The sequence below is a fragment of the Urocitellus parryii genome, chromosome X (genome assembly GCF_045843805.1).
Source record: "Urocitellus parryii isolate mUroPar1 chromosome X, mUroPar1.hap1, whole genome shotgun sequence".
Taxonomy (NCBI): Eukaryota; Metazoa; Chordata; class Mammalia; order Rodentia; family Sciuridae; genus Urocitellus; species Urocitellus parryii.
This window is the reverse complement of record NC_135547.1, coordinates 118737659-118798606: the sequence shown is the minus strand read 5'-3', so window position 1 is coordinate 118798606 and position 60948 is coordinate 118737659. Positions and strand designations below refer to the sequence as shown.

At 35.4% G+C, this 60948-nt stretch overlaps 1 protein-coding gene across 1 annotated transcript; it reads right to left on the bottom strand.

The window, feature by feature from the left end:
- Window positions 1-796: 796 nt before the first annotated feature.
- On the bottom strand, window positions 797-51433 carry Scml2 (Scm polycomb group protein like 2). The gene is made up of 14 exons (XM_026396755.2): window positions 51412-51433; window positions 46824-46892; window positions 45833-45903; window positions 44735-44969; window positions 40362-40450; window positions 39234-39477; window positions 24856-25067; window positions 19519-19642; window positions 17528-17731; window positions 16673-16855; window positions 6342-6455; window positions 5402-5650; window positions 1991-2142; window positions 797-925 (listed from the first exon to the last, which is right to left on the bottom strand). Exons 1-14 carry the CDS (start codon window positions 51431-51433, stop codon window positions 797-799), a joined length of 2097 nt encoding a protein of 698 aa, XP_026252540.2.
- Window positions 51434-60948: the final 9515 nt, after the last annotated feature.

Here is a 60948-nt window from a genome sequence, read left to right as displayed (position 1 = left end):
GTATCCACGAGGAATAAACACATACAATAAAATATATATCTTTTAACATTTGGACACAGGTATTTTGATAAAGAGATGTGAGAAATGAATGAGTACTTAATGTCCAAGCTTAGCAAAAATATAGAAAGTTTTAAAATAACAGGTATTTATTGAAAGAAATTTAATCTGACTCCATTTAAACCACACTTGTATAAATATCTGCACAAAATGATCATTCTATCTATCCTACTGTTATTATCAAAAACTGATAAGAACACTTTATGAAGCTTATAAGCTTTTTTTAATCTTTAAATATGAAGAAGTACCACACTGAGAGAGCTAATAACAGAAAGAAAAATAATTTATATGGCTATTCCCTTTCTAGAAACTGATAAAACATGAACAGAACACTGCAGAATCAGACCAAAATATTGAGAAAGATATGATAGCTACAAGTACATCTCTTCTGAGAAAAAATTCTTATGGATTTAATCTATGACATTTTCCCCTTTGGGATTTAGCTGTTTTGGTTCTACATATAAAGATTAAACAAAATCAAAGGTTTTTCTCTGTTTACTGAATGGAGTATATTTGTAAACTACACAAAGAAAGTAATAAAAATACAAAGAATGAGCTGCCAATTTGGGTATGTTAATACTCTCATGTTAAATGTTTTTTAAAATAGACTGAACTGTTAATGTAATTCTGAAAGAACATTTTGAAGAAATTTCTACAAAACAAAACTGCTCAAAGAATACTTTTAAAATTAAAATGTTAAATCAGTACACCTGAGAAATTTTGTCAATACACATTTTTTTCAATCATATTTTCCTTCTTTAAGTTTTTCAATGTAGTAACATAGCTTTAATGCTGGTCCCAGCTTCAGCCCCATATACTTCATCATCACATCACTCTTCAGTAGCAGCAGAGCCTTCCCATCAATTTCCTACAGAGAGAAAAAAATGATAAAATTAATTTTTTCATATTTTGTTGTTATTTATACATAAGAACATGTAAAACAGAGACCAGCTGTACGTTCCAGATATATATTCTCTGAATATGCATTTCCTGAAAACTATTAAAAATAGAATTTGTACAGTGAAACGTTATTTGATGATTTGTAAATTTACTTCAAATTTTAAGAAAAAAGAAATTTACCTTAGTATCTTTGGTTAGTGTCCTAAACATCAAACTATCTGATTTTAAATACTGTGCTGAGTAAAATACGACTATGACAAAGGGTCAAAAATTATAAATGGTAATTTCAGACAGTCATTAACTTTCTGAGAAGAGCTAGGAATATGTCAACATCAATGCAAACTGTAAATGTGCCATACATTATTATCTTTAGGTCGAATGCTAACCACTTAGTTGTCTAAAGTTAAGTTAGATGCCCAAACTAATTACCAATTTTCCTATAATATTAAAAAGACTATACCAGATTATTAGAGTACTAATTTTATTTGGAAGAAAAAACTATAAAAATATTACTTAATAGTCACAAGGCATCCTTCTAAAATTATTACCTTAATTAACCAATTTATGCTATGGAAGTATATTATTTGGCAGTCATGAGATCCTGTTTAAAATAAAGGCATACTTAATCTTATATAGTTGCTGGATTTATTGGGTATCATAGTAAGAAGGCCACCCGGTTACAGATTGTAGTCACCCCCTCCTACTCATGGTCCTAGGGCTGAGCAGGGGGTGGGGAGGATCCTTGTATACCACAAAAAGGGCGGTCCACCTGAAAGTGGCAAAGCGGAATCATCCTCTTGAGAATGTGAGGCTGTTTAGAATATTAGGCACTTGGATACCCATTTAAAGAAAGACAATTAACCTACCATTTAAGGATCTAATGTTGGGCAAAATAACTTTTCTCTTAAATGGAAAAATCAGTTGATAGGGTTCCCCCACCATCCACACAACTCAGTATCCAACTGAAAGGCCTGCACAGAGGTCATTCAAAGGCATTACGGCAGCAGGAAAACCGGATCAAAAGATACATTACATGTTGCCTGAAGAGGTCGGCGAGGGGGCCTGATATCTGAGGATCTGTATGTTTCATAAACTGTATCACTTCATCCACAGACCAGGTTGAAGGGTCCTTAGAGAAGCCTTGTTTCAGGAAACTGGGGTCAGGTACAGCTATATAACTTGGAGCTTCAATGGGGGGGAAAAAAAACAAATCATACTTGACCCGATCATTATACTGAAAGAAGAGATGTTAGGTAGGGAGTAATGGTCTCATTCCTGGAACCTTCACTTACGTACCCAAGCAAGGACTCAAAACTCCAACTGTAAAATAAAATCTAGTAAAAGCCTACATTAAAGATGATCAAAACAGCTGCATAAGAGCATCCAATCTGACCTCCCCCAAACGATAGCAGCTTCAGAAGCTCCCTTAAAGCTTCAAAAATCAATAAAACAGACCAAACAATCCAAGGCCTCTTTGGCCATGCAGCAAAAGATCTATTACTTGGATTACATTAGATTAATCTAACCTAATCCATTACACTATTTCAATGAATTTTTCTCAATCTCTCTTTTTAATCTAAATTAGTTTTATTTTACTAGCTAAATACAATGGAAACTCCCCAAATTTACAAGTTTATAATTGTTTAAACTTATTCACTTTAATCAGTGTTTCAACAACCCCATTATCTTGGAGAGCCAAATTAGTTCTTTTATCAAATCTCTCCTACATATTCAGTATGACTACTTTTTTGCATCACTTTAACTTTTTAGATTGGTATCTCTTGTGACTTAAATGTGAATCTGAATTTAAGAAAATAGGACTGTGATCTGCTAACCTAAGTCAGAACTTTTTAACATTTTATTTAATTCCTCCAAAAGATAATTTGATTGGAGGTTTAGATGCTTAATAAAGCAATAACTGAGACATGGAACAATTTAGGTACTCATATCTCAACATACTTTAGCTGTGCTGTTAACTAAATTGTATTGACATTTCTTTCATCCTAACAAGTACTCATTCACTTAAGTAAAGCAATAGACTCCTTAAAGACAATGGGTGATGATGATAACTGAAGAACAAGTCAACACACATTTGATCTTTTTGTGTGAATTAGCCAAAGGCATGTCCTTTCTTTCCTATCACCTGGGCTATGAACAAGTTAGGAGCATTTTGAATATTTACCCAGTGAAAAAGTAAAGAAAAACAGAAGATCATAATGGTTCATTTTTTTTGTGTGTAGCTCTGAATTTTATTACTTTTCTATCCAATATTCCAACTTTAATGTGAAATAATCTCTATACTAAAATATATCTCCTCACTATTTGTCAGAGAAAAGAAATTTTGCTGGGCTTTATCAATCCAGGTAAAAATGATGATGGTACAGGCTATGTCCTACCTAAGGCATTCTGATGATTTGGACAGAAAAGCCATCTATCATCTTTAACTCAATAATGACACATTATATAACCTAAAAAAAAAAAGAAAAATCACTGGCAAGGCTAATTAACCTCTAAATTAACTTTTTGTGGCGTTTCTGGTTTGTATCATTAGAATCCGGTATACTTATATATTAAATAACATGCAAGTAGTTTTACAGATTACTACAGATAAAATATATGTAAAGATACATTTCCTGGTATAAAAATAATTTTATATTAAAAAATAAAACAACTGTAAACTCTTCTATTTTTAAACTATTATGTAAAAGTAATTTAATTGGGACCATGTCTTCAAAACAATCAGAGAAGTTTACAAACATTACATTACTGCTATTCAAATAATTATATGAAACTAATTATGTGAAAAATCTAAATCCAGTCATGCTTTTCTCCCAAATGGTTCCACCTAATATACACTGGGGTATCAATATTTCTAAAATAAATACAATAAATGTGAATTAATTTCCCCAACATTGTTACTAGATTTCTTTCATATAATAAAGATCAATTATTTTTTTCATTCAAATGATGGGCAAGGTAGGACAGGAGATTATAATGAGCATTACTGGCAATCAGGGTTCGTGAACTCAGCTTTAATTAACAGTTGGAGTAGCCTAAAGAAAATAATGGTAGTGACACAGTGACACCTCTAGACAGTTTCAAAGTAAAATGCTTTCTTGTTCTCTAGAAACACAGGCAGTGCAGTAGTTGAGTATGGCCCTGGAACCAAAGTGTCTGGGTTTAAGGACTGCCCCAGCCACTTTCTAGCTAAGGGACCTTACTCAAAGGACTCCTGAGATTTTTCATTTGAAAATTTTTTACCAGCACCTACATCTCACAGAATTCTTTAAGCGATATAATGTACAAAGCTACAGAAAACATTACTTTCGTGGAATGTAGTGTCACATAGTGATGAAGATGATGATTTTATTACCATTAAGTAAATTATTAATAAGTAATATTATTACAACTAGCCTTTTTACTGCTAGGAAGACCAGAAGCTAAACTTCTCTACTTTGGCCAAGTAGTATTAGACAAACATTTGGAAGTGAGATAGTCAGCATTATAAGTAACCTTTTAGAGCCTTTTACTGAAGCCAGTCTTCCAAAGTTCATACTTTGTGAAAATACTTAAAATTTCAGGGTATATTACCCCTTAGGGAGTAAACATTTATCTTTAGACTCTGAAAACAATGTCACTCTAAGAGACAATCTCCACAGGAAGTGGGGGATGGAAATGACAACATTAAATATGTAACGGCATGTGTGAAATGCAGTTGCCCACAGATAACATCCATGATAAAAGACAAGGGGGTTACTTGGTTCCCACTTTGTTCACTTAACCTGGCCTAAATGCCCATCTGGAGGAAAAAGGACAGAACTCTTATTCCCACCCTCACTCTCCTGCACTCTTAACTCTTAAAGGGGTATGGTGCAGCAGCCATCATTGCACATGGAAAGCTATTTTGACTCTTTGCAAATGGGAACAAGATGCTGCCCTGTTTATATATGTAGCATTGTCGTGATGAGGGAATAAAAGAGGATGGATGTGGAGAATGGAGAAATTGTATGGCTGTGGCAATAGGATGCTAGAACCTTGATGCACGAGTTGCACATAGGCTGGGACCAGGAAGGGTCTCAAGAGAGAGAACAATAGATCAGAAAGGAGAGGAAATGTATCCTTCTAGGCCTCAGAGTCATGAATACAGATTGTACCCAGGGAAATGACAAATTATAATTGCTCAAGAAAACCACTAATCTGAGAAGTTTCTATCAGAGACATGGTTGGTGATCCAGATCCCTAGAGACAATTCTGTGTTCGAATCCATGAGGATTAGTGCAACTATAATGATTTGGCCCTTACAGTGACATAAAGGAGAGAACTGGCCTCCCCAATTTTAGCATTTCCCCAGTATGAAACACTCTCAGGGGATACTGTTGTGTGTGGAATCCTCAAGGGAAAAGATAAGCACACTGGCTGAAAATCACTGTTTTTTTTAATATACCTTCACTTTTCTTCTGCATTTGGAATTTATCTTCAGAGTAACTGCTCTTGGGAGATGATTTGGTCCCAACTAATGTCGAACTTGAGGTGCCTGGTACATTCTGAGGAAAATTCTTGTAGAATGAAGTTTGCATAAGATTTCTACAGACAGGATTCAAAGAATCTCCTGAATTTAGTGATGAATTCTTGGAATCTTCAGGGAGATTTTCCTCTTTGGGCATGCCCTCTCCCTCAGGAGACAGTAATTCTTCTACAAAGAAAAAGACAAAGGAGATTATCTTTAGATAACCTTTGTACAGCTCAAATACTCTTAAAGGGTCAAAAATATCTTCATCTCCAACAACAGTTCACTTAATTCATGTTACACTGAACCACAAACTCCTGACACAAAGTACATGGCCATGACTTCCCTCCTCATCATTTATAATAATGGACACTGTCCTCAAAACCAAATTGGTTCTGTGAGGTCACCTATATTTCTCAGGGAAATTTAGTGTCTCTTTCCAGTCTTGCCACTAAAGCTGTGCACTCCTGACAAAATCATCTGTTCTTAGGAATGTAGTTCTTCACAACTATTTCGTTATAATATAATCATATATAACAGTTGGTTTCCAAAATCTGCTTACGTCTTGAGCAGTGAAAATTTTCACTGGAGAAAGGTACTAAGTTTTTCTATAAATCTTTCTAAAAATATTTTAGCAACATAAAATTGAATGGAAAACGTTGTTACAAATTTTTTTTTTCTTAATCTAGTGAGAAGTAACAGCTGTGCAGGATTTCTGAAGGAAATACAGTGCTGAAGCTGCCAAAGTAATATCCTTATTGCCAAACTTACTTGGGTAAATATACTCCCTACCCCCAACACCATTACGCCAAGAACATACATAAGTGGTAGCAGAGGAATTTTCTTCTAGATCCTGGGGTGTATCACTGCTATTTACCTTTAGAGGCATGCATCTTTGTTTTGAGCAGCTTAGGAGAGACAGGAACACTACAAGGTACAGGTTGCTGAGGAGATCGTTTGATGCTTTTCTTTCCTGTTATTTCCTCTTTCACTGTTTTTATTTTATAAAAAGAAGTGTTATAACTAATTACAGTACTCAATTATTTTCATATCATTAGCATGAAATGTTTCTAGATCATTTGCATACTATAACTTCATCAACAATGTCAATTATTTGAATGCTCAAGAATAACATGTGCTTACTTTTTCCTATTAAACATTTCCACTAGAATAATATTCAAGAGTACTTCCAGGAATGCCTAAACTTCATTTATTCTGGGGTCATCAGCTCTCTATAAATATTTCAGAAGACAGTGAGGCAACTCATTATAACGTACGTAAAGACCTTGAAAAATTGCTCCTATGTGCAAGAATAGTTAAGGGTTAAGATAAATTAAAGAAAAGATATGGTACAACAGAGGCATTATTTTGTAGACCAATCCTGAACTTGGGCTTCTCTTATAACAATGTTAATGCTTATTATTCAACCAAATGCACTTGTACCTAACGGAACACTCTTTCAAGCATGATTCTGAAAATAAAGACACGTTATAGGTTAAGTATCTCTTATGTGAAATGCTTGGGAACAGAAATGTTTCAGATTTCGGAGTTTTTCATATTTTGGAATATTTGCATACACTTTACTGGTTAAGCACCACTTATCTGAAAATCTGAAATGCAAAACATTCTGTAATCTGAAACTTCAAGCACCAACATGACACTCAAAAAAGTTCTGGACTTTAGAGCACTTTATAGAGTTTTGGATTAGGATATCCAACCAATAACCTGGTTTAACCTCAAACTAAAAGGACCAATAAGGTATAATAGAAATAAGTCTGATAATAGAACTCAAAAGGGAAAAAAGGCTGCCTTGAGGAAGTATGAAAGTCAAACTTCACTGGATTAAAAATTCTGACTAGGGTCTAGGCATGTCTCTCAAAATCATATGATGAACAACCTTTAGCAATCCAGTTTCTGACTGATTATCAACCAGTCCAGGAGAGCTCTTTAATACTTGAGTTCTATTTTTAATCATGGACCATAAAACCAACAGACAAAATATATTATACTGCACAACAAATACTATAGAATCTATCAATTAATTTAAATATTTAAATTCTAAGAAAAGAGAACTGGGGATATAGCTCAGTGGGAGAGCACTTGCCTAGCATACATGAAGCCTTGGGTTCCATCCCGACCACTGCAAAAAAATAAAATAAAATAAATGAATAAAATTAATAATAATTAAATTCTAAGGAAAAAATAATTTTCCCCTATTAATGATAGAGAAAATTCTAGTACTAAACTATTTTTCTATAGATATTTGCTTATCTCTAAATCTTAGCAAAGTTCTAAAAAGTCTATTTTTTAATTTATAATATACTAATGCTTTCATTGTGAAAAGTATATGAAGATTGTATATTGTCTACTATCTGGAGCTGAAACAAACATAAAATTGACCCTTCTGCTTCTAGATATTATAGTAAGCTAAAGTAAGAAAGTGTTCCTACAGGGATAACTAAGAAAAAGATAAATTTATTTTCAAAGTCATCATAAGGAGGCACTTTCAGGATGACTCATGAAAAACCTTCAAAAATCCATTCCTTAACAAAAACACTGAAAACCTCCAGTTTAACTAACTAGTGAACCATCTCTACCCCTCAGGGCACACCTGGAATGCAGCCTTTGAAGAGCTTCTTTAAAAGCCCTCTGTTCTCCCTTATGGGCAGAACCACAGCCTCTGGGACAGGAGTCCCCTATACTTCCCCTTTGCTAACAAAGCAATAAACCTTATTTTCACTTTTTCTCAAAACTGTGTTCTCCTACCAAATCAGCACTGGGGTAAGAATGGAGTTTTTAATATCAAAATTAATAAAACCTATCCAAATTAACTTTTAAAACCTCTGGAAATGAAACACCCAAATTCTACAGCATTTTAATTTGCCCTAATATGATCCCACTTACCTCACTTTCCACAATGGTCTTGTAAACCAACAACTTCACAACTACAATAGGTATGAAAACCAGCAGTCTAACAATCACTGGAGAAGGTGTGGAAGGAGACCTCTCCCAACAGGTACAGCCATGAAGACCCACTCACTATCTGTGCACGTGCATGCACAACTGTAAACAACATGGCCTGGTATCTACACACACATGCATGACCCTTTGGACAACGTGATGCCTTCAGTAACCATGTACGCATGTTTACCAAAGGAAAGGCAACACGGCACATTGAGGGCGCCTGCGCAAACCTGCAGGACCCCTGTGCGCCTAGGTAGTAGCTGTGTCATAACTTCCTTATGATTTTGTATAGAATATCCATATAAGTTAGGCAAAGTGGCTAATATGTAATGTGGGGGTGGGGGTAAAGGGGGGAGAGGGCGCCTATATATAACCAGGACTTTGGATGTGGATCCAACCCAGTCTGTGCTGGCACAAAACAAACATTGCTTCTTGGTGGATGCCCCTGTGGCCTGTCTCTCTGTGAGCAAATTCTACATTTCTTGGGTTCTATTGTCTGGGATTTGAAGGTGGTGATCATACCTCCTTTGTCACTGGGGTACAGGCCCCCAGACACTGAGGAATGTGACCTCACCTGGTGCTAGCAGACCAACTGATGAATAGGGACTAACCCTTCCTGCATGCAGGTGCAAGGACCCTGGGAGCACAAGGGAACTCTGTAGGAACCAGCTCAGAGAGCTCCACTAGACAGGTAGAAACCTGGATTCAAGAGCTAGACCTGCCCTAAGAGGCAATGGAGAGACTGATCAATTCCAAGAGTTTCCCTAGTAGTGTATTGCGTGAGACAAAACCACAATCAGGCAGCAGGTTGGAGACATGAAGTAGGCTAAACCTGGAGTGGGTACAGAGTCCTAATGCACAGGTCCATGGTAATCCTCACACAGCTTATGGCAGTGTCAGGCTCTTCACAAGGTCTATGAGCCTGGGTCAGGTCAGGGATTTATAGGAACCTGCCAATGTTAAGAGGCACCTGAAACCTCTCTGCAAGGGGACTGGCCGGAGATGGTTGAAACAATTGCTCACTCTTTCCCTTTTCCCCACTCCTCATGCGTTTGATTGTCATCTGTTAGGGGGAATAAATGAGTGGCGAACAACATAAGCTTACTCCTCTTGAGTGTATGATAAAAAAATTTCAAAAAGGGATATTTTGAAGATTTTAGAGCTAACTCCCAGAAAACTCTGGACCTTCTGTGAAATAGATTGGCCCTCTTCCAGAGTAGGCTGGCATGCTGAGGGGGTCCCCAGATAAAGAGCTGGTTAGCAAGGTGTTCAGAGTTCTTGTAGGGGACCCTGGGCACCCTGACCAGTTTCTTTACATTGATTGCTGGCAAGGCATGGTCCACTCTTGGCCATGATGGCTAAAGGCTTGACTGGAAGATAACTGTAAAATTATGATGGCCCAGGTAACAGCTCCCTTTTAAAATGCCAACTGGAACCTTGAGAAGCCCATTCTACCTGGGGAGCCAGAGGAGATCCCCCCACCTTAGGAATCCCTGTATTCCTCACTGCTGCTTGCACTATCTACACCTACTGCAGCTGGAAACACGCCAGAGGCTGCTCACACCCCTGCTGAAATCATAAGCAGATTAAGAGGCAAAGTTTGTGGCCTCTGAGGAGGCAACAACCAACAGCCCTGACTGCCACCCTATTCCCTAGTCCACTGGAAAACGGGACCCCAATTACTGACAACCTGAGAACACCTGGTTTAAAACTGAAAATTAAAGTAAATTCCTGGGCTGATGGAAGAGATTTGAAGATGGCTCAATAGCAATTCCTGAGGTCCTGGCCCCAGCCTTTGTAAAGCAGTGACAGACCGCTCTCAAGGCGAGTCTGAGCCCACATTTCTACATTCCCTGGCTCTCTAGTATGTCTCCAGCAGTATGCTAACAATATGAAAAATGTGCCTGGAATAACCCATGTCAGAGACCCACAGCCTTCCCTGGAGTACAAAGTGTTGAAGGGGCTCCATTTAAAAATATAGTTGGACTTCACTGAGTTCCTCAAATATCTAGGGCTATAAACATATACTGGTCTTTATGTGTACCTTCTTAGGATGGGTAGAGAGGCCTTCCTGACTTGCAGAGAGAAAGCATATGAAGTAGCCTGATCTCTCCTAAAGGAAATCATTCCCTGATTTGGAATCCTATTCACCTTGGGATAGGAGAATGGGCTGGCATTCATGCCGAGTTGGGTGTAAGTGGTGGCAAAGGGTTGAAGATCACCTGGAAGTTACATACTGCATATTGTTCCCAGAGTTCCAGGAAGATGGAGTTAATGAACCAAACTCTATGAAGTTACAACTAAGAAAACTGTGTTAAGAGTCCCACCTGGGGGCTGGGGATGTGGCTCAAGCGGTAGCGCGCTCGCCTGGCATGCGTGCGGCCCGGGTTCGATTCTCAGTACCACATACAAACAAAGATGTTGAGTTCGCCGAAAACTAAAAAATACAGCTCTACTAGACAGAGAGGGTTCTCCCCTTATGAGATTTTTTATGGATGCCCTCCTCCCATTATAAAGGGTATATGAGGAGATCTAAAGGAATTGAGCAACATTACTCTGAGACAGTAGGTGCAGGCTCTTGGCTCGACTCCATGGATTAGTGAATAGCTACCAGTGAGCCTGACCACTGATGCCCATCCCTTTAAACCAGGAGATGCTGTTTGGGTAAAGAATGGAACATCCAACCCCTAAAGTCTTTTTGGAGGGGTCAGTTCACTGTCATTTTATCCACCCCTACTTCAGTGAAGGTGGCTGAGGTGGTCCCCTGGATTCAAAGCTGAGTGAAACCAACTTCTCATGATTAGGAGTGCATTCCCGATCCAGCTGTACCATGCAAGTGCAAGTTGACCATCTGAAACAAGCAAACTGCACCCCAAGAGACTCTTGAGGACAACAACCCACTCACGGCAGAAGCTTGAGGAATCGACCACCTGCCAGGATAAATAGACTATTAGTCCTTTCACCATAATGCTTTTGCATTGTTACCCCTTACCCCTCTCTGGTATCACAGTCTTAGCCTTAATTTTCATCATAGGATTAACAGAGGCTGCTCCACCCATCTGGCAATGGGTTGAAAATTTTCTATTAGCAGTCTTTTACCTCCTTAAAAAAACAAAACAAAACAAAAAACCAAAAAAAAAAAAAAAACTTTTTAGTTGTCAGTGGACCTTTATTTATTTATATGCAGTGCTGAGAATCAAACCCAGTGCCTCACACATGCTAGACAAGTGCTCTACCGGTGAGCCATAACTCCAGTCCTCATTTCTTTTATGAGAAATTAGAAAAAAAGCCCATCTCATATCTCTATCACAACCAGAAACCTATTCCTAACCTTGGCAGAGACTATAATTCAATGTCTGAATGTCTCTTCTTGCTATGTGTGGAGGAACTAATATTGGCATGGGGGGGGGCATCAATGGTCAGGGGAGGCTAAAGAATTAGACCCCCATGAGCCCTATAATGGAACAATGTCTCCCCATTCAAATACTGGTGTTTGGTTCCAAAATCTCAATTATTGGAAAATATCATCTTGCCTGAAAGAGAAAACAGTTTAACATCTCAGTTGGAACATGTCTGGGTCAAAAATTCTATAATGTAACTACCCAGAAAAACCAGTGGTGGGGATCCTCAAATCATAGAATGGAATCCTCACCCCCAATGTCAAATTTGTCTAACCTCAAACAGGCCTGGGAAAATGCTGCCATAGAAATCAAATGGCAAGTCCCTGGTAGACTATACTGGGTATGTACAAGGGCCAACTATGCTAAACTGGCCCAATTCTGGTCTGGATCTTGTGTACTGAGGACAATTCAATTCACCCCTCCTTTTACCTCCTTCCATTACCCAGAGGGGAGCAATTGAGAGTCCTAGGATATGAAGACCAAGGAGTATAAAACAATTAGACCTGTTACTTAAAAAAAAAAAAACAACAACTACTAACCAAATAGAGCAGAATACACATTCTTCTGAAGTGTACCTGGAACATTTTAAAGCATGATAGGGAATACATATGCTGGGCCATAAAACAAGTCCTAACAAATTTATAAATACTGAAATTAAACAAAGTATATTCTTTAACCACAATGGAAACAACTGAAATCAGTAATAAAAAGAAATGTGGAAAATTTACAAATATGTAGAAATTAAACTAATATTTCTAAGTAAGCAATTAAGTCAAAAAATTTATCAAAAATAAAATTAGAAAAATACTTTAAAGATAAATGAAAACAAAAACAACATCAAAATTGATAGAATATAGCTAAATTTGTGCTAAGAGGGAAATTTATAAATACCCATATTACTACAGATGAAAGAGCTCAAGTCTTAATCTAAGCCTTTCACCTTAAAAAACTAGAAATCAAGAGCAAACTAAATTAAAGCAGAAAAGGGAAGATTAATAAAGAGCAGAGAAAGAGTGAAAAAATAATCAATGAAATCAAAAGTTGATTTTTTTGAAAAAGATCAAGACTGACAAGGTTTTAGCTATACTGACGAACAGATTAAAACTGAAGGCTCAAAATTATAAAAATCAGAAATGAAAGTGAAGACATCATTATAAACTTTACGGAAATAAAAATATACATAAGGAAATACCATGAACAACTAACTGTATGCCAACAAATTAGATGATGTAGGTGATATGGACAAATTTCAAAAAACAGAAACTACCAAACCTGACTCAAGAAAAAAAGAGGAAATATGAATAGACATAATTAGTACAAGTATCAAGTAAGCAATCTCCACCCCCCACTTTTTTTTTTTTTTTTAGGAATTGAACCGAGAGGGTCCTTTACCAATGTGTTCTTCACTTTGTGAACATTAAGCTATATTTCATCTGTAATTTTTTTAAATATAGTTTTTAGTTGTTGATAGACCTTCATTTTATTTATTTATATATGCTACTGAGAATTGAACCCAGTGCCTCACAAATGCCAGGCAAGTGCTACCACTGAGCCCCAGCCCCTTCCTCCATCTGTAATTTTTCTCCAGACATTTCATAGTAAAATGTCTTTAAAATGACTTTACTAAAATATGCAAACACGGGATTTGTCAAAATAATATCTCCTAAGAAGAGTATTTCCTTCCAAAATATTTTTGAGTCACCTATTCAGAAAATGTAAGATAAATGGAATACTATACATGAAATCTTAGGGAAAAAAACAAATCAAATTTACAATACAATGTATTCAACTTCTTTAATTGCAAGCTAATTAGAAAAACTAACAAAGGTATTATTCAAGTTCTTTTTCAAATAGCTCAATCAAGCTTTCTGTGAAAGGAAATTGAGATTAAATAATTAAAAATAGCATTATTTGGTTTGGGATTATAGCTCAGTGGTAGAGCACTTGCCTCGCACTTGTGAGGCACTGGGTTTGATCCTCAGCACCACATAAAAATAAATCAATGAAAGTATTGTGTCCATCTAAGAAAAAATTATATAAAACAAAACAGTATTATTTATGATTACTTCGTGTATTCTGTCAAATAGTAATCTAATTGTCCCAACGACTGAACTCGGGGTTGCTTAACCACTGAGCCACATCTCCAACTTTTCTGTGTGTTATTTTGAGACAGGGTTTTAGTAAGTCCTTAGAGCTTCACACTAAATTGCTGAGGCTGGTCATGAATTTGTAATCCTCCTGCCTCGGTTTTCCGAGTTGCTGGGATTACAGACATGCATCACCGTTTCCAGCTTATCCCAGTTATTTGAATAATCTGAAATTCAAACATTCTGTGCTTAATTTTAAAAGAAAAAACATACTTTATTTACAATCTATCAAAGAATTTTCAAAAATCTTTCAGTGTGTAAATCATTGCCATTGTTTTTAATGCTCTGTGTAAAAAAAAAATCATGAAATAGTACTCATTTTTTTTTTGTAATTGTAGATGGATAGCATGCCTTTATTTTATTTGTTGGTTTTTATGTGATGTTAAGGATCAGACCCATTTCCTCACACGTGCTAGATAAGCACTCTGCCACTGAGCTACAGCCTCAGCCCCAAGAAAATGGTACTCATAACTCCTCTAACTCATGTTTTTTTTCTGTCCCAAATTACTCTTCAAATCAGAAAACCTATCAATACCCCCCACACAGGTAATCAATCCCTTTCTGGCCATCTTTCCAGTTCTCTTAACTCCTTGGAAGAAGAAAGGATGAGATCACATGAGATCATGAACCTTCATTCTTTTTCTTGGCAGCTACATTTTATTGTTCCTATCCCCATGTCATATAACACAGGCTAAGAGTTTACATATCCTTTCTCTCACAACTTAAGAGGTATCCACTTTGCAGACAGGGAAATAGAGGCTCCATACATACTTTGTCCATGAGCACATGGCTAATTAACAGCACAATTTAAGATTAAAATTTAGGCCTGTCAAATTGTATGCCCTTTCAGGACATACATTATAGTGTAAGTAATGGAATCTAGTTCTGCCAAATTCCAATACTTGTGCCTTTTCCAATTCCCATTTCACTAGGTGTACTTCTGCTAGGGCTTTGCAGTATCATATATTTATTTCAAGAAATTCATTGGGCAGTTACATAAGTGGCAAGAAACTGGAAATAGGACTTCCATTAGGATACTGCTTTAATAATGCAGAAGGGGTTTAACAGGGTTCTGAAGGAGGATAGAGACAAATAAATGGAAAGGAAGGAACAGATATGACAGACTTCACTGAAGTAGAAGACAAGGTTTATGAACAAAGTGTGAATAACCAGGAGGACCAAAAATAGAAGAGTAACTTAAGACACCACCCAAGCTTCACACACAAATGGAATGCAAATTTAAATCCCTGGTATGGTACTCTATATTCCCCGAATTTCCAGCACCTGGTTGGAAAACCTTGTAGCTTCAATACTTGAGAACTTAGCTGCTCTTAGAAGACATACATAAAATCCTTCTCAAATCAGCAGAGCATGGTTGGCTTTCATGAGTCAGATGAAAAAGAACAAAGAACAGTTGCCAAAAGGCTCAGAAGGGCTTTCTCTCTCTCTCTCTCTTTTTTTCAGTTGTTTATGGGCCATTTATTTATTTATTTTTTATGTGGTGCTAAGGATCAAACCCAGTGTCTCACACATGCTAGGTAAGCACTCTACCACTGTGCTACCACCCCAGCCCAGAAGAGCTTAATTACTTTAGTGATCAGAAACAGAAAACCTGCCTCTGAGACTAAAGGACTACTTTACAGCCATGTTCTTATTCAGGAATCAGTTTGTGATTCTTATGGAAGAGAGAGAGGCAGCCCAGGCTCAAATGTTAAATTCAAGCAGATCGTTCTTTTTTTTTTTTTTTTTTTTGAGAGAGAGAATTTTTTTAGTATTTATTTTTTAGTTTTTGGTGGATACAACATCTTTATTTTTTATTTTTATGTGGTGCTAAGGATTGAACCCAGTGCCCTGTACATGCCAGGCGAGCACGCTACCGCTTGAGCCACATCCCCAGCCCAAGATCATTCTTTAAAAAAAAAAAAAAAAAAATCCTTTTATTTGTTCATTTTAGTTAAACATGACAGCAGAGTCAATTTTGACCTATTTATACAAACATGGAATATATCTTATTCTAATTAGGATTCTAGTCTTATGGATGTACATATGTGGAGATTCACTGTGGTATATTCATGTATGTACATAGGAAAGTTATATCAGATTCATCCCACTCTTTCTTATTCCTATCCCCACTCCCTTCCTTTTATTCCCCTTTATCTACTCCACTGAATATCTATTCTTCCTTTCCACTCCCCTTGTTGTGTGCTAGCACCCATATGTTAGAAAGAACATTCAACCTTTGGTTGTTTGGGATTGGCTTATTTCACTTAGCATGATAGTCTCCAGAGTCATCCATATAACAGCAAAAGTCATAAAGTCATTCTTCTTTATGGATGAATAATATTTCATTGTGTATATATACCACATTTTCTTTATTCATTCATCTGTTGAAAGGCACCTAGGTTGGTTCTATAGTTTCTTAGGATTAAAGTTAATAACTTCAATCTAATAAAAAATGTGTAACCAAAGAAGCCAAACATTAAAACCCATTGACTCTGATTCTTAAGTTCATATCAAAAAGAATTACTTTCTCACATTTAATGAACAAAAATAACTATATATTATACATTTCCAATTAGTTTGTTTTGACTAAAATGTTTACTTTGAGGAGACAAAAAAAACTGAATTACACACTTGCTTAAGTTAAGCATACCATATAAAATACTAGTATAAAAATTTACATTATTTTCTCTCACCTGATTTATCTTTATCAAGCTCTGTAGGGCTATGAATATTACTCTTATAGGAGCTGAAAGGCTGGCTGCTCAAAAGGTTATCACACTGCAGGCTGTGGCAGAAAGTCTCAAGAAAGCGAAGAGCAAATGATGCACTATTCACAGGAGGAAGCTGAATGGAATGAGTTTCCCCATCAAAAGAGGCTATTTATTAGAGGGGAAAAAAGATGTCAGTCATTTCCTATCAACTTAGAAAATGTACTATTAATTCGAAAATTTTATCAATTCATAAAGGAATAATTATAAGTTATGAAAGTTTCTCTCAAACACAACAGCCTGCATTAGTAAAAAAATCTTATTTTAAAATATTCATAAAATAAATAAAAACAAATATTTTGATCTACAACACTTCCTTCTATTCCAAACATTCCATGGTATCTGTTGTGATATCTGATCAAACAATCATGGAAACCACAAGCTGTATCTTTTCTCTTCACGAGTTATTGAGTCACATTTTTGTTTAAAGCTTCTTTATGATAGATCAAATTGTTTTCCATACAAATTACAATTAAGATACTGTCATCAATCAAGACATTCTGTTTGTAGGGAGCTTATCAACACAGACATATAAAAGGAAAAATCTTATCTTTTACCAAGTATCACTTTGACATTGTTTGTATTTTGAAAGTAAACTTTCCAAACCACAGTAAAAAGTCTATAAATATATAACCATTACACATATTCCATTATATCAGTGTAATAATTACACAATATAATAGAATATAAATATTATAAATAGTCTGTTACAAAATCCTAGTCTCCAAACAAAATCAAATTTGGAAAAGAAACTGTAAATAAAGAATTAAATTAGTATACCAGTTATCACTTCTCCTCCACGATTATCTGGCTTAAGATATCCAAAAACAGTCTTGGACTGAAAGGCACAATCCACACAGGCCTGCACAGTCCGACGGAGCACCACATTTACAGGGCCTGGGCCAAAGTGGTCAGGTAGCTGCTGGATTCTCTTCGGATCCAGGTGTGGACCACAGTTTCCATGTTTGTTTATATAGACACAGACTTGAGGGGAAATGTGTATACAGATAAAACAATGAGACTGATTATTAAAAATAACTTTGTAAAAACAGTACATAATTACTATATCCCATGAGTCACTTCAAAGAGAACTTAAATAGAGTTAATATCAATGATCTTTTCTAATAAAATACGTAAATAAATATATTTGTGTAGGCATTAAACATATAAAGAAATAATCAGAATATTTACTCAATTTAGAAGTTTGCCCAAATTAATAAAAATGTTAGGAGCATCCAAAAACAATTCTTCATACATTCCTATATTATATAAAATGGTACAAAGATAATATTTTTCTATTGGCTGGGCATGGTGGCACACGCCTGTAATCCCAGAGCTTGTGAGGCTGAGGCAGAAGGATCGTGAGTTCAGAGCCAACCTCAGCAATAGCGAGGTGCTAAGCAACTCAGTGAGACCCTGACTCGAAATAAAATACAAAACAGGGCTGGGGATGTGGCTCAGTGGTGGAGTGAACTTGAGTTCAATCCCTGGTGTTTAAAAAAAAAAAAAAAAAAAAGGCGAGGGCTAGGGTTATAGCTCAGTTGATAGAGTGCTAGCATGCATAAGGCCCTGAGTTCAGTCCCCAGGACCACAAAAAAAAAAAAAAAAAAGATACTTTTCTATTGTAATTTCACATAAAACTTAAGAATTTCTTTACAAAACTGATTATTTTGGACATATCCCTTTCAGACTGAATTCATTTTAAATTATCAACATTGCACTTCAATTGTATTTTCTGAAGTAATGTAAGGAATATGTATAATTAATAAAAAATAAATAAATAATGTAAGGAATATGTCACAGTAAGTTCTAAGGACAAAGAGAAATTTATTTTGTTAATTAAAAAAACAAAACATTCCTTTATATGAGACAAGGTTGGCTGAAAAATAATTTAAAATAAACTTTCCTTAGTATAATAAAAACAGGATATATAAGTAATCTATCTATAATCATATAAATTTCAAGTTTCAATAATTTTTATGAGAATAAAAAATGAGTCAACATATTCTGTAAAAACATGATGGTAGCTCATTATCAAAACTATTGTCCTGGGGCTGGGCATGTAGCTCAGTAGTAAAGCACTCGCCTAGCATGCATGAGGCACTGGGTTCGAGCCTTAGCACCACATAAATGTAAAATAAGGATACTGTGTCCATCTTAAACTTAAGAACAAATATTAAAAAAAAAAAACCAAAAAAAAACTATTGTCCTGGGGCTGAGATTGTGGTTCAGTGGTAGAGCACTCGCCTAACATGAGTGAGGCACTGGGTTAGTTCCTCAGCACCAAATAAGGAATATTTTTAAAAAATATTTTTAAATTGTAGATGGACTAATACCTTTATTTTTTATTTATTTATTCTTATGTGGTGCTAAGGATCGAACCCAGTGCCTCACATATTCGAGGAAAGCATTCTACCACTGAGCCACAGTCCCAGCCAATAAAACTAAAAAATATTAAAAAAAAAAACCTATTGTCCTCCTAAATCAGGAAGTAGATTTTTTAATATATATTTTTAGTTGTAGATGGACACAATACCTTTATTTTATTTTTGCGTGGTGCTGAGGATCGAACCCAGTGTCTCACGTTAGGCAAGCACTCTACCAATGAGCTACAACCCCAGCCCAAGAAGTAGATTATTTTTAACCCATTAATGTATATAGCACAATTTCCATACATGTGAACAGTCTTCTTATTTCCAGGACTTCAAAGACATTGGAAATAATACAGAATAAAAGGTAATTTTATAACTCATATAAAAATTTTAATTTACCTGTAGACATCACTATTTTAGATGTCCCAGGAATGGCATACTTATCATATGAACTACCACGGTCTCTGGACAGAGAACTTAGAGAAGCTGAAGATGTTGAACACAACACAGGAATACATTTCTCCTGTATTAAAAAATATATATACAAAATATAAATTATTCTTTTACAAATTACTAGATAACAGAAAGAAAACTATAGGCTCACAAAATTACCAGTTATCAGAAGTCCCCAAGATTGTATACCCTTCTGTGTACCATGAACTGCAGTGCTTTCTAAAACTAAGTTCCCCAGAGGCCCACAAGCTGTCCAGGTCAGGGGCAAAGAGAACAAGAGGCTAGGATTCTTCACTCTACCCTCTGCTCCAACTTAACATACCTTAGTCAAATTAGTTCACTCTGTAAAACCTGTTTTATTTTTTAAGGTGCCCTGTAAGACAAGTTTTTTTAATACTCTGAAAGAAAAGTCTCTAAATCTCTTTTGTTATGGTTTGATTGTGTGGTGTGCCCCAAAAGCTCATGTGTGAGACAATGCAAAGAAGGTTCAGAGAAATGACTGGGTTATTTACCAATCCTTTACCCAATCAGTGAATTAATCCCCTGGTGGGGATTAACTGAGTGTAACTGAACATGGGTAGGGTGTGGCTGGATAGGTGGGCATCCAGGGTATGCATGGCTTTGGGGTATATATTTTGTATCTGGCAAGTGAAGTCTCTCTGCTTCCTGATCATCACGTGAGTGAGCTGCTTCCTTCCGCCACACTCTTCTGCTATGAGCCTCAAGGAATGTAACCAGCCATCTATAGATTGAGACCTCAAAAACCATGAGCCCCCAAATAACTTTTCCACCTCTGCAATTGTTCTGGTCTTTTAGTCACAGTAGCGAAAAAGCTGATTAAAATATCTTTCCCAGAGAAGCCCCAATAGAGCTTTTATTTATATTTAGAGTGCATCTCTACACAGGATATATTTGAGTCTTCCAGAAAAAATCCATCTTGAGGCTGGACATGGTTGTACAAGTCTATAATTCCAGCTACTTGGGGGGCTGAGGCAGGCACATCGCAAGTTCAAAGCTGGACTGGGTAACCTTTAGTGAGACCCTATCTCAAAAATAAACATTAAAATAAAGCAATAAAGATGCAGCTCAGTGGTAGAACGCTTTCCTAGGATGTGCAAGGTCCTGGATTCAACAACTAGTACAGCAAAATAAATAACCCATTTTGAAAATCTCTTAATTACACATGTTCAAATTTAATAAAATTATTATCACATTTCGGTCTGGGTCTACTATTTTATTATTTGTTTTCTACTTGTCTCCTTTGACTTGTCCTTTTGTTCTTCCTTTCCTGTCTTTTGTGGGATTATGTGACTACTCATAATTCTACTTTGTCTATCTCTCACCTCAGGGGTTTATATCACAATTATTTTATGTAGTATATACCTATGCGTGATATAAACAGAAAAGGACTATAATTATTGTCATAGTTATATATAAAGAAATTAGGAAGGGGTAAAAAAACCAAAAAATAATATTCACATTCACCCAGAGATTACCATTTTCAAAGCTACTCATTCCTTTTTAAGGATCTGGATTTTCTATCTGGTCTCATTTTCCTTCAGCCTGCTGAACTTCCTTTTAGCATTTCTAATACTGCTACTTTGCCAGTGATGAATTTTCTTAGTATTCTTTTGTCTGAAAATGTCTTTAGTTCATCTTCATCCTTTTTAATATTTTTTTTAGTTGTACATGGACATGATAGCATTCATTTATTTAATTTTATGTGGTGATGAGGACCACCTAATGCCTCACAAGTGCTAGGCAAGTGCTCCACCACTGAACCATAACCCAATCCCTTTGTGCTTTAAAAAAAAAAAAAAAAAAAAAAGTTTGGTTACAGATAGACATATGTGGTGCTGAGGATTGAACTTAGTGCCTCACATGTACCAGGGAAGTATTCTATAATGAGCAACAACCCCAACCCCAGCCCCTTCATCCTTTTTTTTTGGGGGGGGGGGGCGGGGGGGGAGGATGAGGATGGGTACCAGGGATTGAATTCAGGAGCAGTAGCCCACAGAGCCACATCCCCAGCCCTGTTTTTTTGTATTTTATTTAGAGACAGGTTCTCACTGAGTTGCTTAGTGCCTAAACTTAGTATTACTGAGGCTGGCTTTGAACTCCGAATCCTTCTCATCAGCCTCTCAAGCCACTGGGATTATAGGCGTGCACCCAGCCTTCATCCTTTTCTAAAACCAATATTTTTATAGTCTTTGTTTCATAGGAAAGTATAATGAGAAAAATATTTTTCATAATAGCAACAAAAATCATAAAAATATGCAGAAATGGACATGAATAAACTAAATGTGTATGAATTATATAAAGAGAACTGTACAACTATAAGACTCTTTTGCTTTACTGACAAATAAAAATTGTGTATATTCAAAGTTTACCTTCATCCTTGAAGAGTATTTCTGACAGAATTTCTGGGCTTCCATGGTGTTTGATGAAGAATGCCAGATGTTCAAATTTTTGTTTCTTTGCATGTATTTTTTCATTTTTACATTGCTGCCTTTACAATTTGTTATTTGGAGTTGGAGACAAAGCTCAGTGGCATAGCACTTGTCTAGCAAGTGTAAGGCCCGAGGTTTAATTCCCAACACCACATACACAAAAAAGACTTGCTCTCTGTGGGTTTCAACAGTTATTATATGCCTTGGTATAGACTTTGTTTTTATTGTTTATTCTTGGTTGAGATTTTTATGTCTGTATATTTCTGTGAAATTTTGAGATTTTTTTCAATATTTTTTCTCCTCCAGGCAGTCAGTCTATCTACCTCCCCATCCTGGAGCTCCAACTACATATGGGCTACACCTTTGACGTTACCTAAAAGGTCCCCAGGCAGCAGAATACATCAGACACTAGAAAGGCAATATGTCAATCAATGGAAGGGTAACTGATGTGATACAGCAATCTGTATACGGGGTAAAAGCGGGAAGCGGGAGTTCATAATCCACTTGAATCAAACCGTGTAATATGATGTATTAAGAACTATGTAATGTTATGAACGACCAATAAAAAAAAGAAAAAGAAAAAAATAAAAATAAAAGGTCCCCAGGGCTCCGTTTTCTTTCTCAATCTTTTTAATTTTGTTTCAGTTCTTCATATTAAATAATTTCTATTCTATTCTTTTCTTCAGTTCATTTACTCTTTCTTCTGTTTCATCTAATAAATTCTAGTTACTTCTGTCTGTGAACTTTTTACTTTAGATATTGAATTTTCAGATCCTGAAACTTTCATTTGGTTCCTTTATGTTCTTTCCGTTTCTCTGCGAAGGTGGCCTATGTTTTCAATCACTGCAATTGTGTGTGTGTGTGTGTGTGTGTATGTTAAAATCTATCAAGGACAGCTTTAAAATTGCCATTTTTAAAGTATTTGAAAGATTTTTATTGGTGCATTATGATTATGCATAATAGTGAAATTCACTATTATTTGCAAAAGCACATAACACAGTTTGGCCAATTTAATTCCCTAGTACCTCTTGTTAAAATTTAGACAAGAGATACCCGCCCAAAAAGCTCAAGTTAGGCAATGCAGTAACATTCAGTTAAAATCATTAGATTCCGACACCAATAATCTCACCAGCACATTAATAATCTCTTTGAAGAATTAATGATTTAAATGGATTACTGGGTGGTGACTAGGCAGATGGGACATGGATGAAGGAAATAGGTCACTTGGGACATGACCCTCAGGAATAATATTTTGTCCCTGGCTCCTCACTCATTTGTTCTGTTTCTTGGCTGTCATGAGCTGAGGAGCTTTCCTCTGCCATGTCCTTTTACCATCATCTTGGGCCCAGAGCAAGGGAGTTAGTTAACCTTGGAGAGAACCATGAGCCCCAAATAAAATTTTCTTCCTCTAAGTTTTTCTTATCAGGTATTTTGGTTACAGCAATGAAAAGCTGATGAACAGACACCCCACAAATACCTCGTTCCCTCCCCTTGGTCCCAGTTTTATTTTTAGTACCAAGGATTGAATACAAGGGTGCTTAACCACTAAGCAACATCCCCATCCCTTTTTTTTTTTTTATTTTGAGACAGGTCTCAGTAGGTTGCTTACAGTCTTGCTACATTGCTGAAACTGGCTTAAAACCTGCACTCCTTCTGCCTCAGCCTCTTGAGCTGTTGGGATTATAGGCATGTGCCACCAACTAGCCCCTCAGTCCCAATTTTAAATTCTTGTTTGCAAGTTCCAACATTTGGGTCATACTGATGTCTGTCCCAGTTGATTTTCTTTTCTTTTGCGAATGTTTTCACTATAGTATGTCTTTGAATCTGGTTAATTTTGGATTGTATACCAGACACTATGAATGTTAATTTGTGCAGATTATGGATTTTATTCTTTTCTGATGAGTGTTATTATTATTATTATTTTGCTTTAGCTGGTAATTATCTTTGTTGGAATTGAATTTTAAACTCTGGTCTTGCGCCTAACTCTAGCCTCAGTGCAAATTTTTTGCTTTCGCTAAGGTGGCCTCTGTATGACCCACACATGCTTGGAACAGGGGTTTGTCAGAGATGCTGGTAAAGTTTAAGGATCTGCTCTTGAGCTTGTTCCATTCCAATATCCGTCCATGCTCTTTGGCAACCAGTTTTCCTAGCTTTTGTCTTCTGGTCTCTCCAGGCCAAATAAACTGGATTTTCTACCATCAGTGCTCCCTAACATGTTACACAAAGTACAAAGTGCACCTAAATCAAGCCTATAAACCAAAAAAAAAAAAAAAAAAAAAAAAAGAAGAAACTCATTTTGTATAACAGTCCTCCTCCTACGTTAGTGCGCCCCCTGCCATTAGAATGTATAGGCTTCTATTAACTCTCCAGTGTCTTTACATAGTTGCTTTTTTCTATTATTTTCAGATTTTAGAGATGTTTTCCTTGGGGTAATCAGGTAGAATTTAACTCCAGTATTACTAAATTTATCACCCTGACACATCCCCTTTCTTCCTACCAGTTTACTGAGGTTGAATTTATCTACAGTAAAATGCACTTCATATTAATTTTAAAAGTATACTATGTTTTAATGAACTGGCCCAAACATAAATATACCCATGCAGTTACTTGCAAAATGATTTGATTAGTAAAATATTATAAAAAGTTTCAAATTTACCCAAGATAAGAAAGACCAATTTCTCAATAGCTATATAAGGCCTTAAAGAGCCTTATATAGCCTTAGTTTATTGCTCAGGAGCTTCATCATATTCTTAGTAAGTTCTCAAACTGTGTATTATAAATAAAAAGGTACTACAGAGACCTATAATACAAATTAGCAGGAGATACAACTAACCTTTTTTCCTGAGCCCTTTTTCTTTGGTGTGGGATTTTTAAGAGAACTGCCCTTCTTGGAGACTGAAGTATGTCCAGGTGATTTAGTTCGACTTGATTTCTTGACCTGCTGCGTTGGTTGTACTATAGCAGTTTTCTGTGGAGACTGCATTGACTGCTGGGCCGCTTTGGAAGGAGAAGACTGTGTTTTTCCTATATTCTTTGCAATAGGAACTGAGAAAAACATAGCAACAAAAAAAAATTAAAGTAAATGACATAATTAAGGCATTATCTTCTTATGATTCAACAGAAGTTTATAATTCTTCCCAAAGGTTATTTATTGAAAATTATTTAAAAGGAAGTTTTAGGTACTTTAAGATTTCATGTATCAGGAAATAGTCGTAATACTTCAGGCAAAATAAAGAGGCCTTTATAAGCACAGCAAGTAATACAGTGAAAGAAAATTCTAGCAATTTACCTTTTAGCTACTTTCCATATTTTTTCTTAGCATAAAAAGTTTTTCCTTCAGAAAACACTACCCAATTATGCCATGTATCAGAATTATCTTGCACATTAATACAGAAAGACATAACAAAGCAACTACCTAGGGCTTTTTCTTCATCTTTCAGAGGCTTGGTGACTCCTTTGTTCTTGGTTTTTTTTTCAGCTTTAGTGAGGTATAATTGAAAAATAAAAATTATATATTTAAGGCTAGAATACATTATGTTCCTCTATGTATGCCAAATAACAAAGTTTCATGTACAATACAGACTTCACATTAATGTTGTCACGGAAAGGCCACTATCATACACATGTGATCCGTAGCTACTAGTTACCAGGTAGCTTAACCCAGAAAATTTTAATATTTTGAATAGAGATTACGTGCCAAGTTACTTTTGTGTATGTTCACAGTCAAATAAAGAGGTTTTTTTAGTATTTATCCATTAATAATCTCATTATTGCAAAAAAATGAACTTTATACAGTAAAAAGTACTAGTGCCAAATAAAAATGCAGGAAAAAATAGAGGAAGAGCTATGCAAGTGAAATATTTATACAACTGCACACAAATCAACTATTTTTGAGGGCTGCATTATACAACCCGAAACAATCTACTGCTTTACTCTTCTCATATTCAAAGACTGTCTATATAAACCTGACCTATGATAGATAATATCTCATCTTTTCTATAGTCTTTTTATTTACCTTCTTTCTACCTCTTACCAAACGAAGAGGATGAGACAGTCTATTCTTGTCTGTCAGGGCAAACACAAGGCCAGTTAACTGCTACCATCACTTTACCTCTCATTTATAAATAGTTTACATAATATATCAGCTTCTCCCTACACTCATTATCATCTACTTTACACTCTACATTTCTAACTCTTTAAAAAATTCTAGTAACCTATTATTTCTTCTTACACAATTTCCTTATCATCATCTTCAGGATTTTCCCCATCATACTACTGATTCTTCATCAGTCCTGACCTTATCATTTAAGATTTCAGCTACTCCCTGAAAGAGTTACACTTGAAAATTTCTGGAATTCTCCAGAACAACCATGTCCCCTTTACTCTACTTCAAACTTCCTTATTGTCCTTCTGCTTTAAACCAACTGGCCATGATGTTCTCATTATGACATCTAGCCACAAGCTCCCTTCATTTTCACCCAATCCATTAGCATTATTGTGATTTTGCTTTACACCTTCTTTGACCTGCACCCAAGTGTCCACCTTCACCACCACCTCTAGTATCCCTTCCTGTTTCGCCTCTGATCTTTGATTATGTCCAGCATGTCAATTCCCTCCTTACTGGGTGCCCATTATGCATTTTAAATCTGTGGATTTGACCAACCATGGATTGAAATTACTTGGGGGAAAAAACTGCATCTGTACTGTATATGTACAGACTTTTTTCTTGTCATTATTCCCTCAACTATTTATATCATATTTACATTGTATTTAGTATAAGCAATCTATAGATAATTTTAAATATGTAGGATGTTGTATATAGATTATATGCAAATATAACCCCAATTTATATAAGGGTTGGATTTTGGTATCCCTGGTAAGTCCTGGAACTAATCTTGAATATACTTAAGTATGTCTGGCCATCAATCCACTAAAAGTAACATTCGAAATGTCCATGCAGAAGACCAACGGAATAGAAGACACAGAGACAAACCCATATATATATACAGTTAACTCATACTAGACAAAGGCTTCAAAAATATGCATTGGAGAAAAGATTGCCTCTTCAACAAAAGTTGGGGAAACTGGGAATCCATATGTATTAGAATGAAATTTAACTGCTATCTCTCACTCTGCAGAAAATTCAACTCAAAGTGGATCAAAGACCTAGGTATTAGGCCAGAAACCCAGCACCTACTAGAAGGAAACATAGGCCCAACACTCCAACATGGAGGCTTAGGAAACAACTTCCTTAACAAGATTCCTAAAGTGCAAGAAGTAAAATTAAAAAATCAATAAATGGGATGGTATCAAACTAAAATGCTTCTTTATAGCAAAGGAAACAATCAGGAGCATGGAAACCCTCTACAGAATGGGGGAAAATGTCTGCCACCTGTACCTCAGATAAATTATCAATCTCCAGGATATATAAAGAACTCAAAAAACACCCCCCCAAAAAATAATAACCCAATCTATAAATGGGCAAAGGAACTAAATACACTTCTCAAAAGAAGAAATATGAACTGTCAACAAATACATGAAAAAAATGTTCAACATCTTTAGCAATTAAAAGAAATGCAAATTAAAACTACACTGAGATTTCAACTCACTCCAACCAGAATGGCAATTATCAAGAATACAAATAACAACAAATGTTGGTGAGGATATGGAGAAAAGGGTACAGTCAGTCATACACTGCTGATGGGACTGCAAATTGGTACAACCATATGGAAAGCAGTATGGAGATTCTTCAGAAAACACAGAATAGAACCACCATTTGACCCAGTTATCTCACTCATTGATTTATACCCAAAGGACTTAAAATTCGCATACTACAGTGATGCAGCCACACTAATATTTATAGCAGCACAAATTCATAAGAACTAAGCTATGGAGCTAACCTAGATGCCCATCAACAGATGAATGCATAAAGAAATTTTGTTATATATACACAATGGAATGTTTGCCATAAAGAAGAATAACTATGACCTTTGCCAGTAAATGGATAGATCTGGGAACTATCATGCTAAGTAAAATAAGCCAATCACAAAATACCAAAGGACAAATATTTCCTTTGATATGTGGAAGCTAAACCACAACAAGGGAGGGGGCAGGAATAGAAGTTCATTGGATTAGACAAAGGGGAATGAAGGGAAGGGAGGCAATAGGAATAGGTAAGACAGTAGAAAGAATCTGACATAACCTTCCTATATACATATACGAATACACTACAGTGAACCCCACCATCATGTGTATTTGCTAGACTGGGTCCCTAATCGGAGTAAGGTAATTCCATGCATGCATAAATTTTATCAAAATCGACTCTACTGTCATGTGTAACTAAAGAAATACTCACATGGGTTCACTTGCATGCCAGCAGTGACCATTAGAATCCTCTCACAAAAAAACAAACATAATACTCACACAGGTTCACTTGCATACCAGCAGTGACCATTAGAATCCTCTCACAAAAAAAAAAAAACAAAAAAAACCCATAATAATGAAATAAAGAGTAGATCATCTTAAGTACCAAAGGCAGAAATCATTCAGAGAAGTTAGCTCAGCAGAACATAATAGGGGTGGGGAGGCGCATTCCTATTGTCCAGATAGACTGTCAGAAATACCTGGTATCTACCTACATTCATAGGAGCAGGGTATCCGCAGGGTATCTTCTGTCCTTGTCAGACAATGCCCCACCCTTCATGCCCCATGTCAATCCTGCCTCCCCAAGGTCTCCACTTACCACTCTTCTTTATATATTATCACTTAAAGAATCTCCCACTTTCCTACTGTGTCCCAAATAAGCATAAAAGCCCCTTTAGTCTCCCATCCCTCTCATTTTCAAAGGTTTATTTTATTTTTTTTTTTCAAACTGATTGCCTCAGGAAAAAGAACTTACAAAGGAAGGAAAACAAGGTCTCCAAGTTTTAGAGGCAACTCCAGTTTTATTTATTTATTTTTTTTTGAGGGTGGTGGTGGTGGTGGTGGTGATGATGGTGAAAACTGGACCTGTCTTTTTATATTTTAACCCTTGCTGGACCTTGCACCAATTTCCCAATTCTGATCTGAAGGCTTATCAGTTTCCCATTCATCTATGAAATATACCATCAGAGTACAAAACCATGAACAAGACCAGTCCTGCTGCCTTAATTTCTCCATTATTTTAACTCCTTAGCCTTCTTGATGACCCATGTAGATTTCTCTCTCAACAACAAGAATCAGTTTTACAGTTTTTAAAATGCCTTAAATACATAACAAAAGGTTAACTCCTACACAAAAAGAAATGATTCTTTCAGAAAAATGAAGATTTCGTTTGAAATAGCTTGCTTTGGGGAAGTGTGACAGAGCATTCACATTTGGGAAGTGCTGTTAGGTCTTTTCCAGCAGCTTTAAAAATTATGGCTGGACAACTAAACCAAAACCAAATATATTTAAAGGATCTATAGCTTTAATTCATTCCCGTGTTTCAAAACTGGGCTTCGATATCTAAAAAACAGACTTAAGAAGGAAGAAGAAAGACTTCATATATCTTTTCTAAAAAATACCTTAAAATGCACGGAATATTTTTTCTTAAAGTTACTGAAAACTTGAAAAAACATGTTACTGGGGAAAATTTTCCAAATACAATGGAAAAGTACAAAATTAGCTCCCTAATAAAAAAATACAAAAGTCTAGCTAAAATTTAGGTTACTGCATACAATGCCCTTTTTTCTTGGCATACACTATAAATTAAAATAAGAAAATCTAAGTTTAGTAAAATTTAAATGGTTTTCCTACCTGGTTTTATAATTATCTCTCATACATATTCAGCCTAAAAAGGACTTCATAAAATGCAAGACTAGAAATAACAATTAGAATTTAGAAGGGTTTAAAAATCTTGTTTTAAAAACATTTGTTTTCTACCTGCTGACCATAGAAGCTCTGTAAACTATTCCCCTCAGCCTCATGGTCAGGAGGATGTTTCCCCCCTTAAGACTATTTATTTCACAATTGTTACTCTCATATGCATGACATTATTCAAAATTACAATCTCTATAACCTTCAATATTTTCAGAACAAAGTTCACAATTGACCTAAAACAATTCCAATTGTTTTAGGTCAATCCATAATTCATCTAACAATATATCAGCTTTTAAAAGCCACTTTATTTTTTTAAACCACAGTTATCTTTTTTCTTTCTGAATGATTTCTATAGAATGACTTTCATGATGATACTACTAAAAGGCACAGCAGTCACCACTACAAAACACATTAAATGTACTGCTATATTAGTAAAATAATATACACATTCTATATCATAAAAATACTTTTAATAAGTCTCATCTAATGCCAGTGAGAAAAAAACATTTACTTTTCGTATTCCTAAAAACTATTAGAAAAAATTTTTGAGAAAAATTTCATTACAAACTGATGGTTTAAACGATCAAATGACTTACAATAGATTCTTCCTTTAAAAAAAAAAAGTAAGAAAAACATCTTTATGGTACAAATAACCAAAAACTGACTTTTCCCTAATAACATAAAACAAATTTTTTTAAAAGTGATTATTCAAATAAAATACCAACAATTTTAACAGGTAATATTTAGAACAAAATAGAGAATTATCTGAGATAGCAAATTACTCGGATATTTAGTATACAAAAGCTAACACAAAGCAGACAATGAATTTCTTTAACTACACTTCAACTACAATATAAAGAAACTTTTGTGGTAATTCCTACCTTTATAAATATCCCAGAGATACAAGTTGTTGCTGTATTTACCATTAAGGTGATTTAGGTTCCAGATGATAGCCTTGCTCCTTACCAGGAATAAAACTGCATTTCTGGAGAAAGCCAGTCAACAACAAAGCCCATGTTGCCTGAGCAAGCCTGAATTTCTAGCAAATGGGGATGAAGCTATTTGCATTTGTTGGTTTAAGGGGGGAGGAGTGAGAGGAGGAGACTAAGGGGACTGCTAAAGTAATTCGAATATTGTCTGTGAGCTCTAGACAGTGATCATCAGTCACCTGCTCAAACTTCCTTCACTCCTGCCTTCAGAGAAGGATCAAAGGTTACCCTGGGTCAGAGAATCTGGAAAGAAGTGAGAAGACAAGCATAATCTAACTGCCAACCCATTTCGTCTACAAAGTTATTCCCGATGGACTACATGTCCTAAAAACCAAGACATTTTAATAGTCTCAAGAGAACTTGTTAAAATATACTATAGAGCAAAACCAAGAAAGAAAAATCTCCAGGCTCTGTTTGCAATTATTGCAGCATTGAACTGGAATACTTAAGATAGAAAAAGGACATTTGTTTTTTTCAAGGTACCTCTTTGCATCATAATAGCCATCTCATTTGCACAAGCAAAACATTTGCTCCAAGCTGTTCATATGAAAAAGAAAATATCTGCTGTTTTAAATTTCATGGCTTTTGCATGAAACATTTGGGTTGATAGCATTTCTAACCATTTCATTTATACTAAACAAGTGTACTGAATATACTAAGAATATTCATATTTTATTATAAACTACATTAAGAGCAAAAATCTAAATGAATATTTAAGCATTTACTTAGAAGCCTTCAAGTGAGACTGAAACACTTTAAACTTTTTACAGCTTTGGTTGTATGTACCTCTTCCACTTCTGCCCCAGTACAACACAAAATGAAAAGTGATTCTGTATGTGCTTCCCAAAAGACAAATTTTGAAACTTTTTAGAAGGAAAATGTTTATTGCAAGAATTTTTTCAAATAAGACTACTATATAAAATGAACAGTAACATTTTTTTCTTAAATTTTTATTTCTTAGTTGGAAATGGACACAATACCTTTATTTTTTTATGTGGTGCTGAGGATCGAACCCAGTGCCTCATGCATGCCAGACGAGCACTCTACCTTTGAGCCACAACCTCAACCCAACAGTAACATTTTTTAAAAAATTGAAAGTTCAAAAAAAAATAAATAAATAAATAAAATAAAAATTGAAAGTTCAGATTTTAAACCTACTTCTTAAAATTTTTAAATATATTTTTAGTTGTGGATAAACCTTAATAATTAATTTTTATGTGGTGCCAAGTATCAAACCCAGTGCCTCACACATGCTAGACAAGAGCTTTACCACTGAGCTATAATCTTAGCCCCTCCTTAAAATTTTAATTATTAAAAAAAAAAACTAAACCACACAACCTGCATGCCAACATAAACCAGCACTCATAACAGTACCAAGATAATTCATTATGTTTAAGAAGAAAGGTTTCTGTTCATAAAATTTATGTCTGAATTAGCAATAAAGAAAATCTAATTTGCCAGGTCTGTCAAATATTCTTTATCAGAAAGTCATGTTACCACTGAATTTCATTTCTAAATTAAAGCTAACACCATGAGAGACAGGGGGGTAGGGGACCCAGTAAACTGAAGGATATTTATCAAGAAAAGAGTTACAGATAGTCACTTAAATGCCTTTGGTGTTACTGGGCAGCAATGTTTGGCTACATCTTCCTGATTCTAGATTTTCCCCTCCTCCACAGTTCCTTTGGACCAGAGGAATTCCTCTATACTCTTGGGAACCTGCAACTTTATACTCAAAGCATCTGGAAGTTTGCTGCCTGCTCTCCTTCCCAGTCTATAAAATCACAATTGCTTAAAGAATTGGGCTACAAGGTGACACTTCACACCAATATGGATTGTTAGTTTACAATATATAAATCTGAAGCTAAACTTAATATTTTAGAGATTATGTAAATTCAAACTTAAAGTTTGAATGTAGTTTTCAATAAAGTATTTAAGCACCATTAAAGGAAAATAAAACAGATTACAATGTAACAAATTATTTTTTCTCATAATCTGAGAAAAATTAACTAGGAATAATTTTTGAAAAATAATCCGCTCCCAAATTTTTAAAAAGACTAGCAATCTACATTTATTATGTTCATAAATAAATATGGAAATAAAATAATAATATCTGGTTAATTTTCTCCAAAAAAATAATAATATCTGGTTAATTTTATTTTAGGAAAAAGAAAAAAATGTGAACTCTTTATATAGCTTTCAAAATAAGGGTAGTTCTAGTTCTGATTACAAATTGCTGAAATCACCCTGTCTTGCCTCTTCATGGATTAAATATTTAGAAGGACTGGCTATAAGTTTATGTTACTATATGCAAGACACATGACAAGGGCAATATGAGAAAAATATAAAACATTACCTTACAAGCTATTTCTAAATATCTATCATTACTTAGAGGGATCTAAGGTTAAAAAAAAAAAAAAAGACACAGAGGGTGGAAGAATAAGTTAAAAACAGCAAGAGCAAATATCCAATTAGAAAATCTGCAATGGGTCTTGTTTTTATTTATATATATATATATATATGACTCAGCCTCCTTCTCCAAGTTGCCAAAGCCACATTAGCACACACGTTTCTTTCCACTATCTCAGACACCCTGTATAGGTCAGCTGAGCAAACCTGATGAGCCATGACAGTATTAACCAGAAGCTATGGGCTTTGAAAGTTTGTAGGGTCATATTGAGAGCCAAGAGAGGAAACCCTAAATAAACCAGGAAAAAAGGCATACCACTTGTTGAATTTTCTATCCAAGTATATTTTTCCAGTGCATTTTTCTACAAATGATAAGTACAACAATTCACTATTTCTGATAATAAAAGGAGGGCTGGGGTTGTGGCTCAGTGGAAAAGCACTTGCTTAGCATGAGTGAGGCCCTGGGATCAATCCCCAGCACCACATAAAACTAACTAAATAAAATAAAGGTATTGTGTCCACCTATTTTATATATATTATATATTTAGAAGACTTAAAGTAAATTAAATTTTATTAAAAGAAAAAAATCAGTAAAGTTTAAATCCTTTTTAATGTAACATCAAATCAAGTAGCACTTATGGCTGCCTTACTACATTTAAGACAACATGCAACTGAACCATTTTCATAATTGATTATTTGAAAAAGTTTTGTGCCACACTCTTAAAAATCATGGAAAATCAATTATTTAAAGGTTGAAAAACATTTCCAATGAATATAAGAAATATTCAAGGGGCTGGGGTTGTGACTCAGTGGTAGAGAGCCTGCCTAGCATGCATGAGCACTGGGTTTGTTCGATCCCCAGCACCACATAAAAATAAACAAATAAAACAAACAAAATAATAGGTATTGTGTCCATCTACAACTAAAAAAATTTTTTAAAACTTTAAAAAAAGGAAATATTCAAAAGAAACAAAATAGATGCTTTTAATTTATGAAATTAAATTAATTTACTCCTATGAGTGCCTACTGGAATTAAAACCCTTTAATTATTTACTAGTCAAGTCAATAAATAGCTCTGTAAGTTAAAAAAGACATTATTAATAACACTATAAAGCAAATGACTGAGAAAGAAGTTTTACATTTATGACAAAGGTTGATATATACAATAAATAAAGCCATAAAATTGATAAGAAAGGGACTACTCTAAGAGGAAAAATGAAAAAAGGTTATCAACAGGCAAATTGTAAGGGAATATTAATGGTTAAAATACACGTAAAGAGAAAATTCACTGCTACTAGTAACCTATGAAATGAAAAACTTAAAATAACAAAAATAATAAAGGTAATTTCTGAGGTTGGCCAGAGTATGAAAAAACTACTTTCACTTAGTCTGAGGGTGGAGAAAGTGGGTATACCTTTCTGAAAAACCATTTGTCAGCTTTAAAAACATACCCCTAGGGCTGGGGTTGTGGCTCAGTGGCAGAGCACTTGCACATGTGAAGCACTGGGTTCAATCCTCACCACCACATAAAAGGACCTTGTGTCCATGTATAACTAAAACAAAATATTTTTTTTTAAAATCCCTTACCCCAGCAAAATTAATGAATGGAAAAAGAGAGATATGCAAATATATATACATAGAAGCAATTATCATATCATCTAGTTTAGTAACATAAATATGGATATATTCTAAATACCTAACAAAACAGAGATTTTGTTAAGTCGTATGATGGAATGCATTTGTAGGAACATATTTTACATGGGGATACAGAAGCACCTCAACTTAGGATGGGGTTACATCCTGATAAACCCAATCTTAAGGTGAAAATAATATTAAGTGCAAAATATGTTTAAAACTGGGTATGGTGGCACTATAGGGGAAGCTGAGGCAGGAAGATCACTTGAGCTGATAACATAAGGACACCTGTCTCAACAAAACAAATCAGTGTATTCAGAAATCCCTTTCAAGCTAAAACTTTCAAAGCACAAATATGATACACAAATACATTCTTATTTAAAAAAAATAAAAATAAAAAGGCCACAAGAAGATTGGGGTTGTACAGCTCTCACATCAACAAGGCCAAGTTCAATCCCCAACACTATTTAAAAAAAAAAAAAAGGCACAGAGCAACCACTATGGAAAGCAGTATGGAAATTCCTCAGAAAACTTGGAATGGAACACCATTTGACCCAGTTATCCCACCCTCGTTTTATACTCAAAGAACTTAAAATCAGCATACTATAGTGACACAGCCACATCAATGTTTATTTTTTTCTTTTTTTTTAATTGGTTGTTCACAACATTACAAAGCTCTTGACATATCATATTTCATACATTAGATTGAAGTGGGTTATGAACTCCCAATTTTACCCCAAATGCAGATTGCAGAAAGCAGCTCAATTCACAATAGATAGGCTATGGAACTAACCTTCAACAGATGAATGGATAAAGAAAATATGGTATATATACACAATGGCATATTTCTCAGCCATAAAGAAGAATGATATTATGACATTTGCCGGAAAATGGATGGAACTGGAGACTAAGTGAAATAAGCCAATCCCAGATATTCTCTCTGATATGTGGATGCTGACACACAATAAGTGGGAGCAGGATACAAGTTCATTAGATTATACAAAGGGAATGAAGAAAAGGGAGGGGGGATAGGAATAGGAAAGACTGCAGAAAGAATGTGACTTAACTTTCCTATGTACCTTTATGAATATACAACCAATGAAATGCCACATCATGTGTGTAACTGCAAAGGGATCCTAATTAATATAAGTTATACTCCATGTAGGTATAATATGTCAAAATATATTTGTTGTGTAAATCTAAAAGGAAAAAATTTACAAAAAATTTAAAAAGCCACAGGATGGGCTGGGGTTGTGGCTCAGTACCCATAATATAACCTATATGGGAAAACAAATTGAATAATTACAAATTTCTCATCTGAAACCCTGGAAGCCATAAAGAAGATATGTTTCCAGCACGTGAAAAGTGCTGGAAAAACTATCAGTCTAGAATTCTATATCTAACAAATATTCTTCAAGAATGAGGACAAAATAAAGACATTCTCAGAAAAACCAAGAGAATTTGTCATCCTCATTCCTAAAAGAATGGCCAAAAAAAAAAACCTCTCTAAGCAAGAAGAAAATAATGAAAGGAGCAATCTTGAAAATCAAGAAGAAACAACAATTGAAAGGGCAAAAATATGGGGCAAATACAATAAACTTTCCTTCTCATGTTTTCTAAATTATGTTTGATGATGAAAGCAAAATTATAACACTATCTAATATGGTTTTCAATGAGTGTAGAGGAAATACTGAAAGCATTACACACAGCAGAGGGTAAAGAGACAAAGCAACATAAGATTTTTCAAATTTTACTTAAAGTGGGAAAATGTTCAGTAGGGTAAGAATAGAAAAGGCAGATCTCACAATGTACTGAGAAGCCACATATTTTCCATTTCCTATTCAATCCTGACTCTAAATCTGACTCTAATCTGAAGTCCACTAATCACATGTACTAAGTTCACCAATGACTATTTTCTTGCTTGTTGAATGTTTTCTTGTTAAAATATTTCCTCTCCTATTGTTAGGAGAACCATCTAGTAATTATCCTACATTTACGTACATTTTTTCTCGGTGTCCTAGATTTCTAGGCCTATTGACTCAGAACCCCTGGAATTGAGTTCCAGGGTAATGTCTTTCAACAAACGACTCCAAGTGATTCAAGAGTGAGAATTACTGTCTTCCCCCCCCCTTCCCCTACCCCACCCTTGAGAATTACTATCTTAAATGTTGACACACAAGATTCTGTATCGATTCTCTTCCATTTCCACCTGGTTAAACATGTACAATTAAAACCAGACTCAAAACTTCCACCATTTGCTCTTATCAACAAAACATGTAAACTGCACCCTCCCACACACACCTGTACTCCTGTCTGGCACAAACAGTATTTGTTTGAGTGCACACGATGACTCTCAATCCTGTTTTTAATCAATCAGGATCTTTTTTTAAGGCACCATATCTGCATGTGCAGCTATCCAATGGACATATGCATCTGGATGTCAAAATTTCACCCTGAATCAAGTTCAGTTCACAGTAAGAGAAAAAGCTAAAAGAATAGTGGTTTACATAACGTAACAGTTTATTCCTCTCCATTAACAGTCCAGAAAAGGGCATTATAGACTAATATGAAAGCTCTGCTGCATGAAGTCCTCAGGGACTTCCCATTTTCTATTTTATAGTGCCTAGGACATGGTCCCCACCTCATGATCCAGCCAAAACCATATTCTTTAATTCCTAAAGTAGGACATACTATCTGTACTTAGCAAAAATCATACTTGTAGGTTTGACTGCAAAAGTAGTCATTACATTCGTCAACCAAACTGTATTACTAAGGGGAAAAAAGTACTGGAGGACAATAGCATTCTCAATCACACATTCCAAATTCACCTTGTCACAAACTAAACTCCTCAGTTTTTAGGATAAACAAATTTTACACACTGTAACGGGTCCACCCTACCTCTATTTACATTTGGCCTAGCAAATTCCTTCTCACGTCATGTGTCCTTTTGTGAAGCATTCCTTTATACAACCACCTTTTCCTCTAGCACAGATCAGAAGTCTTTGGGTCCCCTTCACACCTAGCACACATCTCTATTCTTGAATTGCTAATTCTATATTATTTTTTACACACCAGTCCCTCCTGAGATTCATCTCTCTTCCACTATAAGGTAAACTTCTTGAGGGGATACACTAGGCCTTAGTTATCTTTGCAGCATATGAAAACGGATCTGTATTGTACTAGATTTTACAAATTCAACCACTAGTATCTACTTTCCAGAAATATGGAAGCAAGGAAATGATAAAAGAGGTACCTAATAAAAAAAGAACATCAAGGCATGCAGTATTGTAGTATAATAACATGTGACTCAAATTACAGAAAGTCTTACTAGCAGTTACAAGAATAGTCACCACTCTTCTCTACACATTTTTCCTATTCATTTCTACATCTAGCTTTTTCTGGTATAAATACATTTAGTGGAGTACATTTTAATTATATTCACATTTAATTCCACTAATAGCTTCATATTAAACTTAGGCCAGTGTTTGAGTTCTATGCTTAGATCTCACTTAAATCTCAGCAGTTATTCCATCACAGAAGACCAATTTAGGCATGTCTAAAGGCCCTTGAAGAGTCAACAAGGAGCTTCAATATTTTGAGGACTTTTCTCTGAAAGAAAATATCTAGATGGTCACAGTATTCAACTTATTCAATTTAGCGTTATAGCCAATAAATAGTACCATAACTAAAATAACATAGAAATCTATAATAACTTCTAAAGAGTTATAAATTTTCACTTATGTGTAGATTTTACTTAAAACTATTGAAGTATCAATTTAACTTGAAAAACAGAATCAAAACCATTCAAAATGTGTTTTAAATAGCTATTATGCCCAACTTTTAGAAAAATTGCCTTTGAAATATGAACAATGAAATATACCATGTAAAAAAAAATTCCTTAGGGCACTAGGAATCAAACCCAGGGCCTTGTGCATGCTTAACACATTCTACCACAGAGCTATATTTCCAGTTCTAGTGTATAATTTTTAATTGAATAGCTATTATAAAAGTAGTTGAACCACCCCCCACCCTTGACCAATGCTTATAGCAACAAGGCTTCAGTGGTCCAAATGAAATTTTTAGCTTGCCCATATTCTCCAGTGTGCACTGGAACTAAGACTATGATGTTGGAGCAGCCCTCAAGAATTCTAATCATAGCCTTTCTTGACTTCTAGTTCTCTTACTTGAACAGTGATACTGCTGTTCTGGCTGCCACTCTAGTTAGACATGAAGTTCTAATATCACCAATGCTAACCACAATGCCACAAAAGCAGTTAGAACTAACTTCAATAAAAATGAATGAATGAATAAATGAATATGTAGTTATGTATTAGCTTACCACTATTTCCTGGAGGTTGCAATACATCTCCTGTTAGGCAGCACCACCCAACTGGAAAAATATCTCGACAATCATACTTGCACCAATAATCAAATGCTCCGCTCCATCCATCAAACGTGATATGAACTTCGTCTCCTCTTACATTTCCAATGGTTGCAGGACAGATCAAGTACGGGTTTTTTCTGTCAATAGCTTCCAGTTTCATCCCCACTTTAAAATTATTTATGGGTGGCTTTGGTGGTTCCTACCAAAACATTTTTTTTTAAGTTTTCATTGTTAAGATGTATTAAAAACCATTTGCTCAAGTGTATTCTCTTATAATACTTAGCACACAAAAAGTAAGCTCTATATTTATCAATTAATATGGGAAGAAATGCATTCTCACAGATCTGAAACTATGCTACACTTGCTTCCTTGATATTCCTCAAACTTTTCAGACAGCACCTGCATGACGGTCTTGACCATGGATATTCTCTCTGCTTGAGCACTTCTTCTGTAGATATTTGCTTGGTTAACAATCATATCCTTCAGGTTTCTGTTCACATATTACTTTTCATTTGAAACTTGCCCTAATTCTTTAATTTACTTAAAAGTGTACAAAACCCCTTCTCCCACATGGCTCTCTGGATCCCTTCATACACACTCTCTCCCCTCCCCTCTTTTTGCATAGCACATATCATTTCTTACATGTGTCCATGTTTTGCTTTTTAAGTTGTGTTTATTGACCGTCTCTCTTTACTAGCATACAAGTATCATAAGGGTAGGTATTTTGGGTTGCATATGAGGTGTCCACCAAAAGCTTTCATGTTAATGCAGTACTGTTTGGAGATAAAACGATAGGACTTTGAGAGATGTAACCTAATCAGTCCATCCTAGTTTCAGAATGACTGGGTGTTAACAGTAGAAAGGTGGGGTGTGGCTGGAAGAGGAGTGTCACTGTGGGCCTGCCTGAAAAGATACATCTTCTCTGTGGCCCCCTTCCCTATTTGGGCCAGCAAACAACTTTAATTGCCAATCCAGTAATTTAAAAAGTATTTTTGCCTTTTCATATCAGAGAAGACAAAGCATTAAGCATTCCCATTAACACAATAAAAACATAAATTGTTGGAAGTTTTTTATGACACTTACCTGCTTAAAGAAAGTTGCAGGTGCCATTTCAGATCCTGTCAGTGTTCGCAAAAGGAACATCGGCCATGATGATGCATTCATCTGGTAGCCTATTTTAAAAATTAGAAATCATGAAAAAAGTCCCCCTGTGATACTATAGCAAGTTAGTATTTAAAAAAAAAAAACATGTTTCACTCATCATTCTTTTCCAGAGAATGACCTTCTTATCTAAGGACATAGGATACAGGCAAGAGGAGCAGATGCACCCTCCTCTCATTATTACTATCCCCACTGTACTGTCTGGCAACAATGCTACAGTGGGGTTAGCAACTTTTTCTTGTTGGTACTGGGGATGAACGCAGGAGTGCTTTTACCACTGAGCTAAGTCCCCAGCTTTTGATTACAGGTGTGTACCACCACATGCAGCAAAACTCTATTTTAGAGAAGCTACTGGCTATGGTTTACCAATGAACATGTATATCTGTTGGGAATCTAAGACAGAGACTGAAAGAAGTTCCATTTTACCAATAACAACGCAAGCACAGGCAAAGATTTCAAAAGACTTTTACCCACCTTTTCCCCTCAAAGCCCCTGGTTTCTTCTTTTCAGAAAGACAGTTTTCTGTTGAACTCAGCAAATGTACATATACAGCAGTACATTTCATTGTATATAGATTTAATATACAAAAAAAAACAATGCTAATTCTAGTTAATTTAAGCATCTAAGTATACTAATATCAATAATTTACGCTGAATTGTATTAAAAAATAAGAGGGATTGATGAACTAACAAAAGGACAGAAAATGGATAGATAAGTAATAAAGCAAGTACGATAAAATGATAATGGTAGAATCTAAGTAGTGGGTATGGGGGTGTTCACTGTAAAATTCTTCTTTTATGTATACTTGAAATTTTTCATAAAATGTTAAGAAAAAAGACTGCTCTTGCTTCAGCAATCTAAACATGATCTTAGAATTCGTATAAGAAGCTATCAAAATAGACTTGACAGTTGTCTTTGCTAGAGATCTCAACATGTGGCACAGGCAGCAGGAAGACAAGAGGGGGTGATAATTTTACCATTTTCTCAGGAAAATATGTTTCATACAACACCTGCCTATGCCCATACCAGAACTGGAAAGAAGTTAGCACGCATCCTTGATGGATAAATGCATTAAGATAGGCACTAATAATGGATGCATCAATAGGATAAAACATGCAAGAAAGTTAAGGTAGAAAAAGCCATCTTCTAATAATCCTGTACAAAAACCCTCTAACTAAGGAAAACAACTGCCATTAGGAAAAAATGAGTGTATGTACTTGATTTGTTACTTACTCTTATAATAAATCAACATTACTGATATCTAATAAATAGCATTCTCAGAAGAATATTCCATAACCATCATTCTCTGGTCCTTCTGCTTAACTTTTATCTCACCTTATCATGCACCAAGATTCTCCTAAAATTTTAAATCATCTAAAGTCATACACAAACTAAAAAAAAAAAAAACCAAACACAAAAAACCCACCCCAAAACAAAAACAGATTAAAGCACATATAAAAAGTTTTAAAACAGATAAAACTAATCTATAATATTAGGAAGTCTAGATGCTAGTTATACTTGGGAAGGGATAGCTTGGGGAATCAGCAGAAGTGGGCTTCTAGGGTTTTCTATTTCCTGATATGAGTGGTAGTTATACAGGTATGTTTGTTAAAAGTTGTATACTTAGAATTTGTACACTTTGGTTTGTATGTCAAAAGGAAAAAAATCTTAATAATAACCTTTAAGATTTAAATAAACAAGGGCTGGGGTTGTGGCTCAGTGGTAGCATGCTTGCCTAGCATGTGTGAGGCACTGGGTTTGATCCTCAGTGCCACATAAAAATAAATAAATAAGGGCTGGGGTGGTGGCTCAGTGGTAGAGTGCTCACCTAGCATGCGTGAGATGCTGGGTTTGATCCTCAGCACCACATAAAATAAAGATATTGTGTCCAACAGAACTAAAAAAATAAATATTTTTTAAAAATAAATAAAGGCACTGTGTTCCATCTATAACTAAAAAATTTAAAAACCTTTAAGTAAATAAAAATTTAAAAAGGAAAACTAAATAAGTTGTTATATTAAAATGAAAATTAAACTATTCAAAAGTGCATATAGACCAAACTGACACAAATTGTGAATTTCTATATACACTGCCAAAATAGATCCATAAGTATTGTTTGTATTTTACAAAAATGATAAGTAATTTGAAAAAAGAGAATGACCATAAATCTGGTTATGCATTTGAAATGCTGACCATTGTAATAGCTTTATTTTCTTTAAATAAAATGCAAAAACAGCTGGGCATGGTGGCACACGCCTGTAATCCCAGCAGCTTCAGAGGCTGAGGCAGGAGGATCTAGAGTTCAAAGCCAGTCTCAGGAAAAGTCAGGCACTAAGTAACTCAGTGAGACCCTGTCTCTAAATAAAATACAAAAAAGGGCTGGGGTCGTGGCACAGTTGTAGAGTTTCCTTGAGTTCGATCCCTAGTACCCAAAAAATGTGATATGAAGAAAAGGCAAAAAATGGGCTGGGGTTGTGGCTCAGTGGTAGCGTGCTTGACTTGCACGCATGAAGCCCTGGGCTCAATCCTCAGCGCCACATAGAAATAAATAAATAAAAATAAAGATATTGTGTCCATCTACCACTAAAAAAATTAAAAAAAAAAAGGAAAAGAAAAAAAAACCCACATATACCCTAAATCATCTTATAACATATCTCTGACTAGTTTTTTAAAATATTTTAGTGCTGAGGATATAGTTCAGTAGGAAAGTGTGTGCTTAGTAAGTCTGAGGCCCTGGGTTTGATTCCCAGCACCACCCAAACATAAAAAAATATATTTTTAAAAATTTTTTAGATGTTGATGGACCTTTATTTTATTCATTTATTTATTTATATGCGGTGCTGAGAATCGAACCCAGTGCCTCACACATGCTAGGCAAGTGCTCTACCACTGAGCCACAACCCCACCTCAATAAGTACAAATCTTAAACCAATTTTTTGGTGGGAAGGGGCAGGATGCTAGGGATTGAACCAAGAACTTTGTACATGCTAAGCACAGATTCAACCACTGAGCAATACCTGGAAGCCTAAATCATATTAGTTATATTAACAATTACAATAAGGCATTATGAAAATATACTGCTACAAGAGTAACCACTATTGGGCACACTGGTGCATGCCTATAATTCCAGAAACTTGGGAAGGTGAAGCAGGAGGATCACAAGTTCAAGGATAGCCTTGGAAACTTAGGCTTGGGAACTTAATGAAACCCTCTCAAAATTAAAAAAAATGAATAAATAAATAAATAAAAGAACTGGGGATATACTCCAGTGGTACACTGCCCTTGGGTTCAATTTCCTGTATTGCAAAAAAATAAAAATAAAAACCAATAATTACCAATCACTCAGAATGTAGAATAATCAAACTAAATCACTTATTTTCCACATAGTATCATGGTATGCTTAAATTTAAAAATTTTTGCCCTAAGTAAGAGTCACTATCTTTTTATCTTTTAAAGGCTTAGCCAAATTTGAGTGTTACATATTTGATATCTTAATCCCTTTACTTAAAGTTCCATCCTCTCCTCCTTTGTAAAGACCTAAATGTAAGTCCCCTAGTGAACTAGTGGTTAGGATTTGGAGCTCGCTCTCAAAGTTACTGACTCCTATTTCTCTCACTCTGATTTCTTCCCACTGTAGGTATAATGAAATTCTCATGTTTGGACCTGGAGTTCACCTATTGTTCATTTCATATCAAAAATGCTGAATGGCTCAATGATCAAAATTGAGAAGGCTATAACTCGTACCAAATGCTACAAACTTCTTCCTCAGATGGGGTTCTTGATCTGAATGTGTAATCTAAAGCTGCACTTAGCATTTCAAGTTTGAAGATTTAGCATGAGCACTGTCCTGAAATGGAACTCTTTGGCAAACAAATGCCAGGAGTACTCAAGTCAAACTGCACAACATATGGCATGGAGTTTCTCTCTCATCATACATTCTACACAGTAACCACCTGACTTGTGAGCGTGCCAGAGAGATTTTTTAAAGGTCACTTAAAATTATTTCCACCACTTGGGCTGGGGATGTGGCTCAAGTGGTAGCGCGCTCGCCTGGCATGCGTGCAGCCCGGGTTCGATCCTCAGCACCACATACCAACAAAGATGTTGTGTCCGCCCAGAACTAAAGAATAAATATTAAAAATTCTCTCTCTCTCTAAAATAAAAATAATAAATAAAGGCATTGTGTTGTGTCCATCTACACCTAAAAAAAATCAAATAAATTTTTAAAAAAAATTATTTCCACTAAATATCACACTAGTAAGAATATGTTATTGTTAAAAATGGTTTATTCTTACCCAGTGGAGGCTGAAGTAAGTCTCCTTCTTTTTCACATGTCCCAACAGGCTGTATGTCCCGGGAATCAACAAGTCTCCAAAAATCATTTCTGTTGTCACTGCCATCCAATCGTAAACGTAATCTGGCCCCAGTAATTCCAATAACTGTAGCAATACATACTGAAGTAACATTGCGAGGGTCACGAGCTTCCAATTTCATACCAACTTTGAAGTCATTTGCTGGTGGAATCTTAGACTATATATAGATAAAAATTTGTCAAAAATGCATCAACTTTAAGAAAAACAGTTATGTTACCAGAATACCTGGGAAACATTTTAAGTACGAGTCATAGCAGACAGTAACTGAGGTCAAACCTATCAGGGTCAAGAAAAAAATTTTCTCCAAACTCTCTCCTTGGTTTGACATGCAGTATAAAAACATTACCCATTGCTAGTCTTACTCATTTGCCCACATACCTAAATAGAACCTCTAAAATTCACCTAGAGGGGCTTTCTGAAGTAAGAATGCAATTAGGCTGTTCCTCTTGGAAAAAACCTACTAGCAGATCATCGTTGCCTATGATAAAGTCCAGCTGCTCAGCACAGTTTAAATGTTCCCACACCTTTAACCTCATTTCCACACTATCACTTCCATCCATTTTGTGCTTCAAGCTACCCCAGACTATCCCTCAATATTCAGATTCTTTCACACCCAGGTGCCTTGCCTCTGCCTCCCCCTCTTCCCAACAATCTCAAACAGAATGTCTTCTATTATCCTTCCCGGTATAAAGGTATCACACTTCTCATAATTATTTATTTACAAGTTTATCTTTCCCTCCAGATGGGCAATCATAAGGGCTTAGTATACCTGACATAAGAATAAATTATTTTGGGGGGGATTGAACTCAGAGGCACTCAACATCTGAGCTACACCCCAGCCCTACTTTGTATTTTAATCAGAGAGGGTCTCATTGAGTTGCTAAGCACATCGCTGTTGCTGAGGCTGGCTTTGAACTTGTGATCCTCCTGACTCAGCCTCCCAAGGTGCTGAGATTACAGGCCTGTGCCACCGTGCCTGGTTTACATTAATATAAAAAAATCTACAAAATTTTGGCATACCTGTCTGAAGCATTCTGCAGGAGCACTTAAAGATCCAGTCTCTTTCAAATATTTGTCCCACTGAAAATCATCTGGAGAAAACACATGTGCAAAACAGGGATGAATGAATATACATATACATACATATATATACATATGGTATGCATAGTAATTTTCAGAACCATCTGTTTTTCAGTTAGAAAACTCTTTAAAAACAAATACTTCCTAAAGAGCAGATTCAAACATCCTGATCTACATTTGATTAGCAGCATGGAAATAAAAAAACAAGACAATTTCCTAATAATAATGACTCTGATACAACCCAGGTCCTTTCAATGTATTGAGAAGTAAAGCACAATGATTTAAAAAATGTCATTAGAAACAAAGTAATTTTTGTAGAGTAATACAAAGTTTATTCATCTACTTAAGATATGAATTTATTCAAGAAACATGTTTATACCATTTTATCCCATGAATGGGAAGGCACTTTGTTCTTCATGGGGAGCTGAAGGTGTGTAAGTATGTGGTCCAACAGAATTTTGCTCTTATGTTTCATGGAAAGAAAAAATTCTGAGAACCAGAGTAGTTTCTCAAAGGACTATTAGATCCAAAGTGCCAAGAAGATGTTAGTAGAGCAAAGCAGTTAGCTAATCATTAGTGTAGTCAGGTATACAGAATATTTTAATGATCTACATTTTCTACAAATTCTTAATGTCTGCCCCCTCCCCATTAATAACATATCATAATGCCAGAGAAGATCAAAAAACAGTGTACTTAGCTGGCTTGAAACAATGTATGTTGCCTGACTAGTTAGATTATCAAAGGATAAATTTTACCTCTAAGTAAAACCAAAGTAAAAATTTCAGAATAAAATACAAGCTTTGACCTTTTCTATTGCTTAGCTTTTATATTTACAAGTTTATTGTACATATTGTACCAAATACAATAAGAGTTTATTTTAATACTAAGTAAGAAACAAAACCATGTTGTATTAAACTACTTTAAAATCTACCATTTTGCACAGATGATGTGCTTGAGTGAGGAGTTTTCTCTTGACTCTCCTTCTTGACTTCCATTGAATCTAACAAAAAAGAGAAAATAGTCAGCAATACCAAAAAAAACACAGCATGAAGTTATTTTTTTTAATATTTATTTTTTAGTTTTACGTTGACACAATATCTTTATTTTACATTTATGTGGTGCTGCGGATCAAACCCAGTGCCTCGTGCATGCTAGGCGAGGGCTCTACCACTGAGCCACAACCCCAGCCCATGAAGTTATTCTTTTTTTTTTTTAATTATTTTACTATTTATTTTTTAGTTTTCGGCGGACACAACATCTTTGTTTGTATGTGGTGCTGAGGATCGAACCCGGGCCGCACGCATGCCAGGCGATCGCGCTACCGCTTGAGCCATATCCCCAGCCCCATGAAGTTATTCTTAATAGTAAGTTGTATTTTTTATAACTTCCTCATCTTCTGCATAGGTCTTACTATTTTCTAATAGTAAGTTTTAACTTTTATGACTAATACCCTCATCTTCTACATAGTTCTTACTATTCACTTTATAATTTGCCCACTTTATTTTGTTTACTATATGTCTCACTCTACTCAAATGAAAGCACCATAAGGGATTTATTTTGCCCGTCTTGTTCACTAGAACAGGAACTGGCATGCAGAATAAGCAAACATTTGTTATGAATGTTATAAACCAAAATGAGCTGATCCTTATAATGTATAAACTAAATATATCCTAATTCATTAGGCCCTGAGTTCAATTCCCTGAACCACAAAAATAAAATTGCAAAAAAAAAAAACCTTTCCAAATCAAATTTACAAGTCCTAGAAATAAAGTGTATGCTTCTGAGTATTCAAAATATCACAGGGAATCTAGAATGCAAGGTAATTTGATGAACTAGGCAGTTTTTCCTCTGTCTTAAGCTAAAGGTTTCAAATAGCCCTGGATCCTTGAGACCTCACCAAATCTAAGATACATCATTTCATCCACAGATATTAAAGTATCTCTGAAAGGACTTAAAAAAACTGAAGCATAATACTGCCATTATACCTTAAATATTAGTTAAAATGCCTTACTATCATCAAATAACCAGTAGGTGTTCATATTTCTCCAACTGCTTCAATTATTATAAGGGTATGTATGTTAGAATCACTCAATGTTCCCATATAGCAATGGTTGATATCTCCCTATATCCTTTTGATCTGTGGGCTCCTTCTCCTCCTCTTTTTTACCTTTCCCTTGTAATGTTTTTATTGTTCTTGATGGCAATAAACTAGCTAGTCCTTTAGAGTTTTCTAATTAGAGTTTTGCTGACCCCTTTCCCCTAGTATTGTGTTCTTCTGGTCCTAATAAACAGCCATGGATGGGTATTCCTAGACATTAGTTTATTAGTAGCTACAAAATGGAGGGATTCTAATTTTAGCATTCATTCTTGATTATCCAGAAAACATGTTTTTGTGTGTGGTAATAGGGACTGAACCCAAGGATGCTTTACCACTGAGCTATATCCCCAGCCCTTTTATTTTTTGAGACAGAATCTCCCTAAGCTGCTGAAACTAGCCTTGAACTTGTGATCCTCCTGCCTGTCTCCCAAATTACTGGGATTATAGTCATGTGTCACTGAGCCCAGCCTATCCAGAAAACTTCTGTAGAGAGAAACTTCCTCTCTTCAACCACTCAGTTACAATGAGGTACAGATCACAAAGGGAAAACACAATTAACATATTATTTTTTTCTTTATTCTTGAGTTTTCAAAATGATAAATTGGATCTCTAGCAATCTCCACGGATGACCAACAGATACCTTCATTTCATTTGTTTTTATATGGTGCTGAGAATCGAACCCAGGGCCTCACACATGCTAGGCGAGTGCTCTACCGCTGAACCACAACCCCAGCACCCAATAGGTTTTACTTGTGAATATTTTTTAGTTTTGTTTCATTATGAATTCATCAATTTAAACATACTTTATATATTTTTAACAATTGCTGTTTTGGCCTTATTGATGCTTTGTCAAGTAAGTAATAAACTTCTTTTTTAAAAGCCTTTCAATTTTATTTCAATTCAGTATGGAATATATCTAGTCAATTAAAAATAAAAACTTAACAAGCAGGTTTTTTTTCATTCATAAATTGAGATATTCCCAAACACAACTGTGTATATATCCAAAGGATATGAATCAGCATGTCAAAGACATCTGTACTCCCTCGTTCATTGCAGCATTTCTTATAATAGTTAACACATTCAATCAACCTGTGTGTCCACCAGCAGGTAAACGGATAAAGGAAATGGGATACATACTCACAATGGAATGCTGTTCAGTCTCAGAAAGGGAAATTCTGTCAATTTGTGACAACATGGATAAATCTGAGGGTATTATATTGAGTAAAATAAGCCAGGCACAAAACAAAACAAATACAACATGATCTCACTTATATGTGGAATCTAAAATGTTGAATTTAGAGAAGCAGAGAGAAAAATGATGGTTCTAAGAGGCTGGGCTTGGGGAGATGTTTGTCAAAGGACACAAAATTTACATTGCACAGGAGGAATAATAAGTTCATGAGATCTATTGTACATCATGGTTACAGTGATTAATGACAACATTTTAAATACCTGAAACTTGCCAAGAAAATAGATTTTAAGTATTCTTACCACTAATGAGAAACGAGAGCTAATGCATGTTAATTAGCTTTTTATAGTCACTGAACAAGTTATATACTATATCTCAAAACATATTTTACACCATAAATATATGCAATTTTTACCTATCAAAAATTAAAAAATATCAAATATGCAAATTAGACCTATCCCATAACAATATTTTGCTAACCAAAAAAGATCTAGGAAAAATGCTTAATCAGGATGTGGATAAAAGGGTCACCTGGGATGCTGGTGGCAAGGGCTCACCCCGTGCAGAGAGCCTCTTGTGCTCTGGGTCAGCCTGATCTCTGCTGCCATCTCCTGGACAGTCGCTTAGCCCAACCACATCTTTGCTTCAGTAGACTCAAGATGACCTCTGCCTAGAACAAGCTACCTCTCCTTCCTCATCTGGCTAATTTCTCCTATCTTACCATGGTAGATGCTGGCATCATTTTCTTTAGGCTTTGTCCCTCCATTCCTCCTCTATATTCCCTATCCTCCCTTTCTCTATAACTGCTCAACTATTTTTCCTTCTTCATACACTTTTCCTTATATATTTTTTAAAAATATTTATTTATTTTTTTAGTTGTAGTTGGACGCAATACCTTTATTCACTTTTTTTATGTGGTGCTGAGGATCGAACCCAGGGTCTCGCATGTGCAAGGCGAGCACTCTACCGCTGAGCCACAATCCCATTCCTCCTTATATTTTTATTTGTTGTTTCTAGATATACATGACAGTAGGGTGTGTTTTGACATGGAGTGCCACCCATTCCAATTAGGATCCCATTCTTGTACATGATGTAGAGTTACACTGGTTGTGTATTCATATATAAGTATAGGAAAGTTATGTCCAACTTATTCTACTGTCTTTCCTATTCCCATCCCACCTCCTTTCCCTTCATTCCCCTTTATCTAATCCAATGAACTTTTATACTCCCCCCCCTCCCTACCCTGCCTTGTTATTGGTTAGCATCCACATATCAGAGAGAACATTCAGCCTTTTCCTGGGATTGGTTTTTTCACTTAGCATGATAGTCTACATTTCCATCCATTTACCAACAAATGGCATAATTTCATTCTTCTTTATGGCTGAGTACTATTCAATTGTATATATACCACATTTTCTTTATCCATTCATCTATTGAATAGCATGTAGGGTGGTCCATAGCTTGGCTACTGTGAATTGAGCTGTTATAAACATTGATGTGGCTTCTTAAAGAAGGACCTAAGAATGATAACTTTCAAAGTAACAGATCTACTTATTGGTTATAAATGGGGAACTCTTTTAATTATGTGAGTACTTAAAAAGGGTTATATGGGCTGCTTTCTGTTTAAAATTATTTGATTTTTTAAAAGTACATGCTTGTATTTACCTAAAAGTTCCACAGTAAGATTTTCTGAGAAAATGTACAGACATGACTCCTGCTCTAGAGAAATTCAATCTAGTTATAGACACTACCCTAAACTAATATACTTAACAAAATTTAAAGGACAGCGTTCATTTAGCCAGAGAAAAAGTCATGAAAGATACAAGACTTGAAGGAGGAACAAGATTTAGCAAGGCAAATATGTGGAAAATATATAATGGAAAGGGAAACACAACACAAAGCGAAGTGCAAATGAGTGTGGCATATATACCGAACATTAAGCAGACAAAACGGAATGAAGTGATTTTTAATCACTCATACCAGAGTTACAAGATCTGGATTCTAATCTTGGATGTATCACAAAATATTGTATAACTTGTTCACTTAACCTCCCTCAGTTTCAGCTTTCTCATTTACAAAACTAGGATAAGACATGATTGCCTCTAATAGTTATTCAGTTCTAAAATTCCACTTCTAAGCACTTAATATTTATTGATTAAAAGGCTTTATTCCAAAAGTTCAGTATACCACACAAGTAACTAAAAACATTATCTTTATATAAGTAAAGTCTACCTTCATTTGCTGTTTGTCCCATAGTATCACTTCCTGGTGTTCTCTCCTACAAGGGGGAAAAAAACCCACAATTAATATCTCCTTTTAATGTAATACAGTGCTGAAGGGTAGTAGTTAGAAATCAGTGATAGAATCATTATTTCCATCTCTTCCCCTTGAATAAAAATGATCAGATTAGAAGATCAATAGTTGGCTGGGGGAAGAGGGGGATTGAGGAGTGATTGCTAATGGACATGAGTAGGGGTATAGCATTTCCTTTTTAGGGTGTTGAAATGTTCTAACATTAGATAGTAGTGATAGTTGTGCAAACTTGTGAATACACAAAAAAAACTGAATTGTAAAAAAAGGTGAATTTTATAGTGTGTGAATTATATCAACTTAAATATTACATGAGTAAAACAGTAAATTGACAAAGTTGGTATTCAAACTGAAGCCTATCCCAAAAGCCCACTTCTATCATACTATGTTGCCAAGAGGTAGAAGAATCATGACTGTGTTGGTTAAACTTTTAACTCCAAAAGTCAAGTCCTCAAAGGTAAGTATTAGACTGTCCTTCCACTTCGAGAGCTAACCTAGTCAGAAATAGGCAATGAAGAAAATACAGTATAAATACTATAAAAAGATGTTATGTACATAGAAAAACCTAATGTGATAAATTATACCTACCCTCCATAACTCTGTGTGACTGTAGTAAGAATATGATTATGTGTACAAACTACAGCTGATTCAAGAGACATACACTCAAGCCTCACATCCCTAAAACTCACTTCTGATATCTTTCTCTTACTAACAACTACTTTTCCAGGTACTTGGCCTACAATCTCAGATGTTTTTTTCTTTTTTCAATCCCACATTCGTCACTGGCCAACATACTTCATTTCCCTATCTCCTGCCACATAGGGGTTTCATGTCTTCATGAACTTCTACTTAGTTTGGTACCATACCTACCTAGCTTGTCTTGTCATCAGTGTCTTTCTCTATCATAACCTACTTGATACATAATAGCAGACATAGTCTGGGCTGTTTTCTTCCTTCTCACTGGCTATGTAACTGAGCAAAAAAAAAACAAAACAAAACAAAAAAACTTTTGTGGAACATATTTAAGGCCCTCTACAATTTCAAAGCACCTGCCATCTACCACCTACCACTATCCTCTGTAGTAACCAAAAAAAAAAAAAAAAACAAACTAGTTTTAAGCCAGACACAGTGGTACATGCCTGTAATCCCACTGCTTGGGAGGCTGAAGCAGGAGGATCACAAGTTCAAAGCCAGTTTCAGCAAAAATGAGGCACTAAGCAACTCAGTGATACCCTGTCTCTAAATAAAATACAAAATAAGGCTGGGAATGTGGCTCAAGGGTTGAGTGCAACTGAGTCCAATCCCTGGTACCAAAAACAAAACAAACAAAAAAAACCCAAACACCTCTGCTTCAATAACTTATCATATGGTTCTAGCTATGTGGTATACTCTTTCCTCTTCTGCTTCTTGAAATACTGCTTTAAGGTCTAACATAAATAAAATCTCCTTCTTGAAGCCTTTCATGTTCCCTTCTCCATTACCAGCATCTGTTTCCAGGTGTGATCTAGTTATATATAGAACAAGTATTTAAAGAATTTTTTTATGTGTTTGGTGCTATGTGGATAGAAGATACACAATCTGCCATAAAAGCGAAAAATCTACGGCAAAAATATCAGCAAGCAGTTATTAAACAAAACAAAATACATGCGTTAAAAGAGAGGTAAAAGTGGTGCTTTGTGGAGAGGTTAGTTCCTTAAAGATGACAATTTCAATGTTAAAATGCAGTGAGTTATTTGAAGGCACCACAAAAAGTGAGCCCGTGTCCAGTACAATATAGCCTAAGGATTCTTTTAAGGTGAAGATAAAATCAAAATCAAAATCATTTGTCCTAAATACACTTTGTTTCACTATAGACAGCCTTTATCATTCTTCACTCAGGTCTATGTAGCTTCCATGTTTTACTACACTGATCATTAAATGTTAAATGAAATTATTCCCTTTAAGAGAATATTGGGGGGGGGGGCTGGGGCTGCGGCTCCAGAGGTAGAGCACTTGCCTATCATGAGTGAGGCACTGGGTTCGATCCTCAGCACCACATAAAAAGAAATGAATAAAATAAAGGCATCTACAACTACAAAAAAAAATTTTTAATTAAAAAAAAAGAGAATATGATCATGAATATATATATTCCATTATACACACACACACACACACACACTCCATTAGCACCCTGAACAATCCTGATCCCAAAGTAGATTCAAAGTGAACACGAGTGAATATTCTATAACATTCATCAAACTTTAATAAAACATTTCTTTTCTAACATTTGAAATCTATACATTTTATTAGAGATTTGTTTTCTCTCCTAACTCTCCCCCATGATTCCTATTTCCAAGTTTTTTTTTTTAGTATTTATTTTTTAGGTGGGGTTCTTTGTTTTGTCTTTTTTGGAACTGGGGGTCAAACCCAGGGCTTTGCGATTGCAAGGCAAACGCTTTGGCACTGAGCTATATCCCAGCCCTAAATATTTATTTTTTAGTTTTAGGTGGCACAATATCTTTATTTTATTTTTATGTGGTGTTGAGGATCGAACCCAGTGCCCCATGCATGCCAGGCGAGCAAGCTACCACTTGAGCCACATCCCCAGCCCCTATTTCCAAGTTTTATATTTGGCATACGCAAAGGTGTAACTTCTCACTCAAGGTAACTATTCAAACTGTCATGCACTATACAAATAAAACTGTATGTACAGTAAAATATTATATCTTCCTTTTTATTAAAAAAGGACCAAGTCTTGGAGGGGAAAATAAATCCCTAATGAGAGAATGGAGAATTCTATTTCTTTTTTTTTTTTTTTAAAGATTTTAGACCATTTTTTAATTTTTTTAAAATTTTTTTTAAAGAGAGAGAGGGAGAGAGATAATTTTTAATATATTTTTAGTTTTCAGCGGACACAACATCTTTGTTTGTTTTTTTTTTAAGAGAGAGTGAGAGAGGAGAGAGAGAGACAGAATTTTTAATATTTATTTTTTAATTATCGACGGACACAACATCGTTGTTGGTATGTGGTGCTGAGGATCGAACCCGGGCCGCACGCACGCCAGGCGAGCGCGCTACCGCTTGAGCCATATCCCCAGCCCGGGAGAATTCTATTTCAAAGAAAGCTTCAAATATACAAATGGTTTCTCTACTGAGCTTTCATACTACAAGAGCTAAACCATTTAAACCAATTCAACAAAATAATCTTTTTCAATCTCATATGTATAAGTGACTTTATTAATAGACATGTAGATATAAATTTCACGTATTAAGGGTTATGCCCACAAGAAACAAGGCAAGGCCTTATGCCTTCTGAGAGCTCCCCTCCAGGATTTTCAGGCTGTTTCCACACTGCTGTTAACAGGTACCAATCAAAGCAAGTCTTGTACGATACAAGACTTACCTGACCACCTCTCCTCCTACATTATAAAGTGATAGAGAATACGGTCCATACACTATTCTTCCTAGTTGTTTTCCCACAGCTAGCACAATGCCTGTACTTAAAAATGATCACTGTAAATGCCTGTAGTCAAATGATCACTGACAGTAAATAAAAAGTGACTAAACACTTGCTGCAAATGAATACATAAATCTGTATAGTATTATAGAAGTAAAAGATTATTGAAGCAAAAACTGTTTGGCAATTTCTTATAAGTCTACACCTACCGTATATCAAATATTAAGAGCATGCTACCTATACTATTATATCTCATTTTATTTTCATGACTACACTGTGAAATATATGTAGATGCTGTTAGCCTTAATTTACACATGGGAAAAATAAACAATTTGGGTATTGACATAGCACTAGTACTAACATCAGAGAATAAATCATTTTTTGGGGGGGGGGGCGGGGCGTGGTACTGAGGATCAAATCCAGGAGCACTCTACCACTCAGGTGCATCCCCAGTCCTCTTTATTTTGAGACAGGGTCTCAAATTGCTGAGGCTAGCCCCGAACTTGTGATCCTCCTGCTTCTTGATTTTCCATGTGTAAATTAAAGCTGTTCCTTATCCTACCAAAGAAAGCAGCTGTCATCTACTAATAGCATTATCACAAAAGTTATATATTCTAATTAAAACCAAAAGAAACTTAACATTACCTTGGGCTGGATAACTTTGAGATAATTATTCATGAATATATTACTTCCTTTAAGATAGGAGAGCACTGAAAATAGTTTTTGACCCTTAGTGAACCCAAAATAGCCTTGTGAATCCCTAAAAAATGGATTTTTCTTTTTTATACATTCACTATCATCCACACTCCGTCCCTCCAAATCAGAATACATATAAGTAAAAAAAGAAAAAAAGTCACCTATAACCCCACTATCAAATAATACCTATCGTTAACCACGTGTTGTACATCCTTTCAATTTTTAAAAACCACATATGCAAACCCATATACAAAATATATTTGAACCCTTTTTAAATGTGCTTTCCAAATGAAATTGTCCATTATAAATTCATAAGGCCAACATTTTTAGCTAAAATAAAAACTGAACAATGAATAAATAAATGCTGCCTAAAAATCCATGCCTCAAGGAAAAATTCCACTATTCTCAAGTTTGATACAAAGCAGGACAAGTTATTGCTTATTTTGCAATCTAAAAAATTATAAAGACCGAAGTGCGTAAAATTTACTAGGATTTGGAGGTAATTATTTAATCAAATATTACTTTTTTAACTTTATTTATTTTTATGTGGTGCTGAGGATTGAACCCAGTACCTCATACGTGCAAGGCAAGCACTATACTGCTGAGCCACAACCCCAGCCCCTCAAATATTACTTTTTGATAATGCTGATCACCAAAACTTTTCACCATTTTCTATATATTTTTGTAGTTGTAGGTGGACACAGTCTTTGTTTGTTAATTTATTTTCATGTGTTGCTGAGGATTGAACCCACTGCCTCACATGTGCAAAGCTACAGCCCCCGCCCCTTCTATATATTTTTCATGTCTTATACTTTACTGTTTTAAAAAAGTATTAGCAGTTCCAATATAAAAAATACACTTAGGATAGAGCTTCTTAAATTAAAAAAGATAAAAATATACTAGTTAGTTGGAAAATTTTATTACTCAATCTGAATGATTTCTCTCTGGACTTCCTAATAGTAAAAATGAAAAGAAAAACTTGGGTTATATTAATCTTCCTACAAGATAAAGGTACATATAAATTCAATAGGAAAGGCAAACATTTTCCTAAGAATGAATACTAGGAGGAATCTGTAAAGATCCTGATATTTAAAAAAAAAAAAAAAGTGACTAGGTGCTATTGGCGCATGCCTGTAATCCCAGTGGCTCAGGAGGCTTAGGCAGGAGGATCACAAGTTCAAAGCCAGACTCAGCAAAGCAAGGCGCTAAGCAACTCAGTACTCGGTGAGACCCTGTCTTTAATGAAAATACAAAATAGGGCTGGGGATGTGGTTCAGTGGTTGAGTGCCCCTGAGCTCAATCCTCAGTACCTGCCCCCTCCACAAAAAGAAATAGTGACTAAACAGAAACTATCATTTTTTTGTTTTTAAATATTTTCAGTTGTAGATGGACACAATACCTTTATTGGTGCTGAGGACTGAACCCAGTACCCTTATGTGTACAAGGCAAGCACTCTACCTCTAAGCCACAACCCCAGCCCCCAGAAACTATCTTTATCTATAATTTGAGAAAGAAATAAAAATGAGGGTTAGAAATATAGCTCAGTTGGTAGAGTACTTGCCTTGCATGTACAACAAGGCCCTGTGTTCAATCCCCAGCAACCCCCTTCCCTAAAAATGTTCTACTGTTTCTTTTACCTTGTCTTTCAGTCACAATAAAAGGGTAGAGGGGCTGGGGTTGTGGCTCAGTGGTAGAGCATGCACCTTGTGCATGTGAAGCACTGGGTTCGATCCTCAGCACCACATAAAAATAAATAAAGGTATTGTGTCCATCTACAACTAAAAAAATTTTTTAAAAAACTTAAAAAGGGTAGAGGTGACAGAATAAGATGACCATAGTCTATTGGTAAAACCTGAATAGCATCAACTAACCCACAGATGAATCCTCAGAGTGCCTCAAATAAATACGCACTGGAGTTAAGAATATCTATACCAGATAGGCAGACAGCATAACTCTTTCTGCAAAGAAAATAGGAACCTGACATTCTAAAGATATACCTCACTTCCACAGTGCTAGTCTACAAGGCAAATAACAAAAAAAAAAAAAAAAAAAAAACCTTATCTTTGCTCTTGATATGCTTTGAATTGAATTTCTTTGGCACTACAAAAGAGATCCAAAGTAGTTCTCCATATTACACAGAAGAGAAAATTTTAGTGTGAAAAAAAATTTAAAGCTTTGTTTGTTTTTGCCAGCATGATGAGTAGTGCTTCACTAAATGCTTATTAGGAACAACTCCACTGAATTAAAAAACATATTTAAGTATAAATATAAATAAATATAACTACTTGGTTTGCAAACTATATTATTATAAAATTGACACGATAAATCAATAAATGGTACTTGTTTTAAACCATTTTCTCAATAAGATTAAATAATGTAAACAGTGACTAACAGCATAACCATTAAGCCTAAAACTACCATTGCTCTTACCTGATTCTGGAGAGAATTGTTACAACCTGTTTTACAGTGGTAGCACGCTTACGCAGCATGTGTGAGGCACTGAGTTTGATTCTCAACACCACATATTAACAAATAAATGAATAAAGGTCCATCAATAACTAATAAGACTTTAAAAAGAAAAAACTATTTAGCAAATTAATAGGTCTATAATTCTAAGATTTGGGGGCCTTTCAATTATTTTTCTGTTCATGAGTTTTCCCCTTTCCTTTTCTTTCTTTTCTCCTTTTTCTCCTTCCAGTTCTTGGTTTTGTTTTTTGAGAGAAGGCAGACTACACCTTGAGTCTCTGATTCTCTAATTAGAGATTTCTATCTGAAGAGTTAATAAGAACAAACATTTTGACAAGGACAGGAACTAATAAGCAAGTTTGACAGAAATCTCCCAGGGCTCTTTTCAACTTTAGGCCATTGATTCAATGTTATAAAATGGATATAAAATTTCAACTTGAGAGAGCATAAGAATCAGTAAAGCTGAAAAAAAAATAAAATTTGTGCCTAGAACAACAAGGTTTACTTCCATATTTCCCAAATTCCAAAAGGAGAGAATAATGTCCAAATTTAAGCATTAAATATTAGACTTGTTCGCTGAACTTCCCATTTTGAGCTATTCAATTCCACCTTTTAGAAAAGGTAAAGTGCCAGGTGTGGTGGTGCCCGGCTGAAATCCCAGTGGCTTGGGAGGCTGAGGCAGGAGGATCGCGAGTTCAAATCCAGCCTCAGCAAAAAGCAAGATGCTAAAGCAACTTAGTGAGACCCTGTCTCTAAATAAATGCAAAATGGGGCTGGGGATGTGGCTGAGTGGTCAAGTGCCCCTGAGTTCAATCCCCAGTACCAAAAAAATAAATACAGGGCTGGAGATGTGGCTCAGCGGTAGCGCGCTCGCCTGGCATGCGTGCGGCCCGGGTTCGATCCTCAGCACCACATACCAACAAAGATGTTGTGTCCGCCGAGAACTAAAAAATAAATATTAAAAAAATTCTCTCTCTCTCTCTCTCTCTCTCTCTCTCTCTCTCCTCTCTCACTCTCTCTTTAAAATAAATAAATAAATAAATAAATAAATAAATAAATACAAAAATAAATACAAAATAAAAGTAAAGTGCTTGTAAAAGCATTCAACCTTAAATGGAGACCATATCTGAATTTTTATTAGTATAGAAAAGATTCTCAATTATATTACATACAGATGCTCCTTGATTTACAAGGGAATTGCATTCTGATAAACCCATCACAAGTCAAAAAAAAATCCTGAATTGAGAGCTGGGGAAGTAGAGTGCTTGCCTAGCACCACAAAATAAATAAATAGATAGATAGACAGACAGACAGAGATCGGTTGGTCGGTCTGTCAGTCAGTCCTAAGTGGGAAATGCATTAAATGCTGGCAATACAGCAGTTTTTACCAAACTGACTAACCTTTTCCTGATGACCAAAGTTACAGTAATAAATATCAGTACTAACACCCATAATATGGAACGAAGAGTTACTAGAATACCTCCCCCTTTCTGCAATCTGGCCTCTTATCTTCCCTAGTGTCCTTCAATTGCTTTCCAAGACCCTAATTACCTTCAAGACATCAAACCTCATTTCAGTGCTTCAGTCCTCACTCTCCTTGACACTTCAGGAGCCCTTTGTGAAAGGCCAGTCCCCATTCCAGACAGTTCTCTTCTCCTGGCCTCAAAGTATGTGTAATTCCCTGGTTGTTCTACCTGTTATCCTTTTGTATCTACCATCTCCTTCCGTCCTAGTCATTGGTCTTCTCTAGTCACTTAGCCACAGAATAGAATCATGAGGAAGACTAACACAACACAACACACCTATGATGTCCCCTACATCAACCTCTCTCCAAAATTTCCTGTCTAGCCAACTGATCAATAGTCCAAATGCTTTACAACCACCTCAAATTTAAGAAATCAAACTCTTTTGCTATGCAAAACAAGCTCCTCTTCTTCTGCTTAAAAAAAAATGTGTATAAATACACACACACACACACATCCATTCTATATGGTGAACTTGATTTGGACATCATCATTTTAAGATGGCACAATTATCTAAATTCACATAAGTCAAAAAATAACTGTATGTTCCATTTTATGACATATCTGTAAAAGTAATCAGGGAGAAACTAAACAATGTTGCAACTTTATTTAAAAACATTCTATTGGGGCTGGGGATGTGGCTCAAGCAATAGTGCGCTCACCTGGCATGCGCAAAGCTCTGGGTTCCATCCTCAGCACCACATACAAATAAAGATGTGTCCGCCGAAAACTAAAGAATATTAAAAAAAATTCTCTCTCTCTCTCTCTCTAAAAAAAAATCTATCTCTTAATTGGGAGTAATCAATATTAGGAAAGAACATTCTTTGTTTGTAAGGATTTATCAAATCAAAACTTCTGGGGGAAATTATGGTTTCTACAAGAGTAATTTTAATTATGTTTTAGTAAAATCTGCCCCCAATGAATTAGAAACTAATGTTTTTCTGTGTCAAAACAGATCTAAGAAGACAACTATTTTCAAGAATTTTTAAGTTATCTAAAAAATTATAAACTACAGGTTACAATAATTAATCACTTGCAATTCTAAAATGATTTATGTGGGAGCTATATATGTGGTTAGGAAGTATGTTATGTCAGAAAATAAGAGAAATGAAGGATAAATCAAGGGTTGCCAAAATCCCTGTTTATAGTTGTAAATTCCTCAGGTTTTAAAGAACAGCCACAGGCTAATTGCCCAAAGACCTGCTGCCCACAGACATCTGTGGAGGACTGGAGTTAATGGCAGGGCATGTCAATTTACTGCAGGCAGCTCATGGTGGGACATTTTGACAAAAGAACTGGATCAGGTTACAGCCTGTTCCTATTATCACCACAGTCTAG

What these genes read in the sequence shown, in the direction of transcription:
- Scml2 (XM_026396755.2), bottom strand. Translation starts at nt 51,433, where the DNA reads ATGGGACAAACAGCAAATGAAG. An exon ending in CACATCATCTGTGCAAAATG is followed by an intron (nt 45,904 to 46,823) that starts GTAGATTTTAAA and finishes TGTTTTCTCCAG; the next exon opens with ATGATTTTCAGTGGGACAAA. An exon ending in TAAAATAGTGATGTCTACAG is followed by an intron (nt 17,732 to 19,518) that starts GTAAATTAAAAT and finishes TTTCCCCTCAAG; the next exon opens with TCTGTGTCTATATAAACAAA.